Source organism: Scedosporium apiospermum (assembly GCF_000732125.1).
Source record: "Scedosporium apiospermum strain IHEM 14462 chromosome Unknown SEQ_SAPIO_0085, whole genome shotgun sequence".
NCBI lineage: Eukaryota > Fungi > Ascomycota > Sordariomycetes > Microascales > Microascaceae > Scedosporium > Scedosporium apiospermum.
In genome coordinates this window covers 75,544-133,475 of record NW_015971786.1, presented here as the reverse complement: position 1 = coordinate 133,475, position 57,932 = coordinate 75,544, and the positions used below count along the sequence as shown (strand labels likewise).

The following is a 57,932-nucleotide window of genomic DNA, read 5'->3' as shown; positions in this document are numbered from 1 at the left end:
ACCATAAGCACAAGCCGTTGAGCCTTAAGAAAGTTAAGATTTGATATTTACTCTGAGGCTCAGGGTCTATCAAAATGAATCGAACCACTCGGTGGTGATTTATCAATGCCTTAGCATCGCATGTGCAGTCTTCCTGGTTTCTCTCCTTCTCTCTCGTCAATACGAAGGAAGGTGAAACCGCCCCTGTCAGCCTTCTTCTCCATATTCCCTCGTCGTCATATTCAGATCCCAGTAGAGCCTCTTACTTGGTACAGTCTTACCCAGTTAAGCAGGGGCTGCAGAATGTACTTGGACTCCCCTGTCTGTCCAAGCAAAGCCCCAAGAACTGCAGGGTGCACAGGATGCTCAAGTCTGTTTCCCCATCCTTCTTTCTTAATAAACTACCAGGGTCCATGTTCGAGCTTTGGGCACGTGTTATTACAGGTGAGATGTTTCTGATAGATCAACTCAGCGTCGTAATCTGATCCTCAGAACTATCCGCACCGATAGATGTGGTCACTTCTACAGGCATGTCGCCGTTCCTTCCAGCCGGGCATGTAGTCTGGACTATGTACTTCGTAGTAAAAGAAAGCCTGAGGGCAAAAAGAAAAGCGAGTAAACTGAAAGTCTTCGGCATAAGTCTCTTAATTAAACCTCCGTTCAGAGAACGAGATGGAGGATGGTAGGACTGGGCCATTCATGTCGAAGTTGGGTGCCAGCCGCGTCTGCATACCTCTTCCCCAAGGCTTCTCCAATTTACCCCAAGACTATGAAATTGGCTGAAGAGACATTGGATAGCTAAAGGGGGTCGGTTCCCATACAATGGCACCCTCTTGGAAGAGAATACACAGTAGAAAATCAACATCTAAAAGCCAGACTTAGCTCCATTCGATATGAAGACTTGCTCTCTACTTCGTGGTCACCTTTTGCTCGCCTTGACCCGGGGCTTCAAACAACCGAGGGTAGCAGATGAGTGGGACTTTAATACACGGTTCTGTAAACTACAATGACAGTGCCGATCGCTAGGGCGCGGGCGTGGGTGCGGGCGTGGGTAAGAACCCCTTTTAACAAGCAGTTTTGAGCTTGGTAACGTCTCGTTTGGGGTTGGGACGTGCTTCGGAATGAGATGTTAGAGAGCAGAAATCCAACATTGAAGTGGTCAGGTGAAGCTAGCAATCTGGGGTTGGCCTGCCATGTGGGTATCACAGCATAAGTCCTGCAGCCATTTCACCATTAATTGTCAGAACACACTATTTGACAGGGGTACCAGTGCACTAACCAATGCTGATAAAGGCCCTTCAATTGCAACATTGAACATTGAACATTTCTTCCGAGCCAAGCCTCGAACCAGACAGGCTCGAAACTCCACACGAGTCCAGCGTCAAAGTCGTCGTTTCCCTTGTAGTTTAAGAGTAACTTGTAGATTCTCGCCTAACTACACTGCTAGTGTCACGCAGTAGCGATACTGGAAGGAGCGCTCTTCTTAATTGCGTAATCCGGGTCGGTCAACTACAAACACACACCCCGCAGCAGGATCAAGGTAAGCCTCTTCCTGTCTCGTAGCTTCCGTACCTACCGAGGCACATACTTCTTTGGATGTAAGTGACTCCAGTATTCCGGGGCCAAGTCCTCTACGCTCCGACGAGATACGTAGCCCGTCTCGCTCCGGCGATGGAGATCATTGATGTGTTGGGTCCATGTCCTTATGAAGGATATGCATTACCTGTCCTAGACGCAGATTCGCGAGCTTCTTTATGCTCGCGCACATGGTGACCACGTCTCTGAGACTTATGGTACTGCCACGAAAGGCTGGGATGCTGCGTAGATTTTGTACTTGCAAGGTCTGCTGTCTCTGCCATTTTCGACCGCTTCGCAGGTAAGCATTCCCGCATTCCCCGTGCTGTTTCCCACTGGATGCTGCTGCAGCGGGAAGCATGGGAAGGTGCAAGAAAGCGAAACCTATCACACCTCGGTCACCCTTGCCAACACACCTCTGTGAGTTTAGGAGGTACATCTCCGACACCTACCCGGCGAGGTGATGGGTCCCTCTGTTTCCTCCTTGCTCCCACGTCGTATTTCCAACGAATAATGCGCCTCCCCAAGCTTCAATTCGATTCTGTTCTCCGTCCATACGTTTAAGTTACAGGCAACAAGCAATTACACCGTGTGTGACCCAAATCTCGCACCTACACCAGGACAACAGAAGAATGAAGCGATCAATATTTCGTAATAACGATCAGCGATAAAACGGACCTGGGGTCTTGAGATTGGTATACCCCGGAAGGCTCGGTACTGATCACCACCGATCAAGTCCGCAGGGGTATCACTGCTGGCTTCTGTAGGAGGGTGGTGGCTGCTACACGACCGCATCCAGAGAGTGGTCAGAGCTTCCTCAGCGTCCGGAGAAGTACCTGTACACTATAGATGCAGGGCACAGGTGGTCCAGTCTTACAGTGCAGTGCACTGCCCAGCTTCTTGTGGAATAGCGTCATGGATGGTCTTGCTGCAAATGGAGCTGTGCTTCCATCCTTGCACATCCTTTGCTCCCTTGCTCCCTTCATCACAGGGATCGAGATCCCGTGGTCTGCGCATTGTGGATATATTCCCCTGACATCCTTGCACAAGGAATACTTCGTACGACGCGGCTTCGTGCTTTCCATCTTCTTATCGCTTGCGACACCAATTTTAGCTCTGCACAGATCAACGGTTTCTCCTTCCCTGGGTGGATGGATGTTGACACTGTTCAGGCATGGGCATGACAGACTATTACAAAGCACCAAAGCCATTATCACCTCCAACTCCGATGCCCGTTTCCCACAGCCCGTCAGGCCTCGAACTACTCTCCACCAGCGTGTCAAGTTTGTTGATCACAAGTGCTCCAGCCCCAAACCGGCCGGAGATCTCTGTCCGCCTCTCTGCGGCTCTTCCTTTTCAAGGAAACAAGTGCAAGGGTGCCAGCATCAGAATCAAGCAGTCGAGCTCAGCATTCAATCTTCACATCGGACACTAGCACAACAATGCGTCTGATGCAGTGCGCCATGGTCTGTTTCATCGGCACATTGCTGAAGACAACGCGCCCCACACCACCTTCATTTTATCGATAGGACGGACCTTGATTATCCTTTACCCCAGATTATTCCCTTGGAGTCTACTTCCTCGACGGACCAAATGCCAACTGTAACCAGCCTTGCCAAATTGGGAGGCCACCATGGCTCGTCCACTCTTCTTACGAAGTACACTACTTCGTCCACTAAACTGCCTGGTGCTTGTGCGGTGGGTAAAACCCCTTGATAGACCCAGTCACTGATGTTTCTTGCAGCACAGGGGTCGCCCGTCCGTTATAGTGTACATCCCAGCGCCTCTCAATGACAGTGGATTCCACAGGCATGGTAATCTAATCGATAACGTCACCGACTTCGTACAAAGTACTACTTCGTACAATGGCCAGTCGCTCCTAGGGTCGGCTTCATGTCAGACTCGCTACCGTGTTAAGTCTGTCGAGGATGTCAACCCGTCCTGGATCCCATGTTATTCAATCTCACTGTTACATCGGGCTATCGGTCCTGATCATACCACGAATACGATTCCTGGCTAAGGAGAGGCCCGCTTCCCGATCGGGGACAAGGAGATGCCATGCCATCGTGAGGAAGAAGGAGAACCTGCAAATTGCCCCAGCCCAAATGGGCCCAGAGATTTTACGGTGTTGATTGCCAATCTGGAGAAGGGTCGGTGCGATGAATGGTCAGCAAGGAGGCGCGTCTGATTCGATTTGGTAAAACTTAGACATCGCAATCGAAGCGGACGCTTGGAGTGGTTGATAAAGCAGTGGGAAGATGCTTCCATCACCCTTCTCCGAACGGATAATTCCTTCGCCGAGATAAATCCCCATGGCTTTTTCGGTGAGTGGAGAAGAGTGCGCCCGTCCTTATTGAGCCGGCATAAGGGTAAGTTGGGTCATTTATTGATCATCAGGAGATGGCAGCCATCATTCGCGGTCGAAATATTAATCCACAGATATATATTTGTCTACATCATATTCTCTGCCGCACTAACAAGCTTTGTAAATAGCGCAAGGTGCGCTCCTCTATATTATGGAATGTCTCGCCGCTATACAGCAAAGAGCACTCGCTCATTTTCATTATTGCAATGTACAATACTTCGCGCAAGATTCGTTGTGTTCTTTAAGATGCGTTTCCGTGGGCGCAATTTCAACTAACCGTCCGATAGACCAAACCAGGGGATGAGATGACCGAAGTCTTTCGCAACCTCTGCCGTCCCCGAAGTCCACAAGCTGATGTCCGTGACAAGGATATATGGCTGTTTTCGAATTCGGAAGTGAACTCCATAGCGAGTCAGAAGTTGCCCTGACGGAGAATGGCGATCTCATCACTCCGGTGCCGTAGCCGTGCCCGCCGAAAGCACCTCCTCATGGCGCTTGGGAAGACGGCGAAGCCGCTCTAACACGGTCCGTTGCTAACACATCATTGTCGCAGAACTTCCTCAGCAATGCAAACAGCGTTCGGTACTACTATTTAGGTCTGGTTTTCAACTCGCTGTATCGATTATCGTGTCTAATACCACCGCGTCCCGTGGCTTCTGGTTCTCCAATGTCTTCTCTCGGGCCCAGAAGCGCAGCGGCCTGGCTCAAGATACGCACCAAGCATGCTTAGAACTCCAATATGTCGTGCGGGAGAAGAAAGCTTGATAGCCAATGGTGAGAGAGGGACGGCTGTCTGCGAGCGGCATACTCGCACGGGAAACGGCGCCGGGGTAAGAGCAACTTGGCTCGGCGGTCATTACCCTGATTGCAGTGCTGAAGCCCGGAATAATCACAAATGGCGCCTGTTTCGGGGGAACGGTGGGTGTGAAGGCTATATGGGCATATCCAATACTCAGGTTCGGTGACCTCCTACCTGCCATCTCCCATTCTTCCACCTTACTTCCAAGCCAGCCGTTTTACGGCCCCGTGATCATTCTAGTGCATTGCCCTTGCCGCAATGCAGGGCTAGGTAGTGTCGTTAATATCGTCCCGCATGTTGGTTGATGGTGGGGGATATGCAGTTAATCTTGATCGGTAGGCGACGGTCTAGTCATCCCTCGGAGGCCACGGCCGAGAAACTTGCTTCTTCAGAACGGCGCCGTGCCAGTAAGGCCGTGGGGGTTAGTATTCGAAGTTCTAGACTCGTCTTTCCTCATCCAGAGGATGGCCGTCAATGTGATCTAATCAACTGGTGTAGTAGCTGAGATAAGTGGGCAACTATACATCTAGATCCTCAAGACCGCCGAGATGCTCATCAAAAACCCCGTGCCATACTGAGGGCAGCCGGGACTACCTCCATGTGAGCTACCCCGGCCATACCCTGCGTGTAGAAGCTGCAGCGGTTCCTTCGTTGTGTCCATTGTATCTGCTACTTCGTACGGAGACCCTATGACGGGAAAGACAAAACTTCGGAGTAGGCGGGCTGAGAGGACCTTAAGCTTACAGAGCTACTCGATGGTTTATTCACCCGCCAGGGTGCTGCCGCCTCGGAGTCAGGCCACCACTTCAACTAGATGGTGACTCCCCGTTTATTAAGGAGAGAAGCATCTTAGTTCTGCAGGTCGCTTCCACGACGATTCTCCTTGAGATTAAAAAGCTTGCATACCCGAATTACTTGGGGTACAAAAAACCGCGGCCGATCCAAAGGGGGCGTTTCTCCAAGTATTAGAGACGGGCTCTCTTCTTGGACTACAGGCTTCCGGCTAAAAACGAAGATCCTATAATTCTTCACCCGGCTATCTGCCACCCCCGGCCAGAGAGCGCAGAAACAAAAGGCACCGCCGCTATAGGTATAACGGGGCAATCTATTCTCTGACCTGTCAGCTGTCTTCTTGTATATAACGTTGTACAATGGAGCAATGAGGAACGGTCTTTTTTTTTCCGGAGGTGGGTGGGTATATACTCACGGGCAATTTTTTGGAGTTTTCTTCGAATTCGAACTCGAAAAGCTGCTAGCCATGCCTCGAAGGAGGATTTTGTCCGTTCTTACTATTTCGGAGGCTCCGGACTTGGAAGCGCAAATGAGAATGGGCATGAAAAGCATTGCCATTCGCGGCCAAGGAGCAGGCCTTGTGCCACACCGAAGCATGAAGGAGGAATGGCTGGCATTAGGCATGCGGGATAGGGTAATGAAGGTTCCTTTTGGTGTAGTCCACCGCCTGCATTTCCCTTCGGAAAGAGTGGTGCAAAAGCAAGGGAACTATGAGGAAACACTGGTGCCTCTACTCACATAGAGGGAGTGACATTTCTTTTTCTTGTTCCACTCTATGCAAACCACTGCAGTGACATTGTCTTAGTCCCTCGGATCCTCTAATCCATGATCAAAGGCCGGCGGTTGACCGGAGCCGTCTAGAGCTTCAGCCAGCACGGGAATGTGGCAACTGGAAAGCACCAGAAATATGAATCAATTGTCCAGTTTCTTTGGGCGTGGACGGCCAAGTTCGAAGTTCCGAAACCCTCCCCAGATCCTCTAGAGCGGACAAAGTAAGAGAGAAGGAGCTCTCGTGGTATATAGTTGGCGTATATTTGTGGAGAGGTATGAAGTTTGACACATGGCAGAGTAGCACGAGGGACTGAATTGGTAGGGTTTTACGGTCTCAGGAGATAGAACGCTGATATCTACGTTAGTAACATGAGGTGAGCTTTCGTGTATTCGAAGTCTAGCTTTGGAGCTGTGTTCCTGTCTTCAATGAACCATGCTTGTTAAACCCGTCCTCCCACGAGAGCAAGTCACCATCTTGGAAACGAAACAAAGGCATGTGGGTTATTCATGTCCTATCAATCTACGAGTATGGCCTCTAAGGAGGTCCCGGTCTAGGACGGAAGGGCAATGAACGGGTAGCTTGAAGTCGCCCTCGTTGATTGCGGAGCTTAACTTCTAAGCTAGGGGAGCTTCCAGACACACTTGAGATCTGGCCTGCGGTTGTGAGTTCTTACGAGCTCGAGTTTCTAGGCGGGGACTACTCCAAAGAGAATATATCTCCAGCGCTTGCCTCTGTAGAGACTTCTGCTGATGAAGCTCCTTCACCGCCTCTCCCTCTCTCTCGGCCTCATAGCGGTTCTCGGAACTGGAGAACTTCTCGCCGTAGGTGCTCTCGGGAGAGATCTATGTGAGAAAAGGGGCATATATTCCTCGAGATGCCCTCTCTCTCTCCCACTTTATTTAAGCCATTGAACTTGGACTTATCGTTCCACACATGCCAGCCTTGCCGTGATTCTCGGGACAGTAAGGAAGTTGGCTTAGATCAGTACGGAGAGTAGCCATGTGTCACTCAGCGTCGTCTTTCGTTTATCGCCATCTCACGGCCATGCTAGGCAGATTGTAACCTACTTCATCGAGTGGAGCCATCGCCGAGGGAGCGTGATGGCAAATCAGGCGACTTCATTCGAGTCGAGCCTATACGAGTCGTGTGTTCAACAGCTATATTACCGGTTGCTTTTCCATGAACTTATTGCATATTTCCCCAGACAAATTTAAAGCGGCGAGAAAGGGGCGTGTATGCGAGAAGTTTAAGCCATCACTGGCAAGTAGGTGTACTAGCTGTAGGCCATTGGGAAATGCGTATTTGCGCCACTGTGACTTCCTGTCCCTCCAGAACCAAGAACCAAGTGAAATCCTAGCCTCGATTTCCTAGTGCTTTTGGGGGATTCCTCGGCCATCCTCAACATGCAGGCTTTTTGGAGTACTCGAGCGTTATGATGGCACATTACGATTGCTCTCGAGGGCAGCCATAAGAGCCAGCGAAGCTCTCGACTCATCCACCCCCAGGCTTGTTTGAGTTCTCACTCCAGATGGGACTATCAAGGCCAAGGCGCTACTACTGGCGTTGTGCCTTATCTTAAGAACAAGATGGTCATAAACACTGTGAGTCGATTCACTCATATCTAGACTACCGATATCTTCGTTCCAGGCCTCAACGCTATATACAAGAAATATCCATGGCCCTAGAAACAAGTGTAAACATATGCCCCCATACGAAAAAAGATGCTCGCGGTGGGACTTTCAAGGGAAAGAATATGAATGATCCAATTCCAAACATGCACGATTTCTCTTTCAGGAGATGTCTCGTGGAAAATGCCCCAACTGGCATCCATCTAACGGAAATATACACAAAAAAAGAATAGAGAAAGCCGCAAAGGAAAACGCCATAGTCCCGCAGGACTTGAGTATGCGACCTTCTTCTCGAACAACTCCTATATCATCGCCAGAACGAAAGCAGCAACAGTGCCGAGGGCCAGTGCCGCGTTCATGGCTGGCCGGCTTCCGTCGCTGGCCTGCTGTGTAGTGGAGTCAGCCTGCGCCGTGACGGTGGAGTCCTCGGGGACGACTGAATTCTCGGTGAGGCCGCAGAGGCCGTAGAAGGTAGGAATATCGGTGGGGGTGGTGATTGGCTTGACCATGGCGCCGCAGTTGGCGTATTGTGCCATGTATGTCGTTTTTGTGTCAGCGTCGATGACGACTTCCAAAGATGTTAGTTGAACACGTCTCCCTTTTCCAGACGTCCCTCTTCTTGATAGAAGACAAGAGAGAGAGATAGAGAGAGAAAGAGAGAGAGCACAAAACTCACCATATGCGGATCGCAAAAACGTATCGCCCAGGAGAATAAAGTCGTCGCTGGCAACAATCCCCAAGTAACACCTCGGTGGGTTACTCAACTCCCTAATAATCTCGCGATACGGCACCCGAATCGTAACGCCCTCAAACTCGAAATCCAACGTCCCCTCATACCCGACAAACTTACAATCCACACCATAGAACCCATTCTCATCCTCCCCAGCCGACCCAAAGTCCGCAGCAATCAAATCCGTCAACGCCCTCGGCAGCAGCGACAGCGTAGCCCCGCTATCTAGAAACACCGGCGTGCTCGAACCGGGATACTTCCGGGACGGCTTATTCGGCGCCTCGAGCGACATGCCCTTCATCTGGACCCAGTACCTCGGCACGCCGTCGGGGGACTGCGCGGCGGGGATGATGGGTAAAGGGGCCAGCCAGCCCGAGAACTTGGCCGTGTCGACTCCACCGAAGACGATGACGCCCTCTTGGTCGGATTTGCTACCGAGTCCGATGGAGAAGGCTTTGGTTTTGGTGACGCCCTGAGAGGCGAGCTCGTCGATGAAGTTGGGGTATTGGGTCGTTACGCCTTCGCCGTAGCCGATGCCGAGGATGCCGGCGAATTGGTCTTCTGTGCCGGTGGCGACGCCGAATTGGACGTCTTTTAGGACGGCGTTGCCTTTTTGTTTGTTAGAGGGGCTCTGACGAAGGGATGGTGGAGGGTCTTTCCCCAGAAAGGGAGGGGTTGGCTTTTAACCTACTTCCTGGGAGACCGATGGAGTCTCGGATGTAAGTCACGTTGGCGGCTCCGATGCCGTACCTCAACGTCTTGTTTCCGGAGAAATTGGAGGCTGTCGTCGAGGCCTCGGCATCGTAGTAACCAACCGCCTCGCAGAATCTCACGTCTCGATCGGGAAGAATGCTGCAGTCGGGATTGACCCAGAGCTCAAAGGAGCCGGTGTCGAGTTGTACGAAGATGGGTTGAGGAGGAGTGCCAAAATTTACTAAAGAAAATGTGAGAAAAAAAAAGGGTTTGACAGTGACGAAGAAAGGCCCCCCGAGGTAAGACTTACATTGTGCGTAGTAGGCCACGTCAGATCGATTTGCTAGTTCGAGCTCAACCGCACGCTTAAAGAGGCCAGGTTTCGTCGAGTGCACGACGGGTAATGTCAAGACGCCCGAGGATCCAGCGCCGTCATTGGGAGTCTGTCTCGAAGTACCGTTCTTCCTACCCATCGAAACAGGAAGGGTAACGAGGTCCCCAACATCTTCGTCAATCGGAAGACTGATTCCTCTCGGCGCCTTTGCCTTCGTCTTCCGCGTCTTCGGAACCGGTAGAGTAACTAGATCCCCCACATCCTCATCAACAGGAAGACTAAGGGCCCTCGGGGTCTTCGCCTTTGTCTTTCGCAACCGCGCAACGGGCAATGTCACAGCATCCATGCCTAGTTCCTCCTCAACGGGCAACTGCCTCCTCTCAGCCGGTGTTCTCCTCACTTTCGTCTTCTTCGTCTCCGGAATAGGTAACGTCAAGAGGGACATGTCGTTGCCGTTGTCTACCACGGGGAGCTGACCTCTGGCAAGGACATTGCTTCGAGTGGTGTACGGCAGAGCCCGGAGGTGATCTTGAGTATCGCGGGCGACAACATCATCGCTGAAGGATATCTGAGGCCAGGATCTTACACATACTGCCAACACCAGCACCAGGAGGGGGTAGAGTGCCATTGGATGGCAAGGCGGTTTTGTCGAAGGGGGAAAGATTCTACCGCGTTTGTTGCAACATGGGAGTTGGCTTCGATCTTAAGGAACAAGGGCGGCGTTCGATGAGAGAAGGGGGGGTGCTAAGGAAGAGGTGTCTCTCGCTGAGGGCGTCGAAGGAGAAGCTAGTCTTGTCCGGTGAGAATCGAGTCTTGAAGAACAGAAAATCGTCTCGAACGAAAGGAAGAATCGAAGAAGTTGAGCAAAGATCGTCAGTGGTAACCGGCCACCAAATCGGTTGAAAATAAAGAGAACAAGAGCCAGCCCCAGGGGAAAGAAGAGAATACGGAATTAAGGAGAGCCAGCCTTTGGAAAAGAAAAGAAACAAACAAAAAAAGGAAGAGAATAAGAAAAGATGGACAGAAAAGGAAAGAAGTCGCTTGGGGAAGAAGATACACCCAACTCGACGTTGTGGAGATCGAGGAGACAGAATCCAAAGTGTGAACGAGTTGAGAAGGAAGGTAATACCGCCTCCCAAGATAGCATCAATCTTACTCGCAGTCATGTGCTACGAAACAGGCCAAGGATCCAAGCCTCTACATCCCCACGTACAGCCGTTTTAAGGTGTCCCCCTATGCAAGTGTATGTGCATGTCGTTTACGAAGCAATAAGCTCCGATAGGTCCTCGAGCATTGAGAACTGGTGCAGGATCTCCCAAAGCGTGGACAAGGCCGCCGGAGACCCATTAATCGAGGGGATCGCCGTCATGGGAAGGGGTCTGGGAGCATGGCCGGGCAGGGGGGGAACAGTTACGAGCATCCACGCCAAGGATAGCAGGGCCTGGGCAAAGGCTGCACTAGAACACATAGAACAAGGCGGGCCGGAGTATGTAGGTCAGACACCATAGTTCCTACATACGAAGTACGAAGTGCGGATAGTTGCGAGGAGATGACGTCGCAGTAGGGAGGCGAAAGAGAATCGGTAGAGCGGTCCTTGGCGAAGAGGGGGACTACAAGACGGACTAGGGCGGTGCCGAACTGCCCAGGCGTCTCATGGCGACGGCAGAAGTAACAAGTTGGCGTCCATTTGGCCAAGGCATTGTGTTAGTGAGCCGGAGAATACTCCACAGTTAGGGTAAACAAGCCAGGGTTTGGGATGAGAAGGTAGTAGATTGCAGGCATTGTGCTTGTCTGAAGGCTTGTGCGGGGATAGATTCTGCGACAGCCTAAGTCAGGGTCGATGGAGGTTTGAAGCAGATCAAACAAGCAGAGCGCAGAAACAGGAGGTGCAGACATGAAGCAGACGACGAAGATGGAGCAGAATTGGTGCGGCAGGAGCTATTTTTGGGCTTAGGTAAGCCGCGGGGCACCCAATTGGAACAGGGATTGGCAGGGGAATCCCTGTCGCCATGCAAGGTACCTAGGTACTCCAGAACTTTAAAGTTGGTGACTAATCCTGCACCTGATTCGTCATTGTTTTTTTGACACAATCGGAATCTTCAACGCGAAAAGAGGAAAGATCTTGATGGAGCGGAAGGTTGACCGGCTTCACCATGGCGCCTTTTGGGCTATCAAGCAGATCTTGATTTATCCAGAAGATCCCTCCCACTCAAATAGATATAAGATTCCCTCTATGAATCCAAGGCATGAGAGCAGCACCGTACATCGGTGATGATTACGAGCGAGGAAGAAACACTCGGAGAAGCAGAGTACGCTGAAGCAGTGGAAAGAAAAGTGAAGAGATACGCCCTTCCCTGCTGCACGTTGCATTGCTTCGCGTTTGCTCTGCAGAAGCGTGTGAGCTTGAGAAGATAAAGCATCTGCCGAGCCCGAGAGGCATCAACATGCATTCCTCTGCTGCTACCAGTTGCGTCTAACGCATTGCGGTTTTATACAGTTGCTGACATGCAGAAGTCTCAAAACCAGAGCTCTAGCCCTGCATGTCCTCTCGCTGCGAGAAAGCCAAGGCGAATAGACATCCGGCGGATTATGCAAGTTGGTTGACGATTAAGAGCCAAAGAAAAGAATGGAGAAAAAAGGATAAATAAAATAAAAAAGAAAGAAACCAACCTCAACGGACGTCGGAAACAAGAGAACATCGAAAAGGGGGTTGTTCCTGAACCAGTCGATCAGAAAGATCAGAATGCAATTGAATCCTGGTGCGAGAGGCGAGTGGTTCGGCAGTATGTTTGACTGGTGGCTCAAGGAGCATCAGTACCAGACTAGAAGACATCAATTGATGTAGCTTATTGCAGCTGAGGCTGTTATCAAGTTCATGGTAATATTGGAGAGAGTGTGCAAAGGTTTGCATGGATCAATTGATCCCATCGTTCGATTTTCTGGTGGCTTGGGCGCAGTGTTCCAGGATATCAAAATCTAAAGAGGGACCAAGTTGCCCTCAATGTTGCAGTCCGCGGTCCATCGAGTCCACTCCACACACAGGAACATTGAAGTTTAATCGGAGGGATTCCCAAATATAGCTCAACGGGGCGCGAATTCAAGACAACTAGTCGCGGGGGCAAGTGATGAAACGAGACGAAAAATGTTAGCCAAAACGAACCCTAGTTCGGAGGGGAAAACAAGCTTCCATGGAACTACAATTTCATGAACTGATACCCCAAGCAACATACACTGCGCACTCCCGCTGACCGAAGGAAGGCAAAAATAGTTCTTAGCGGAGAACCAGGTCGGCGAGAAGTGCCTCGGGGGTTGTCAACTCGGCGCTTGCTTTTCCGCTGCAGCCCAGGATGTCGCCGAGAAGGCTCAAGAGGCAATGTGGAGTTCCCGCATAGGAGAAGCTTCAATTGTTGCGTGTTTGACTGTACTTTGAAGTAATTCTGGCATATTGAAGTGAGTTGGATCAATTGATTCTGAATCATCGTTTGGATGCCCCGACAGGGGGGCAAGGGGACATCAAATCGATGGCAGGAGGGATGAGTACGTGTGAGTGACGGCCTGGTATGCCAGGCTGCATTTGACTTGAGCAACTGCATTGCGCATTGCAGCAGAAGGATCCTACTTCAGATGCCAGTTGGCCAGGCCAAGCCAGGACCGACAAGGTGCAATGGGGATGGATTTGAGATACCAAATAGATACATGGGATCAATGAATGTATGGATGGAAACGGAGGCCTGTCACGGTTTGCCAGAATTAGATGATGGATGATGGCGGTTCGATTCCACACGCTCGGGGGTGTCCATCCACGGATCAATATGTCGCCAATTGTCGAATAAAGTCAAGCGTCGGGTCTCAGAGAGACGAGTCGTCATTGATGTATGCGTGCTTGGACGAAGTCGTACTTCAAAGAGATATTTGCATTTGGCGTCGTCAGTGTAATGTTCAACGTCACATCAACCACCAATGTTTAATTTCATTTCTGTCCGTTAGACTTACAATCGGTGTGGTCACTGAGCTGGCTGGCAGTTAATAAACCCAAAGCCCGAAGCCTCGGTGTCTCTCTTTTTGGCACTCTACTCTGTACGCCATACCTCGTATCGATAAAGGTGAGCAGTCACTGCAACGAACATTGCCTCCCATTTCCTAATCTACAATTCGTAGATCGCGCCTTCCACTCTCAGAGAATTGTAGAATTGTAGGAATCTCGCCCTGACGTAATGTTGAATTCTTGCTCGCAGCTGCCTCCACCTGCTCATCAAGCCATCCTGTCCACTCCCCAAGCTCCTTCCAAAGCGATTTCTCCATATTTCTCCAGACCTTCATGACTCGATCGATCGTTTCGTTTATCTGTTTGCTCATGGAGAACCTGGCCAAGTCACAGAGCCCTCGGGTCATTTGGACCCCATGCCTAGAAACCCCGGCTGAAAACGTCAATATCTCAATGCCGCAAGGACCAGCCAGGCTGCACCGATTGAGCGTTCGTGGCGTTGACTGTCCACCCGCAACGAAACCTTATTGCTGCCCAATGGATGAACAACCCTGGCAGCCCGAGCCAGCGAGCCAGTGACGATCCCATCAAATCCACCTCACTTACACCATGTTCCCATGTTGTTCCCATGCTCATCTGCATCCACCCACGCTCACCCACATCCCACATCGTCACCACCCACATTGCCGGCTCCCGAGGCCAGCATTGAAGCCACATCCACCCTACATCCACTAAATTATTTACTGACATTGTACTCCGTACACCCTTACACCTTACCCACCCTCCATCTCGGGTGCCTTCCCCCAGGTTCTGTCCCACCATTGATTGACCTGTCAGCATCGCCAGTTCGATATCCGATTCGAAGTAATCCCCTCCATGGCTGGTGTCGCCCACCCATGCCCACTTTCATCTAGGCACCCATTGCGGCGTACGGTGCCCATTCCCACCATCAGATGACCTTATCGATAGCTCGAAATCAACCATTCTTCCCATGCCAACCAGTAACGCCGTCTGCCCCTGACTCGCGACAGGGTCCTGTTCGCGCTTGGCCGCGTCTCGCAACGAACACACCTCCCAAAAGGAAAAGAAAGCAGAACTGGGGCCCAAGAGAGACAGTAAACAGGAGACAACAGACAACAGACACATACACACCACTTCGCCTTTCTCGGCGTCTTTTCTCGTCCGTCATAGCACCACCCCGTCTCCGGAAGCACGCAACGAGACCTTGCCTCGCCCAATCCAAATGATTGGAGCCTGTGGCTTCGCCTAGACTTGACCAATTGGTGAACAGCCCTGCTGCCAGCGGCCTTTTTCATCCGTTTATTAGTTCATGTTCACTTTCAAATGGCTCTTCCCGTCCTGTCATATCTCGAAGCTTGTGAAATCTCACCCCACAAAAGCCGGTTCGCTTGTTCATTGGGAACACACCCTTTTTTCCCTCCCATCCCGAGGACCCTTATCGTCCATTCTTCTTCTCTCCGTGGTTTATGCGCTACCCTTTGATACACGCTCGAAGAGGTTCAAGGAAGGTCGCGGGACCAACCGACAGCTCACACGCCACTAGCTTGCAATGTGACTCGAGTGTCCGAGTCTTACAACGGTCGCTCGTCCCGGCCCGAAAATCGAAGGCTTCGATTTTGGGGAAAAAAAAAAAGGCAATTTCCTTGGCTTAAACTTGCACCCCTAAAACCGGGAAGGGAAGGGCGGGTGAATGGTGGCTGGTGGAATGCAGCTTGCTTGGCGCGGCAAGCACACACAAGTTCCCTTTCTTCTTTTCCTGCTCCATCCGAATGATGATGATCACCTTCATTCTATCTTCTGATAGTAGACAACTGCCTCGCTGGCGTGAGTGATGAGGGTCGATTGGGATGCAAGTGCAGTTAGACGAGCTTCGCCGCCAGCCCGGAGCATCGTAGAGATGTTCATTCCTCCCCAATTGCGATTCCCCTTGCGCTCGCCGCTCTCACTTTTACCATACCAAGACATGGGGAACTTACGGAGTAAATTCCCAGGAACAGCAGCGAGGAGAAGCCGGGGGACAGAACGGCCTCGCATTTTCCCCGTCCCTATCTGCCCATGCGCTTTGCGCCATGCCATCCTCACATTTCATATTCTTCCAGTCTGTCTGCAAGCTTTGCATATTGTACATGTATCCAACTTTTCCTCGTTCTCTTCTTCTCTTGCAGAAGGAATCCGGCTCCATCCCGATGCGATGCCGAATGGAAGAAGTGGTCACCCCCAAATGCTGCATGCGTGCCCCATCTAATGCAGTGTCTACGATTACGCCCTTACCTTATAGACCACTCCCTCGAGGCCCTTTGACTGGTTACTCGATGGCCGCCGGGCTCGCTGTGGTCCTTCGGTAGAGCAGGCTCTGGCCAGGCCAGACGAGACCAGACCAGACCAGGTCTCGAGGGTCTATCTCTGCTATTCTCTCACACCCCTCCCCATTTTTTTTTGATACTTCGTACGTGCCCCCTTTAGCTCGTGCTCCGAGTCTATGTTCCTGCCTATGCTTTCTACCAGTGTTGGTGACTTCGATTTGCCCGCAAATGCACGAGACCCATTGCTGTCCGACCCCCAAAGTTGGTTTTGGGGATTCACACGAGAGAGAGAAGAGCGAGAGAGACCCTTTCTTTCTCTCCCTCCTATTCGAGCTACTCGTGTAGTACATTTCCGCTAGCCATAGTCGTCATCCCTACACTGGGCCAGGCCGCCCTCCCAGACCTAGGCCAGGTATGGATGCCATCGTGAGCGGGAACGGGTAGAGGGATGTGTGCGTTGAATAGATATAGCCTGCAGCCCTGCTCGATTCCACCCATAGCCACTCTTCCCAGACGAAGTCGTCCGAGCCTTTTTTTCTTTTCTGAATGCATCAATACCATTCACGACTCCCCTGCCCTTCACTCCCTGTGGCTATGCGCCTGTCGTACACGCGGTTCCCAGAGCGCTAGAAGAAGAAGAAGAAGCAGGAGAAGTAGGAGAAACGGAAGACAAGTTCCGCAAGGGAACCTGAACTGACATTCCATTCACACTGCCCACGATATTAAACAACACCAAAAAATATCCCGCACATTGCCTCCGCATCGTCTCACTCTCGTACTTCCTGCTGCATCTCGATAAAGCAGGCGGCTTTTTTTTGCCCTCTCTCCCTCCCTTTCCTCTTGTTCCCATCCTTGCTCCATTTTCTCCTTCGTCCTTGCGTCATTTCTAGTCGCATTTTCGGTTGCTTTTTATTCTCTTCTAACTCTTCTCATCTTCATTTTCTTCTTGCCTTTTTTTCCTCAAGTCGTGCTCCGTTTCACTTTTCTTCAACACTTTTTTGCTTTTTGCGGATACCTACCGGCCATCCTTTTTTTCCTGGTCGCTTCTTCCCGCCGCTAAACCCTTGAAAGAAGTGACACCGACTCGGGGTCTCTCGTCTTCTTCTTTTTCTCTTTCACTTCCTTTATAATTTGGACACGTTCGACGGAGGAATCACGACGATTTGGGTCTGTTGAATCGACACCCGACAGGCCGGTCTCATCGATCTCGAATAGAGGGAGACTTACACGCACATCACATACACACATACACACACACATACAACTCATACATACACCGACATCTACACCACCCACAGCTCAAGCAACTTTCGCATTCTCGCTCGCATCTGCCCGCGCATCTCTCTCCTCCAATCCAACCAGGGCCGCCCAAAAAAAAAGAGGGCTGTCATACCGATCTACTCTCGTCATCCTACGCGGTATCTTTTCCCTACCAAAAACCATCCTCGATCTGATCGCTACTCCCGGACCAAAATACAATCCCTGATACCCCTCCTAAACGCCTCGCCGATCAACCCGAAACGCGACAATTCAAAAACCAATTAAGTAAAGTGCACCCACCACTCCGAGCCGATGTACATCCTCATCCCCCTCAGGCCCCGGGCCGACGCCGGTCCTCTTCTCCAAACCCGCCAATTCACCGGCAACGCCGCCCACGACACCAACATCACCATCGGCATCATTGTCGCCATCGTCCTCACCGTCTTCATCATCGGCGTCGGCGCCTTCATGTACACCTATCGCGATTCGATCCGGTTTACGGCGCGGAGGAGGAGGAAGAAGGGCGGTGTGAGAAGGAAGAGTACAGGGAGTAGTAAGAGTGCCAAGAGTTCGGATGGAGGAGGGGATGGGCCGCCGCCGCCGCCGCCTCCTCCTCCTCCTCCTGGGGAGTGAAGTGGGTGATGAGTGATTGATGGGAGGATTTTTGTATGTTTATACCGGGGTTAAGGGGGAATGGAAAATGTATATGTAGATTTGGGGTTTTGGGGTATGCTTGGAGTTCACTTTCTTTTTCTTTTCTTCTCCTTTTTCTGATTTTCTTGTATAATTTTCTTGTCTCTCTCATCTTCATGACTTTTACGGCTCATGGCTCACGTTCTTTTCCTAGGGGATCTTTTCTTCTTTCCATTTTTCTTTTGTTTTCTTTCTTTCTATTGGGAAGGGTTGGATGGGGTTCGAGGGGCGCCTTGGTTTTCAGAAAATATCAGATATGAGGGCATATGAGGGTATGAAAGGTAATGATCGTCTACGATAATGACCCTATGAATGAGAGAATGATGCCTTTTCCAACCATATATCTTCATTCATACCCGAAGTCTGCCTTATTTTCTCTCTCTCTCCCCGGAGAAACGGTAACTCTAACCTCCAATGAAAAGCACTGATAAAGCTCCCAAAGCATCACCTCATGACCTCCTCCTTCTCCTCCTCTCCCCTCCCGGCGGCACCAACCCATCGAAAGCCACACCAGGAAACATCCCTCCACCAAAAGGCATCGCAGGCATCGCCTCCATGCCATTCATCCCATTCACACCCGCCGGCATCGGCACAGGCGGCGGCATCTCCCGCCTCCCCTCCCTCCTCCTCTCCCTCCTCAGACACCGCCTCCTCCCCGACCCAGCTCGCCGCCGTCTATATATACTCCCATGACAATGTTGCCGTCTCCGACCCGTCGACCCACGGCACTTATGATGAGAGTGCCCCTTCTCTTTGTGGTGATGCTTCTTCGTACAAGTATGTGTATGTGAGTGTTCTTGGACGCGTTCGTGGATGTGGTGGTGTCTTCGCTGGTTTAGTCTATGGCGGAGGCAGAAGTAGAGGATGAGGACGATGAGGAGGGAGGCGAAGAGGAGGCCGAAGATCCAGGCTATTGCTGCTTTGGGGGAGGTTGCGCGGCGGAAGAGCGTCTTGCGGGATTCGGATGGGTTGGCTGGGAAGGTTGGAAGTTGGAAGGCTGGAGAGAGATTGATTGAGGGAAAACGGCTGGTTGTATTCCATATTGGTGGCATTTCGTTTCTCAGTATATGTCTTTTGATGAGGATTATTCTCTTGAGTTTTCATGGGACTTGGTATCTGAGTGTTGAAGAGGAGGAAGTAAGACGTTTCTTGAACACATGGCGCGTGGAGACCATCTTCTTCACGCGATCCAGATCCCACTGAGTCAATCATTCTTTTCTAGTTTGCTGTAGACGCGAGACGGACACAAATATTCAGAACAGGGAACTGGACTTTACGCGTTGTTTCCGTGTTTCTTCGCGAAGGGATTCATCTGGCCATGGAGTTTCACGTTTCCTGCTTCCAAACCAATCGTGCTTTTGCCTCTCCGCCAGGACCACCGTTTCGGGATGTACGAACGAAAGATACCCTTAATGATCACCCGGTTCTCTGGGATGGGTCATGATTGAAACTAGATGTAGAATAAAGAGAAAACAATATGGGATGGTGATGAGTTTGTTTTCGGTAGATACACATCTTGCTGGGGGGAGTCATGGGGGGGATGCGCAAACATCCAAACAACTCACTCCAAGCACAAGTTCACAGCAAGCAAGAGGGCACAAAGACAAATATAAAAAAGCTTTTCGGGTTCCTTTTTTTTTTCTATCCTTTTTCTAATTTTCAGTTTGGGGTAAGGGGGGAGGGAGACGGGGACTTTTCTCCAAGGGACATATTCCCGTTTTCTAACCGTACCAAGAATCACCAAAACCTTCTTCCAAAGACCCAAATCTAACCCGCTTCGAATTCCCAAACACTGCGATCATCGACACGGAAACTTCCATTCTCCATTTTTTAATCTCATTCAGAAACAAACACCTTAGAAGAGGGAAGGCAACAGGTGAATCTCACCCGAGTTCAAGTGCCCACTGACCTGGGCAACAATAACCCAACCCGTAGCCTGGGCCTTCAGAACCGTAATGGTACGGTTGCCAGCCTCACCCGCGCCGCCCTCGTAATGGATAACAACGGTGCCGACGGGGCAGGTATCTCTAGCAGCTCCATGGGTGGTGCCTTGCTGAGGGATGTGCTGCGCGTGGCTGGCTTGGCCGATGGGCTCGTCGAAAACGTCAGTGGGGGCGCCGGCGGTGGCGACCTGAGAAACTTCCTGGTCATCCGAAGGGGCGGAAGAGGCCTCATCGGGCTGGCTCTCGTCGGATTGGCCCTCAGAGTCTTCGGCGGTTTGCAGGTCGCTGTCGACCCAGTCGCCCCAAGTGGAATTGGCGCCGTCTTCGTACCATCCACCGAATTGTTCGCTGTCGGTCAACTCGTCGGAATAGGCAGTTTCGTCATCACCAAAAGTATCCCAGCCGTTGTCGGTGCTGACGTCCCAGCCATGGCCAGCGTCGTCCTCGATGGAGGGGTCGGAAGCATCGATCTCCTCCTGCTCCCACGAATATCGATGGACGACCCGGTCAAGTTGGAACCAAAGGGGGTCCTTGGCCAAGTCATACTCCATGACGGTCTTCGGATCAGACCAGATGTCGGAGACCGGCTTGCGAGCGACCTCCTGGTGGCGGTGAAGACGGGGCTTGGGGGAATCAATCTCCTTGTCCCACGGGAATTGATGGACGACCCGATCAAGTTGAAACCAAAGCGGATCCTTGACCAAGTCATACTCCATGACGGTCTTCGGGTCAGACCAGATATCATTGACCTGGGGGCGAGAGGCATTGTCCCTGATACGTTGAGGAGTGGGAGACTTGGCGCCAGAGCCTTCCTCCTCCAAAGTCAGCAGCTCAGACAGAGGGCGTAAGTCGTGTTCCATCGTACGCTTCGGGTCGGCCCAGATGCCGGTGGTCGCGTCATCTCGGTGGCTATCGCGATCGAAAACCTTCCTTTTGCGCACAAGGTTGAGGCTGGGATCAAAGAAGGGATAGCGGAGCATGTAATCGGGATAAGCTGGGCGACCGCAATCAAGATGACCGAAAGTGACGCCCTCAGGTTTGGCACGGTCGACATGGTCTTGGTTGGCATTGCCCTGAGAGAACTGGGGTAACTGCACGAAACCTAGTAACACAGTGGAAAGATGAGGTTAGACAATCAGAGTACCCCCAATAGAGGTGAAGGTCAATAAGCTTACCTTGGTCTGCAGTAAGAGCAGGGAGTTCCTCATCCTTGGTTGAGGAAGAACCATTGACATGACCCAAAGAGTTAAGCATACTCTGGTCTGCAACAAGGGCAGGAAGTTCCTCGCCCTCAGTCAAGGAAGAACCATCGAGGCGACCATAGGGGTCTGTGGAAAAGTCATAGGCCACCTTGTTTGGGCCATAGACTTGAACGTTGGTGGGGAAATGAGTAGGACGGTTGACCTGGTTAGAGTGCATCTTCGAACGATAGAGGTCGACAAGACCAGGGAACCCGAAAGAAGAGTCTCGCTGGGATCTGGAAGATGTATGAGGCACCTTCATGATGAGTGATTAAAGGTAATGGGAATCAAGTAATTGATATCAATGAGGAATTTATGATTTGGGTGAAGAATGTAGATGTTGTTTTGGTCAAAGGAGTTGAAAAAGGAGAGTTCGGGGGAGGGAAGCATCTGTTAAATAGTTTTTCGAAAGGGGTCCCTAATCACCTAGAAACTATGATGTGCCACTTCACATGGAGTAAATAACCAAAGCGAATCATCAGAAGTGATTATCAAAAGGTGCCTGGAGCTATTGTCAATGATCACAATGGAGCAACTGAAGTCGGCGGTGGAGCAGGAGCTATGATACCCACGGCCTTCCCCATTTAGGAGTGGAATAGATTCGGAATCATGATAACTGGAGCAAGGAGCCTCGAGGGGATTGCTCTTTCCCAAAGGAACGAGACTCGGATCGCATTGTTCGAAATTCGAGACTTGCCTCAAGTTTGGAACTGGAGTATGAAGGTGAGGGATGGAGGAGAGAAAGTGAGAAGAGAAGATTGGATGATGGCCAGGCCGTCTATTCATGTCGTTTCCTATGCGTCTATGTCTATCACCGCGATCCCATGCTGCATAATCTCAACTAAGAAGATCCTTGATATCCTCAATCCTCTGGAGTCGCTTCTCCTCGTCGCTCATCATCCCTAGAGACGAAGCACTGTAGACTAGGTTAGCAAACATCTCCCAAGAAGCACCCAGGGGAAGGGAAACTCACATAAACTTCTTCCGCTCCTGCACCTTCAACATCCTCTCCTCCACACTATTCTGCACAATGAACCTAAAAACCTTCACCTCCCCTTCCTGCCCCATCCTATGCACTCGATCGATCGCCTGCGCCTCCACAGCAAAGCTCCACCACGGATCCATCATGTACACCCTCTGCGCCGATGTCAAGTTCAACCCCACGCCGCCCGCCTTCAGACTAATAAGCAAGATGGTAAACTTGCTCGCCTCGCGAAACTCGGAGAGCACGGCGGCGCGCGCCTTCTGCGACATCGACCCGTCGAGCCGCAGGAACTTCATGTTGGCCTTTTGGAGCGCCGGCTCGATGAGCGAGAGGAACGACGTGAATTGGCTGAAGACGACGGATTTCATCCGCGGGTGCTCCTTGCGCAGCTCGCGGAGGTTGCGGATGAGGACCATCACCTTGGACGACGAGTCGCTAGATCCGACGCGCTGGAGGCTTATGCGCGCTTTCCCGTGAATCGGGTCGGGCTCGTCCTCGTGGCGGATCACCTCGAATAGGTCACGCATGTTGATAGGCTCGCGGCAGTGCACGCATCTGGGCACTTTCTCTCGGGAGATCTCGTGCTTCATGTACTGCAGGAGACACTTCTTGCACGCCGAATGCCAGCACCCCGTCACCGTCTGCTCAATCATAGGCTCCTCGGCGCAAATAGGACATTCGAGGCTGGCTTCCTTTCGAATCTGCTCTAACACATGTGCTCCGTACGTGGCGCCCGGCTTCGACTGGTCCGCGATATCGGCTGCGAACTTTTGAACCAGGACGTCCAGATCCATGTCGTCGGCGAGGCCTGCGGCGGCATCGGCTGCAGCCTCTGCACTCGCTGCCTCTTCCTCTTCGGCTACGATGTCCCGGTTCCGGATCAGGATGGGATGACAGCAGGTTTGCCTCAAGCGAATAATTTGTGCAAACAGGCTAGCATACGCTTTCATTACCGTTCCCGAAGCCATATTATTATCCAAAGTGTTCTTGGCCCTCGTGAAGACGTAGTTGTAAATCTCTCTCTCAGCTTCGGAGAGCTCAACTTTGACAATCTCAACGTGCTTCGGTGGAAGGGGTACAAGTCTACACAGCTAGTTAGTGGATCAGTTTTACCTTGACTCTACTTCTTCCCCAGAGTTATAAGGCGTTATACTTACGGCTTCCCGTCAGGCGTCTTCATATCCTTCGTCCTCCTCATCACCAGAGGCTCAAGCACCGTCTGAACAACATCCAGCGCCCGCACGAAGTTCTTAGACTCGAACGGCAGCGTAATGAACGTCCTCCAAAACGAAAAGTTGTTCCACGGCTCGACACCCAGAAACCGGACGAGACTGAATAAATCCTCGAGCCGATTGACAATGGGTGTTCCCGTCAGAACCCACCTGTGATCGGCGGCAAGCGCATAGCAGGCCTTCGACGTCTTGGATCTCCGGTTCTTGATGGTATGCGCCTCGTCGAGGATGATGCGGAGGAAGTTGAGGGAAAATAGGCCGTGGTGTTGCGACTTGTCTCCCTTCTTCGCGAGGATCTGGCTAAACTCGGAGAGTACTGTCCCGTAGCTCGTGATAACTACGTCCGGTGCCGACGCTGCGCTATCCTCGCAGCATATGGCTTGGAGATTGCAATTCTTTTCACTGCCATAGTAGACCAAGACCCTGATGGTTCCCTCCTTGGAGGCTTTCTCAGCTTCACTATGCCACTGCGCAAGAAGCGACATGGGAGCAATAACAAGGGTAGTATGTGGAGCTCGAAGGACTTCACTTTCACCTAGACATGGCGATCGCAGTTGCTGAAGAGAAGAAAGTCCAGTCTTGGGACGGACTCTCTCATAAGGCCTATGGGAGTGAATCAAGCTGAGCATTTGGATGGTCTTCCCAAGACCCATCTCATCGGCCAGGATGCCGCCAAGGCAGTGTTGTTCCTGGGCCGGGAAGATGAGCGTCATCTCTCCAGAATAAGGGTTCATGTAGAACTTTTCTTGCCCTTCAAACACGGGAAGATCCTTGTCGTCTGCATCCTTCAGAGGCCAGGTATACTCTTCCCATAACGGATGCAACGAAGGTTCTCGGTTGCCTTGTTCGCCTCGTTCCTTGTTGAGCATCCAATAAAGGGCCTGTTTTTGGTAAGGGCGCAGTTCGAGGGCAAACGTATCCGAAGGTTCGGCTTCTGGAGTGTTGAAGTCAAAGGATTGGGCTTTTCGGTAGAGGGCATCTAGCTGGTCTTGCTCGAGCTCCTCGCCTTCTTCAGACTCGTCGGGGGGAGTCGAAGGCGTACCGCTACCATCCCTACCATCCCTATGATGCGCGGTTAGTGACTAAAATTCTAGCGGCCATAAGAGCAGTTGAAACAACGCACCTTCCATTGGGCTTGGGCAACTCCTTTGCTTTCTTCTCATCCAACTCAGCAGCATCAAGCAATCCTTGGCGCTGCTGTCTTGCGTCGGCAGCGTTCAGAGTAGAAGGAAGAACATTTATTTCCTGAAAGAGCCTTACAAGAGCCACTTGCCTCAGCCTCAGCTCCTTCTCTTGAGTAGTTTCCTCTTCCTCCCTAAAGCTAACGGTAATATCATCAGACGGATGTAGTACCTTGGCTTGGAAGGCAGAGGGCAGCAGATACACTCTCAGCTGCAAGAATACAGTATCATTTGTCCTTAACCGTTCCGGCGCATAGACGCAGGTCCCTTCGAACTTGCAAATCCCCTGATCCATCAGCGTCGAAACCCAATTGGCGGTCTCCTTGGATAGCCTTCCCAGCTCCGTCCCCGCCGAGTTGGTAAATCGGACAATGACATCAACGCGTCTCGCAGCAGCGGCCGTCATCCGGGCGGTAACTAGAGGGACGCCGATCCTCGTCTGGCCCTTTGGGGTTGTTTGGGGTAATTGTATCTTTTGACGCTCGATTTTCACGAGGTCGCCATGCCTTAACATGTTGTAGCCACTCCGGGTTGCCCACCCTTCGACCCCAAAAGCGCCGATATACCTTGGCTGCTGTTTCGACCGTTGGGGAAGCATTCCAGTCTCGGTTTTCATCGTCGACGGCGCGGCAGGCGCCGAAGCTGTGGGCTTGGTCCTCGCCGCTGCAGGTTTCTTGTATTTCTCCCAGGTTCCGTCAAAGTACATGTTAACAGCTCTTTCGAGGTTTCCATGGCTGTGTTCTCTGATTATGTCCATGACACCCGACTCTACTTTGTGACCGACAAAAGTCTCAAACATTCCCTCATCAAAAGCCACTGACGAAGATTCATGCGGTAGAGTAGGCGCGGGCGGTTCGGATTTCGGGGGAGTGGCACGCCGCGGAGCATGGTGGTCACCGTTGTGAAGGGGAGGGAGGCGAGAGGCAGGAAGAGGTGAAGACTGAGCTATCGGGAGTGCAGGCTCACTCGGTAGTATTGGATCCTGAAAGAAGCGTTCTGGAACTGGGAGGCTACTACTCGGGGGACTCGAGTCGCCGGTTCGGTCGAGACCGTGACCGCCATATTCGCTGGACAGGCGCTGCTTCTTCGCGGGACGTTCTGGGGAATCCACGTCTACCATGGTTCCCACAGACATCAAAGTTTGTGGTTAATCAATTTGTATTCAAGACTCGGGGTTTACAAATCGCGATGTGGAACTTCTTCATCGAGAATGGAGCAGGCTGTACGAAGTACAAAGAACATCGAGGCTTTCTCCGCTTCGCCACGATCAGTTCGGGAGACGCGACAAAATTATGGAAGACGCGATGCCTCACGAACCCACTAATCCGGAATCAGGTGACTTTACCTCAGTAATGTGCCACTGATCGATAATTCTTAGTGGGGCCAATTAGTGCAGCACTACCTTTGTACAACGGTAAAGAGACTAGTTTTCTCCTGTCATAGCGATCTGGGCTGGCCTATCACAAGCCGGACATTTCAGCATTCCCAGCTGGCAGCTCTCAACGAGCTCTGTCACAATTTTTGTCAATCGAGAATATTAGTGAAGAAGCACCTCAATTTCTCCCTCCGTCGTGACGTCAATCGACAGCACCACCCACTTCCACAGCCATTTGCTTGTCACCATGGGACCCTGAACCATCGACGTAGCTCTCCTTCAATGTATCATCAGTCAATTATACGTGGCGGCCTTAGAAGGCTAGCTAGATCTCGGCCGACAGGGCGCCGCCACTTTGTGACAGACGCAGATATCGTCGAAGCCAAGAACTACTGCGTGAAGCAGATTGCGTGTGTATCTACCCTCACTCCACCCCAATTGCCAGCCTGCTATACCTAACGACGCCCTCCTTTTGCTAACGTCCATTTGAAATCCGCAGTTTGGCAGATCGCCAGGCTTTCCTCATTCGACAGTTCGTCCCTCCACCCGTCCAAGACGTCTACGATGCACTCCGAACCCTAAACCTCGAGCTCGTGCGCCTCCCCGAGACCGTCTCGAACCTTACACTCGGCCAGATGCGCATACAATTCTGGCGCGAATCCATCGACCAGACCTTTGCCGGGACCCCACCCCGCGAACCCATATGTCTTCTCCTCCGCAAGGCCCTCGACGACCTCGAAGCAAGATCCGGACCCTCGGCGCAGAAATCGCTCAAGTTCTGGATCTCGAGGTTAATAAAGACCCGGGAGCGCCACATGAGTAACCGACCCTACCCATCCCTCGCATCCCTCGAAGACTACGCCGAAAACACCTACTCCACGCTCATGTACGCCACTCTCGCCGCCATCCCCATGCGCTCCATGCACGTGGACCACCTGGCCAGTCATATCGGTAAAGCCTGCGGTATCACCGCCGTTATCCGCGGCATTCCCATCCTCGCCGCTCCTCCACCACCGACCGGAGCCAATTCCGGCTTCGACAACACCGTCCGCCGCGATCCCGCACTCCTCCTCCCTCTCGACGTCCTCGCCGAATGCAACGTCACCGAAGAATCGGTCTTCCGCCAGGGCCCAGAAGCACCCGGCTTCCGCGACGCCGTGTTCAGGGTCGCCACGCGCGCAAACGACCATCTAATCACGGCACGCGAGATGCTTAAGAATCTCCAGGCCGGCCGCCTCGCCGATCACGCCTACGAGCATGAGGGAGAGCTCGAAGAGCACGTCTATGATGAGCAAGGAGACGGGGACGTTGCGAGGGATGTCAGGAGAGCGTTTGGCGTGCTGCTTGAGGCGGTACCGGCAGAGGATTACTTGCTTGCACTGCAGAAGAAGGATTTTGATCCGTTTGCGGTGAAGCCGGGGTGGAAACTTCCTTGGAGGATATGGCGGGCGTTGAGGAAGCTGGAGTTTTAGAGCTGCGACTGGGGAGGATGGCAACCTCTCATTGTACAATAGTTATGAATATCCCCAATGTCGCATTAAATCAATGTAATCTAGCGGTATAACAGAGCAGGACACTAAGTAGAACAGCAGGAAGTATAGATCGACGAAGTGGTTCACTTCCAATGTCCTTCTCCATGTACACCATCTAAGTAGCTACCAAAATAGTATATCGCGGAGGCCTTTAGGTATGGACCGCGGGGGAAGGGGGGAGACATCGACAAGGGCGCTTAAGGAACGCCTCGGACGAACCCCATGTCCGAGCCATCCATCACTCCGCATCTAACTCACTCGAGCGCTTCACTCACGATCTAAATTTGAAAAGAGCAGTCAAAGAAGGATATCCCATTGAACCCCCATGTCACTTCTGGGAACCGCTTGATTCCAACCCCACGCACACATTTGTAATACAATGGGTCTCTCTAAGCGCGAAGCAGCAGTCGAAACCCCCACCTGCTGTGGGGGACAGTCGTAGGGCCGTTGGCCGTTTCTCGCGCGACCGCGACTTATCCCGTTCGAGACCGCGGCATCGGCCTGATTTGGGTCTTGTCGTAATGGCCTTTTTCTAAGGCAATCCTCGATGTTATGCCGGAAGGTCCTAAGGGGATGACGCCTGCTGTGAAGAGACAGAAGGCGTCTGTTTTTTTCTCATTGATCGGGGGTTATTCAGGAATCGATCTTGCCTCACGTGTGTGGTCAAATTCTTATTAGACTCTTGTGTAACAAACGGGCAGATGGCACCCAGGATGCTTGTGGTTCGATAGGTATTGAGGGGGCCCGCTGGGTCTACGAAGTATTTTGCAGGCAGCTGGCCCGGCGGGTCGAGAGGCTATCCAATTGGCCATTTCCATCCTTGCCCGCCTCGATGGTTCTCACATCGGGCCATGAGGTGTAGTGGAGATGAGGCCGACTGCCGGCCTCTGTCGAACTGAAATATCTTGATGGCTTGGTACGTAGCAGGCTTGCCTTTGGAACTTTTCCTGGGACATGCGCCGAACGGCGAGAGGTTTACGAAATCACTAGAAGGCTGTGGAGTCTGGACAATGGGGCCAATGCATCCTCGTCCTTCGTAGGATTGCGGATCAGGAGGAGTCCTAATAATAATCGCACAAGCAGCCCAGGCGTCAAATGCTCTGCGCAATTGGTTCACCCACTCCTGCTTGCCGCTGGCTTGTTTCGCCAGCCGATTTCCAGGCTCGACTCGCTTTCGCCGACGAATCGAAGGGGCCCTATATGGAGGCTATGAGAGCGACTTCGCCAACCTGGCCGGGCCATCTCAGGCCAGCCTGACAGTCTCACTGTTTTCCACTGGTATGCCGTTTGACATAGCCATCGAACTTGTTGGTCGCATATGAACAGCAGGCGGAGGTTAATGGGCAAATTTCCCTTGGGATCTCAACTACATAAGGAGAGATTCGCCCCCAGAAACGCTGTCGTCGAATGTCCCTTCCCAAACCGACCACAACTTTACCTCAGTCATCCAAAACAAAGTACCATCATCAGGTACCATCTTCGACTCCTCTCGTCAACTACTCTCCTCAACCTACCATCGCCAACCACACTTCTTACTCCTTGATACGGACCTGTTCTGATAAAGGTAATCAGCGTCACTTTACCCCATCAGTTCAACTATTGATGTGTGTCCAGCAAACTAATGCCGCTTCATCAGTAGACCTAGCACCAGTTACGTCAACACAATGTCTCAGCAGCAGAAATATAAGGTGTACATTGCAGTATACAAGGGAGAACCCGTCGACTTCCAGAAGTACAGACATACTGGCCTCTGGTTTGTACCTGAGGAGAGTGGCTCGACTCTCTTCTGTCATGTTACAGGGTCAACCGGGGACTTCACTTTCGAGTCAAGGACCAATTACAATCCCACATCATCCGAGACACTCGCCAAAACCATCGAAGTAGGCGCAACGCAGCAAAAGTTGACCGCTGCGGCTCTCCTTGGAGAGATGCAAGCTTGCCCAGTCAGAAACGATGACATGGAGTTTAATTGCCACGGATGGGTGGAAGCAGCTCTGAAGAGGCTGTCGCTGGCCGGTTATTTGACCAACGAAGAATATGAGAATGGGTTCGACAAGATGATGGACGCTACCTTGGAAGCGGAGCAGGATCAGTATGCATTCTGATTGAGCGGCAAGGTGCGCTGTTAATTTGAAGAATGCCCAACTCGTTGGTTCTCAGTCGTATCAGTCTACACCTGTTAATGTTTTTAGCCCTTCAAGTTTCAGGCCTCCAGAAAAAATTACCATGGTGACAGCTTACGATGTACAAGGGCAGGCAGTGGTCGAAAGAATAGGAGAGAATGGTTAGTAAATCAGAAACACAAAGCGAAACAAAATAGAGATCATGTCCCGAGCTGAAATCATGGCCATTGCCATTTGGACAGTGCAGCATACTCGACCAATTCGTCGTCGTATCTCTCGGGGAAGATGTCTTCTGCATACCGCCACATATCCCGCACGTCGCTCGTTCCCACGCGGAAAAACTTGACGTACTCCCAGTACTCAGGATACCACCCTGAGACTTCCCAGTCCAGAAGAGCCACGATCTTGCCATCTCTGACGATGATGTTTCGAGGAGCTAGATCTCCATGTGTGAACACAACGCGATGGTCGGTTCGAAGCCTTCTCGCGAAGGCAGAACGCAGTACCGGTGGGGTAGTCGGTACGAGACCTGATATAAGGTAGTCGTTGAATTCCTTTTCGTCCCGGCAGGACGGTGCGGTGTGAGTGGTATAGCCTCGGGTATCTCGTATTAGGCCTCCGTCACACGCCCCGATCCGCGTCCCCTCTGGCGGTTCAACGGATCGCATTGCATTGAGAATGTCCCGTAGCTGTCTAGCGATGTCCAATTTCTGATTCTCTGAGAAGCTCAGCCAAACTTTGGATAAAGTATCGCCTTCGACATAGTCCATAGAAATGTGTTTTTTTCCATCTAGGGTAGTCTCGGTACTATGGACATGAGGGACGGGAAGACCTCGATTTTCAACAAAGCGTTGCGCTTCTGCTTCCCCAAAGCTAAGATTTCTACTAGATTTCTTAACTATACCGCCAGGGTGGAGTGTGACGGTTCGACCAGGTGTCTGGTGTAAGAAAGAAACCCCTAGTGTGTGGAATAAGTAATAAGATCGAATAAAAAGTGCAATGGCTAATGTGCCCTACCTTCGTCAAGGGAGTCTAGAGGTTCAAGCTCGGGAGACACAGGGAGTCCTCTTTCTATTTTTTTCTGTCGCAGTTTTTGTTTATAGGTGGAGACGAATTCCTGATCCGGCTTCTTCGGTGCGTCATTTGTAGTCGCCATATTAACCTCGGGAACCCGTTGGAGTTCGATGGAGATGTCAGTTGTTCAAGAAGAGCTTGGAGATGGAGAGGGGAGGTCTAAGTGAGACGCATGTACCAATGTACTCAGCACCACAAGATCCGGCAAAATCTCGGAAGAAAGACTCGAATTTCCTCACCAGCATCTTTTTCAACACCATCGACAGAACTTCCATCGCGAAAAAGCCAGCCCATCGCGACGGACCCATCTCCATGCCCAATCCACAATGCTCTACGAACTCGTAGGAATAGTGCGTCTTACCCTGTTCCCCGTCCCTCAACCAACCCCCCAAAGCCATTCCACCGCCAAACTAACGAACAACCAAACTAGGTACGACCCGGCAACCTCGCCGAGGTCAAAGAGTATATCACGCCCTCCGCCATCCGAACTCCTATCCGAAAAGGAAACATCTAACTTATTTTCCAATAACAGAATCGCCCTAACCTGCGGCCAAATCGTCCTCCGCCAAGGCGGCGTAATCCGCGGCCTCGCCAACCTCGGCGTCTTCTCCCTCCCCTCCCCCGTCACGCGACACCAGATGAAGCACAAAGAAGGCCACTACTTCGTCATGCGGTACGATGCCTCCGCCGCCGCCCACGACGGCGTCAGGGCTACCATGAGGCTGGATCCTAGGGTCGTCAGGGCCGCGCACGTCAAGTTGGGCGATGGCACCTTGGCGAGTTTGGCCAAGTTTGGGCCCGTGAAGTGGAATACTGCGGCGTGAGGAGATGGTGTGATGGGTGGAAGTTTTAATTGATACGAAGTTTTTTTCTATATGGCGAATATCTACCTGTTTTACTCTCGATCGAGTTGGATATATACGCTTTGTGGTGGGCTGGCGGACCTCACCGCAAGTTGGCTTCCGAGAGAGAGTTACGAGGACGGACCCTTGGTGGTGGTGGGATGTACCATATTCTGAACCGTTGGGCAGATACTGCGGCCTGCTCGAGAACGGTTTCGTGTATTTGTATCCTGGAAATCTAAAAATGGCATAGACAGCAAAGAATTACAGAGCAACGTCATCTCTTACCTCCACGCATTTAAGTTGCTTAGCCCTTCCGCTGATCAATTAACATGCTGAGACTGCACACATTTAGGATCTCTTGAGGTTTTTTCAAGTCATGAATTTCGCATTGCTCTCTATTGATATCACGACTGCTTCGACAAGATAAGCAGTTAACCCTCCCCACCATCTCAAGGGTCTAAAAACAGGGCAAGAGAGTCTCGTGTCGTAGGTTTCTTTTCCTTTCTTTCTCTGCAAAAGGCAAGCGCCAAAAACCGGCCTTCCTCCATGCGAACCCATGCCCATGAACATGAAGAAAAATCTTTCCGTCCCGTCATCAAAGGCATTTCTAGTACGGAGGGGAAAAAAGGGTGTCGACATCTCGTTTCGTTTCATAAACAAATAAAAGAAAAAGGTTTGCTCGTCGGGTCATCAAGGCGCGGAGGAGCAACATTATCCGAGTCCTTCATTAACGTTCCGTCGCGGGCGGATAGGAGGCAACCATTTGATAGGTTGTTAATCGGCGGTATCCATGTGATCCTGTTCCCTACCTTTTCCAATCCCCTGGGTATCCCGGCACCACGTCACAAACTCATCAATAACGCTCGGCCAAGCACCGTCCTCGCTCCAAAACGACAATGTCTCATCCGACATGGTACGAAGCGCAAACTCTAGAGTCATGTTCCACATGTCGCGGTTAACGGAACGGGTCCACTTCTCCTTGAGGAAGCTCGTCCAGAGCTCCAACCAGTCGTACGAGGGCGATTTCCACTCCATTCCGGGAGGGCTGAAGAGCATGGGCCAGAAGACGAGGGCGTTCTCGAGGCTGAGGGCGCGCTGGTCGGTCTCTTTGCCGACGACGAAGGCGTATCGGTATACTTGCTTGAAGTAGGATGGGTTGTGCGAGAGGGTAGATACGAGTGATTTAATATGCGAGGAGCATCCTTGGCGTGTCACTGAAACACTGCCCAGTTTGTTAGTCCCCGAGGAGTAGGAGAACAGGCTCGGGGTGTGACGGCGGCGCACACCACATTAAGTGTTTGGGGGAGAACGGAGACCTACCCAGAGTTCTTCCATCCTTCGACGAAACCCTTTCTCGTAATCTCGCCGATGCTCGGAGCCTGGAACAGCTCCAACGCAACGAATAGAGAAGCATTCTCAAGATTCACGTTTAGGTCCTGGAGGTAGGACATGGATGATTCCACTCCTATGGCATCCTTCGGATCATCGCTACCTGAAAGAGCAGACAGTGTTAGTGGGCCGATGTGGCTCGCTCTTACCGGTCCGATGCGCCATCTCAGCACAGAGGAGGAGGGAAGGGGGGCCGCATACTTCGCAGAGCATCAAAGGCTTTGTCAAGCTGGCTATCCACTACCGACAGAGTCGAAGACTGGGCGCTTCCATTACTGAAATACCTGGAGGTTTCCAATTCTAGTTAGCTAGGGAACCCTCATCTCGGTCATTCTTGCAGCAGGAGGGTCACAGCGCATTGAACATTGAACTTGCAAAAAGAGAGAGAAAAAAAAAAAAGAACGAGTTATTAAAACATTGAAAAGAAAAGAAAGACAAAACAATAAAAAAAGCCGATGTCGACAATTTTGTGGCTTGCTACTCTTCTGGAAAAACCTGTTTCGCCCAAGTGTGGTGGACCAGGTCCACGATGTAAGTAGCGGCCCTGTCAGCCGAGCAACTCCGCTCAGCCTTAGAGAATGTCTCGGTCTTTTAAATTGTCTGGTGCAAGGCTGTCGCTATTTTTTGCAATAGGATATATGATATAGCGGAGTAGATAAAAGAAAGGCAAAAAAAAAAAAGAAAAAAAATGCAACGCGAAAAAAAAGGTAGGTTGAATATATATATACCGTGACGCATCCTTTGAATTGCTGTTCGACTTGGCAGTTTTCCTCTTGGAGGACGGCCATATCCCCATAGCTTTCGAGGCACTCTTGACACCTTTCCAGCTCATCCTCGGAAAGTTTCTGTATGATCGGCCTAATAGCCCCGATCCTATTATCTGCCCCCTCTCTCACACACTCGGATAAAAAAAAGAAAAATTGAGAAAGGGAAACAAAAATCGTCTGCTTCTCTGGGTTCACGACGCTTGGTGGCTCAATCCCAAATAGGTAAGACGAGGGAATGTCTGGATGGACCGAGATGCAGGACTCGCCAAGAGGGGATAAAAATAGCAGAAGGGGGGGAAAGTGAAGGGAGGAAAAAGGTTTAAAAAAATCTCCGGTGATCGACCTCGAAAAAAGACCAAGGAGAGAGGGTAAGCAACAAAGCCTCGCCTTCTGTCTACGTGGTGGGATTTGTTGCTGGTGTGATTTTGAGTGTGTGAGTGACGATGGTGTTCTTGTGGTGGTGTGGTGATGGAAGGTAGTGTGGTTAGCCGAAGTGTAGTCTCTCCAACGGCTCCAAGCCGGCCAGGACCAGTCAAGAGATTCGAGGAGAGAGGAGACTACTAAAGGGCGAAGGGGTAAAAAAGTATAATAGTAGCAAGACGGATCGGGGGACTATAGGCTAGGCTTTGGCTATCTCTCGGTCCAACACGCGGTATTAACGGCCATGAAGCTTTCAACAGACGGATGCCGGAGGATGACGGGGTATGCATATGCTTCTCCTTAGTTGCAGAAGGGGGTGCAGTCGGTCACGGACAGGCAAACTCACAGCATCTACTTCATGAGAAGGAATGTGAGAGACGCCAGCAAGAGCGAGCAAGGGGATGATGTGTGTGAATGAGTGTATGAGAGGGTGACTTGGAGGTGAAAGGGGTATAAGCAAGTAATTACTGGCTAATTGGCAAAAGCACATTATAGCTCCTGCCACTATGGAATGGCATCACTGGGGAAGAGAAATGCCAGGGACCCATATTTTAAGAAGCAGGAGCCAAGCCTATGTGCGGATGTGGTGGATGGTTTCAGAGATATTCTCTTGGGGATCGGCGTGGATTCGGCGATATTTTTTTTTCTGGAGTGGTCAACATGTCGTAAATGACACATGCCTTTCTCCGGAACACCCGCCGCCGCCTGTGACAGGTACACTTATAGTGGGGCAACAAGAAGTAGTGGTAGCATAGTAGACGTACTAGACGACTAGTGGTCGTAGCCGCACACTAGATGAGAGGGCGGAAGAGGGGAGGAGGAGGAGGAGGAGGAGCAGGAAGCAGGGCGGGGGGTGGGAAACGGACGTTGAAGAAGATTGGAGGATCGGGAATGCGTACAAGGAACAAGAAGAAACCTGCAACTGGTAACCGGCAATGTCTGGCTCCTTCAAAGACCGAGACCGAACTGGTCTGGGTCTGGATGGGCGGAACAGAACAGGGACCGGGACAGGAACAGGAACAGGAACAGGGACAGCAACAGTACCAGGCGGTGCTCAAGTTCATCCGATTCCAGCTCGACCAGGCACAAAGTCCTAGACGATGCGAGCCTCCGAAAGCATCAATGATCCCGAAGCATCGCATCCGGATTTGATGTTGCAACGACTGGAGAAGAATAGTTCGTCACGAACCACACCCCACTCGCGCTTGCCCTGCAAAGACACGAGGAGGAAAAGCAATGTGACGGCGGAGCGGAGACAACCAGAAGAACCTCTGGCAAAAACTAGAATATGGAAAAGACTCAAAAAGAGACAGCAAAGAGACAAAAAGAAAGAAAGAAAAAAGTGACGTTGTAAATGGGGTAAATAGAGCGAATGCGTGCTTATCGACACCATCACACCCTGCCCGCGGAGACTAGACCCACGTTGACGGTAATAGGTGGTATTGCATGTCTGAGCCAGTACACTTTGATCCCATCCACCATCTCAATTGACACTTTGCGCGGATCCCTGCGCCGCGATGCATATTGTCCAGCTAAATTGTCCGAGAAGGGCCGGAAATGCTCCTGGGTCTCTGGGTCTCTGGGTCTCTGGGTCTCTGACCCCTCCAGAAACTCATCTGGATCGTCTCTTGACTCGAGCCCGCCCATTTAAAGACACGGCTAGAGCCGCGAAAGGGAAAACGGAGTTTTTCGAAAGTGCTTTAAGATGAGTGCCAGAAATGGCCAGAAAAGGAAACCAGAAAAAGAAAATGAAGAAAAAAAGATGAAGAAAAGAGACGATGACCCCCTCCAAAGCCTACCAACTTGGACACTCAAGAGGGCCAAAGACCAGAGAAACAATAAGAACAAAAAAATCTAAGAAAAAAAAATCGAAGAGAAACATTCGAGTGACTTACGCATCGATCGCATCGTTAAGCTTGTATGACGAGTTTTTGACAAACTATTGTTCAAAATGCACCTGTCAGCTTGCGTCTAATCACATCGTCCTTTTTTATCCTGTGTTTCCGTTTCCTCTTGTCGTTCCATTTTCCCTCATTGTCCCAGCTGTGGTCGTGGACTTTTGACGTTATCCCATACGAGAAAAGCCAACAGTCCCAAGCCTGCTGGCCGTCCCTCATTTTCACCGAGCAGTGCCCGAGGTGCAGCAACCAGCGCCAGGCGGTCAAGCCCACAGCCACATTAGTTCGCCCTCCATTGTGCTCGAAGCAGACAAAGCTGCACATATATCGGCTGTAGAGCACGGCACCCCGTCCCCTTGGACACTCCCGAAAGAGGTATCACCGGCGCAGGGGAACGATGCCAAGGGAAGTGGAAACTCAAGTTCATGAGGGTAGAAACCTGGTTCTGAACACAGTGTTCCCCCGAAGGAAGAACGAGGAAAAGGAAAGGAACACGGGACCGATCGGAAGCGACAAGGTGGATATATCTAACCGCACGATTGCGCATATCCGACAAACCATGTTCCAAGTGGGAAACCATATTCCAAGTGGGAAACCATATTCCAAGTGGGAAATAAAAACATAATGACCTACCCGCTGAGCCGTTCGCTCGGGGGCCCCAGTCAGTTGTATAAACTGCTGCACCACCGCAGCCTTCTGGGAGTTGGATAACGGCGGTGGCATTTTCGACGCGAACGAGGCAAGCACGAGGTTAGGCGCAAGTGACAATGAAGTGGGGAACGTCGTTTGTTGGACGTCGAACTTGGAACGAACGAGGGGGTCGAAAATCGGAAAACGCCCGAGGGAGAAGACCCGATGGCCAGGCCGAAGGAGCCGCTAACAAGTATTTGAGGAGCCCAAGTCGTACGCTTTTCGAACGACGGTTGCGTGTCGATGCTGCGGTCGAGGGGAAAGGCGTGGTGGTGGGTTGTGCGTTGGTGAGGGGGCGGGGGTGTTGAAAAAGGTCGGTCTGGCGGATTCTCGACGATGCCTTGGAAGGGGAAATTGTTCGTTGGTATCGGAGAGAGGTCTCGGTCGCTGGCAAGGAATAAAACCGCCGCCTTCGAAAAAAACACGCGGGCAGGATCAAATAAAGGCTTCGCGACGGGGGAAAAGGTCGGCGTTGCTTCCGTTCTCTCGTTTTGGGCGCTGGGCAATTTGAATTTTGGGAACCAGGGAGAAGCATCAAATCATGAGCACGAGGGAAGAGCCCCTCTTCGGAAGGAACTTGGGGGAGGGGACCATCAGGCACAGCGCGAGGCTGAAAGACTCAATGGGAGCCTAAGCTGAGAGAGCCTGAAAGCCACTGGTCAGCGCTATGGCCGGTAGGCGGACCGCCCACATTGGCACTTTAACCGCCCTGATGGTGCAGCCAACAGCACTAATGCGGGGTTACACTCAGTGGTGCCGATCACTATTGAGGTCACCACGCTTACCAGTGCGGTGCGGCTCCTCGATCCAGCTCCCTACGATTGCCAGATCACCGAATTTACTCCAACACTCAAGTCCTTTACACGAATAAATGATATTCAGAATATTTAGACTCCTCGCAATCACACGAAACGCAGATACAATCGGAGCCCTCGTCTCTATTATAACCCGGAAAACGACGCTATGAAATCTATAGGGCAATTCGATCTTATCTAATCTATCAATCCTTCTAAATACTCGTCTCAACATATCCGCAACACGTTCATCCACCTCACAGCTTGCTCGGCAACTTCGCTTCCTCAGGCGGAAATGCCCTCGCTATACCATCTTGAACCGCCGTAGCGACGTGCACACCCTCAGGACTCCAAATCTTACCCTCAACATAACCCCTCCCCGCAGTGCCTCTCGGGAAGGAGTCCTCAAGAATCCACCAGCCTCCTTCCCCAGACTCGTCGCACTGCATGATGGCGTTCTCGACGTTGGTGTGCATAAAGAACGTCCAAGTCAGTGTCGCCGCCGACTGCAGGATCAAATCCATGTCGTAATCGTTGGCAAGCATCAACAAGCCGTTTCGATCCGCCGCAAAGGCGTGGACTAGGGCGTGCTGGTTCGGATCGTCAGAGGGTAGTGGGTGCAGAAGGCGGTACAGGAGTATTTCCCTGCGCTCCGCCGGCGGCCTGCTCGCGTTATATTCGGTCATGTCCACCTTTCGCATCTCGATAATGGGAAACTTTCCCGGTCCAGGATTTGGAAACAGGCTGGTCATCCACTTAAAGTCTACCGACGGAGCGTGCGGCCACGCCTCCGGCGGTCGTGAGGAAAGGATGGCCGAGAGCCGCTCCTGCGCGGGTTGTTGTTGGTTGTCGACATATGTATCCTCGGGGTTCTTGAGAGAGCAGAGAGCTGTGAAGCAGACGGGGCCGAGTGGCTTCTCGGCATCACTGAGTGGGAATCTTCCGTCCGCCATCACCTCGCTCCCCGTGGTCGGCTGCCGTACTTTGACATACCACGTGGCAAAAGTCCGGCCTCCAGCCACATGCGTGACGTCGAACACGAAGGGCCGGTTGCTGAGACCCTTGGATGTAAAACACCCTTGTATCGTCTGACCTTAGTGTTAGCCGCCCGTTCGCCTGTCCAGTTTTAAATGTTGGCAATGCTGCAACGAGGGATATGGCAAGTTATTCCAACTCACGTGTAAGTCGAGCCCGCGCTGGCTGTTGTCCGCCGTAGAGGCTGCGTTATCCCTTCTATCTCTTCCACTGTCTGCAACAGCGCGGAACACTGCCACACCAGACATGGTGTACACATGAGCACCGTACGTCGCCTTGTGCACGCCGGCCGCCCCGTTCATATCAACTCTGTCCCAAGGGAGATCGGCGCCGGGCACCCATGATGGAAATGTGCTCATATACCGGTAAACTTTGTCAGAGGTTGGCTGCGACTGGTTGACGGCTATCCGAACGAGCTCGGTAGACTCCTGGAAGGATAACCGGGCGTCTTTCTCTTTCACGACTAAGGCCATCTTGCGCTGTGGTGACCTGGGGTGTGATAGTGATTGATGGTTTGTGAAAGCGATCCCGGCAAGGCGTGGCCGCTGGACTCCCCTAGCTGAGAATGGGGCCTCACGGCAGACTGCAGAGATGGCTGCCTTAAGCGTCGAATATGTTCAAGAAGCGAAGGCCGATATTGAAATCCCAGCACACCGGTTACCCTTCTAATAAGTTCGCCAAAAGAAGTACGGCCTGACCCTCTCGGTAAAATGGAAGCAGCGACCAGCCCAGGTATCAACGGGACGATTAATAAACAACGGTGAATTTAAAGAACATGAGATTGAAAAGAGAATCCCTTCAGCCTGGAATTTTTATGTATTATTGGGACATTCTGTCGCGAGGGGGGCACTAAGTAATTTGTCGCATTGAAGCAAAGGCGCGTACCTCGAAGATGCCGAGGTTCCAAGCCTCCACGCACTCCAAGCTTTCAAACGAGATACGACACCACCCTCGGTGATTGGACCCTGTGGTTTGGGGCCCTGGCCTGTGCTAACAATTTGCGGGTTTAGTTTGTCGAGGTAAATTGAACTGAATTCCGATGCCTTATAATGCCTACGGAGTAGATAAAGTTGTTCGGGGATTGGAATTCCTGGGGCAGACCAGGTAGAACTGGTAAGCACAGGTGCAAGCTTCGTGAATCGCAGGCGAGGGAGATCAGCGAGAATGCCCGTGTCACTCGAGGAAAACTGCAGGATTCGTAAATCCAAAGCATCAAAATATACAAGGCCCCCCACTCTTATCCGCGAAGACCCAGATCTTGTTATCTGTGCTGTCCAGGCATAGTGTAAAGCTAGGAGCTGGTGGAAGCGCATACGCGGGTAGCTTTAACGTCAGTGTCAGTCACCAATGCCGAAGATGACCATGCTGCTCCATGGCCGACGACGAGATGGTGAAGAGGTTATCTTAGATTGGTGGTCTTGATCTGAATGTGAGGCTAGTGTAAAGATGCGTTGGTTGTGATGGTTACTAAGTCATGGAAAAAGGGGATCATGCCAGAGAGATATGCGTCCTTGATGCTCACAACTACCAGCATTGATGCCATATGTGCATGCCGGGGTGTCGATGGGATTCATTCTGATGCCAGTAAGGGTTATTGAGAAGTGCTATCTGGCGAAGAAGCGGACATTTCGATTGGATGTGTTAGAAGCTCGAGCTCCTCCATCTTTTCGTCGACTTATGTCGGTCGAAGGATCAAGATTGATGGCTATACTTCGTAAGGCAAAGCAAATTCTGGATTTTTAAGCTGCAAAGTCAATCCCAATTGCATCCACGCCCAATCCGGATCGGCAAAACAACTGCAGGATGCAGCAGGCAACGACTGAAGAGCTCAATCATGTCAGTGCTTCGTATCAGTACTCAGTATTGGAATATTGTCACAATCGCAGCAACATCAATGACGCTCAAATGGATCGAGTACGAAACCCAAATACAAGTACTGAGTGTACACTACTCCGTACTCCGTACAGTGAGTCGGTCCTCGCTGTTCAGAAAAATGTCACCACTTTGCAGATCCCGCGGAAATCGTACGGGTCGTCACGTGACTTGAGAAATTGACCAACCGAGGAGGTGGTAATCCAATCAGGCCACTGACGAAAATACCTCCAAGCTCAATCCGTTCCTCACGGCTCCCAGTCACGAAAACTCCCAACTCACTTAACAAACACCCATCTCCGGGCCTCAAGACTCTCCGCTCCCAACAGAATCCGAATCAATTAACCCTCAGCGCCCGCCATGTTTGTTGCTCGAACCGCCGTCACGGCCGCCCGCCGCGCCGCCTTCGTCGCGCCCGTTGTCCGCAGGGGCTTCACCACCACGATGCTTCGTCGTATGACCAGCCTTGCCCACATCCACCATCCGACCCCAATCCAAGCGAGGCTTTTTTCCTATTTGGACAATGGGATTCGAATGTCGTTTCTTGGATCAATTGGCTAACGAGGAATTGGTTCTTGTGCAGGTGATGCCGGGAAGAAGGTTACCGCCTACAAGTCGCTGAACGGTAAGCTTTTTTTTTTCCTGGGGTCGGAATAGCTCGGAGATGGGGTGATGCGACTCGCGATGTGCTAATCGGTTGTTTTTTAACCCAAACATAGAGGTCAAGGAGGCTAGCGACCTTATCGGACCCGGTGCCGCCGCTGGCACCGTCCCCACGGATCTCGAGCAGGCGACCGGTCTTGAGCGCTTGGAGCTGCTCGGCAAGATCGAGGGTGTCGACGTCTTCGACATGAAGCCCCTCGACTCTTCCCGACGAGGTATGAACACCGCCTAAACCTATCGGGTTCCGCAGCAAGGGACTTTTGGAGCTGACGCCAAACTTTTCAGGCACCATGGAGAACCCTATTATCGTCAAGTCCGCTGGTGAGGAGCAGTACGTCGGTTGCACCGGTTCTCCCGCTGACTCTCACGTCGTCGTCTGGCTCGGCGTATGTTTCCTCCCCAACTCTATCCGATGCTCTACTGCTTTCTTTTCGACGCACCAGAATCGTTGCTAACTTGGATTTAATACCAGATGTCCCGTGATCGCCCCATCGAGAGGTGCCCCGAGTGCGGAAGCGTGTACAAGATGCTGTACATCGGTCCCGAGGACGACCACCACCATCAGCACCACGGTCCCGAGGAGCCCAAGACGCTGGCTGACTACGTCAAGCCCGAGTACTACTACACGTAAATATAGCCTGCGGCTGAAAGGGTCGAGGGGGGTTGTAGGCGAATCAATCTTTATAGAGGGTTTTTTTCATATGTTGTATTGGGGTAGTGAGCCATTGTAGATTAACTCATAACTAGAGTGTTTTCAGTAGAATGACTTGGATGGTGTTGTTGACCATGTAGGTCTGTCTTCTGCATTGCATGCTTCGTAGCTGTGTTGCTTAATGTCCCATGACTTTAGGACTATAGGGACTTTTGATGCTCGTGTTTGGAGATGGCTTCGGCGAGCTCAACCGGCATCCTCATCAAAGCTTAATTTTATCTTTTTCGCCTTCTTCTTAGGTTTTGAAGTTTTCGTTTTCGTCTCGTCTGCCTTGTCTACTTTCGTCTTGGCACCCTTCAGCGCATTCGCCTTATCAGCGCCGTCCTCATCGGCATCCGCACCAATTACTTTTGCAGTCTTCCGCTTCCGTCCAATGGACGAGATCACGCCAGATCCCGCTTTCGTCGCATCCTTCGCAGCCTTATCATCCGGCCCCTCCCCAACTACCGCCTCAGCACACTCGCGACTCACCGTCACCGTCCCGTCCACGCCGACCTGCGCATCAACCACGTTCCCTTCCTCGTCGACGACTAACGGCGCATCCTCAGCCTCGGCGCTAGCGGACCTCTTCGTGCCGTGCCGGCGTTGACCGGTGAGGAGGGGATTGGGTGATGAGGAGGAGCCGGAGACCTGGGACTTGAGGGCGGCCAGGAAGGGCGGGAGGGAGGCGTTGTATGAGAGGTTTTTGGAGTTGAGTTTTTGGGACATCGGGGTTTTCAGTATTTTGTGAGGGGAGAAGGATGAAAAGAGAGAGATCCCGGTTTTTGTGGCTGTGATTTATGGACTTCGAGGTGTTGTTGAGATGGATTGGGACGTCCGCGATGTATTATTCTGTTGTCGTCTTTGGCGATGACGGATTGTGGTGTCCTGAGTTGTTGTCTTAGTCACGATTTTTGCTTATTAAGCAGAAGGTGTTGACGAGATTCTGGTGCCGCATTGCATGTTCCAATTTCGACAGGCCAGATTTTCCTTGCGGGCGCGTCCAGCCGTCTGTCAGTGTTAGAGCCCACCAAACGAACTGGGAAAAGGAGTACAGAGTTACAATTGTAGTTTACGAAGTCGACAGATGGGTGACTTCTCCACCAAACCGTCCGGTCCTCCGATCTTGTGTGTCTCATGTTTGGGGCAGAAAGAGACAGGTGGACGCACGATCATGTATCCAGATCCCGTCAATTTTGTCGCCGTCCATCCCATCCTCGATAATTCCGTCAGCCAAAGCCAAGATGAAGATGAACACTGCACTGGGGAAAGGACATGGATGCTCGAGGAGATTGACCAGTGGGAGATGGAGATATCAAAAGCCTGAAAATTTACTATGTTATTTTCCTATTGGCTGCCAACGCGCCATCTCATCTGCGAAGTATCCTCTGCTTCGAGGCGTGTCAAGTCAGACCCGCACCGGGACGTACAGGTACCGGTACATACGCAGGGGATTCGAGGGACGATTTGGATACGGGCTAGCTTGAAAGGTGGGCCCTCTAGTGCTTCCTTCCAGGTTTAGCAGCACTCAATGGGGGGGGCAATGGTGGCTGGTGGTTGCCCCCTTATCGGATCTCCAGGCCCTGTGTCCCGCTCTCCGTAGCAAGCAGATTAGGAGTGAGGCAGGGAGCAACTTGCCAGAAGATTGGTTTGACAATCTCCAAGTACCAGTACATCTGCATGAGCACATCTCGTATTGCCCCTATATACCACCATTTTATACACGACCTGCTTTCTTGAGAAGACTTGATCGCTAAAGTCAGGGGTACATGGCTGCACGCGTTTCCCCCTTGCCTTTCCCATGTCACACGGTACTTGTCTTGCTTTTTTTTCAACTGCTCCCTTTTTCGATGTTCCTTTCCTCCCCTGACCTTAACCTGCACCTTCGCCCGTGGCGTTATCATCTGTCCAACTTTATCGCCTTTGGACTTGAATTGCTCCCTTTTTTTTCTTTCCCTCCAAAACCCCATCCTTCAATCGTCTGCCCCCGACGAAGAAGCAACCTCCATCGCTCGCTCGATTGTTGCTTGGCTTGTGAGCAAAGTTTGGACGGCAATCCGACTTCACTTCCACAGCCCCCCTTGGAGCCGTTCAATGGCTTGCGCGGACAACGTCTCGACCCGTGCTACGTGATTTTTTTTTTTCCTGCTTCTTCTTTTGATTACTGTCTTTCTGGCTTTCATCTGATACTTCAGACCGGACCAGACCAACCACAGCCAAACAAACAGGAACGTTAGAGTTCTATCCGAGGGGACAAATTCATCGTTGTCCCTGCCACTCGTTATCCATCTTCGCTTCTCACCTAGGCTCGATGCTGTTGAATTGACGGGTCCTTTCCTTTTCGGAACCGACCTCCTTTTAGTCTTCATCGCCAAGTTTCGTCCTTCGCCACTCGCGCCTCTAGTCGGCCCCCTTTTCCCCAAGACGCGAACGAGAGAAAAAAATCATTCTTCTCTTTAATTTTCTGAGAGATAGAGAGAGGAGAACGACGTCGATCAACCCCTCCCTTACCCGCGAATCTCACCCTCCTGACGGGAAATAATAATTTTTAAACACAATCCATCAAATCTCCCCAATAGTCTCGGTCTCAATTCCAAGCTTCGTCGGCACCGGCGCCAGTCCATCATGGATCTCCTACGTCGGGTGTCGAATATAGCGCCGACCCCAGCGGCCCAGCTCCCATCAGATGAAAAGGGCCGCAGGTCGAGGGCAGGCATGATCGCATCCAAGTTAGCCTTTTTCAAGCGTCCGCTCAGGTTAAAAGGCAACTCGAGCATATCCGTGCCCCTCGGCGTCGTCATCCTTTTCCCATGCATCGTCGTCATCCTCATATTAACCCTCTTCGTCCGCCATCCCAGCTCCCCTGGGCGGATGCTTATGCCTGCTGGACCTCCCCCAGCTATCCGGTACGTTTCTGAAACTTCATGGGTGTCGGAGCTACCATTCGCAGCCTGGAACTGCCGTGGTCCAACCCTGGATGAATCTTGGTGGGAGGATTCTCGGCTAACACCTATCTCCGTTTAGAAAAATCGCCGAAGACTACGACAAGGTTTTCGCCACTGGCTGCCTTGAGCCCGACACGAGCAAGCCGCGAGCCAACGCCGCATTCGTCGTCCTTGCCCGGAACAGTGATCTGGACGGTGTTATCCAGTCCCTAAAGTCCATCGAGAGGCATTTCAACCGATGGTACAACTACCCCTTCGTTTTCTTAAACGATGGAGACTTTGACGACAACTTCAAGGCCACCGTCAAGAACTACACTTCCAGCACTGTCGAGTTCGGCAAGGTTGGCCCCGACATGTGGGGTTTCCCCGATTGGATTGACGAGAAGGTCGCCAAGGAGGGTATCGCCAAACAAGGTGACAGTGCCATCATGTATGGTGGTTTGGAGAGCTACCACTTCATGTGCCGATTCTACTCGGGGTAGGCAATTTCCATTCTTCTCCAGGTTCGTGACTGAAGCAAGTTGGCTAACATTTGAGATCCAGCTTCTTCTACAACCACCCGCTCCTCGCCAAATACGAATGGTACTGGCGTCTTGAGCCCGAGATCTCGTACTTCTGCGACATCACTTAGTAAGAATATCTCCGCTCTCAATCTTTTCCTTTATCGCGCATTTACTGACTTGGATGTTCCGCTACCAGCGACCCCTTCCTGAAGATGATTGAGGCCAACAAGACTTACGGCTTCACCATTGCTGTCAAGGAACTTCGCGAGACCGTGCCTAACCTCTTCCGATACGCCTCCGCCTACAAGCGTCTTTATAACTACACCTCTCAGGGTCTCTGGGAGATGTTTGTCGAGCCCACCGAGGAGAATCCTCGACAGGGCGATCAGAGTCTTCCCGAGGAAGTGCTCCGCGCCGACCCCCACAATAACGAGCTCCCGCCCATCGACCCCGAGTCTATGGAGGGCGAGAAGTACAACATGTGCCACTTCTGGTCCAACTTTGAGATTGCCAGACTAGACTGGTTCCGAAGCAAGCCCTACAACGACTTTTTCCACATGCTGGATCGCAGCGGTGGTTTCTGGATGGAGCGAGTAAGTTGATTTTTCAGGGCTAATAAATTGCCGTCTCCAGCCTTTTTGTCTGCCCTTGCTAACAAACGGTGTCCTTCACAGTGGGGTGATGCTCCTTTCCATTCTCTAGCGGCCGGTATCCTTCTCGGTCCCCAGGACATCCACTACTTCCGCGACTTCGGTTACCGACACACCACCATCCAGCACTGCCCTGCCAATGCCCCGTCGAGGCAACTTCCTCGCGAGCCCTACCTGGAGAAGACAACGCTCGACCCCAAGAAGCGATTCGAGGAGGACGACTACTGGGAGCACTGGGATGCCGAGCGAGAGAACGGCGTGGGCTGCCGTTGCCGCTGCGATACTGACATCGTCGACGTCGAGGGCAAGGAAGGATCCTGCCTCGCCGAATGGGTTGATGTCGTCGGCGGTTGGGCTAGTCCTTGAACAGGGGTTTACGGGTCTCGGTAATGGGTATCTGTGTTCAACGGAAGACCTCCCTGGCCTTTGCCCGCTGCCTGATATACATATGTAATGTTTGTCTACGCTCTATCAATGACTCTTTGTTTTTCTTCGGCCAACAACCGTCACTGGATTTTTTAAGTTGTGTGTGTGTTCTTGGGCGGAGTGTTGGTTGCTCGGGTTGTGCTTTTTCTTCCGTGTCACCATTCTTGTTTGCCTTGCTTCAGGATAAACGAACCGTTTTCGATTGTTTTGTTTTCTGACCCCTTTTTGCTTTTTTTTCCCTTTTCTTTTTAACACTTTACACTCGGCATGAAGAAAAACCACGAAGCATCAAACCACCCATTTTGGTGGAGAAGGACGTTTGGGGTCCTTTCCCGTTTGCTTTTTTTTTTTTTTTTCAACTTTTCTTCTTTCAACCCGCTTTGCAAACTTGATGGGAGAATTGGAGTTGAATTGATGTATTACAACACATAGACAAATGGGTATGGCGCCAGATAAGAGAAGAAGAAGAAGAAAGAGAAAGAGAAGAATCCATGCCCAAGAGGAGGAAAGGACAAGCAGATTCGGGGGGTGTTAGCCTCGGAGTAAGAAGAGTTAGTTTTATTTTGGAACATGAAAGATACTTAATAGTGAAAACCAACTCCTTCTCCCTTTACCTGTTGATTGTGACTTCGAAGATGTTGATGAGCATGGCTTTATGCCTATGAGCTGTGGGAGTTATGTCGACTTGGAGGGCGGGATAGTTTGAAATCTGAAAACTGCATTTTTAATACCCTTTTCTTTGCTTTCCCCTCTCCTTTGCCGACTAATTTCGTCTAGAGTTTGTCTCGAAAAACAGTCATTCCAATCCCCCAACACCTTTTCTTCTTCCTTTTCTCTAAAATAGAAATATATTGGTTAATGTCATGTCATCGCCCAAACCCTGCCTAGCACTCGGCCTTTACCAGCCAAGATCCAGATCCGTCACGGCGCCATGGCTAGCATCCCCGACCAAGCGCGCATACTTGGCCAAGACACCTCTCGTAATGGTAGGCTTCCACGGGTTCGCGAGCCACTCTTGCCTTCTCTTCTCCATCTCCTCGTCGCTGACATCTGCATGCAGCTTATTTCCCACAGCATCAATGGTAATGACGTCCCCGTCCCTGACAAGGGCCAGGGGTCCACCGACGGCGGCCTCGGGCACGACGTGTCCGACGATGAAACCGTGGCTGGCACCACTGTACCTTCCGTCGGTGACAAGGGCGAGGTTATCCAGACCGGCGCCCATGATGGCGGCGCTAGCCTTGAGCTGCTCGGGCATGCCGGGACCGCCCTTGGGACCTTCGTAACGGACGATGAGAACGAGGTTTCCATCGTCGCGAGTGATGCGGCCATTGATCAGGGCGTCGTTCAACTCATGCTCCTTGTTGAAAACGCGGGCAAAGCCAGTGAAGCTAAGGCCTTCCTTTCCTGTGATCTTGGCGACGGCGCCGCCGGGGGCGAGGTTCCCTTTTAGCACGCGGATGTGGCCCGTCTTCTTGATGGGGTTGGAGAGAGGTCGGATGATGGGCTGGTTGGGGTCGAGGGAAGGCCAGCTCTCGACGTTCTCGGCGAGGGTCTTGCCCGTGACGGTCAGGATGGATCCGTCGAGGAGGCGTGCTGCGATAAGCATCTTGATGACGGCCGGGGTTCCGCCGATCTTATAGAGATCCTCCATGTAGTACTTTCCGGAGGGCGCGAGGTCGGCGAGGAAAGGCACGCGATTGCTCGTACGGTCCACGTCTTCGAGAGTTAGAGGGACCTCGGCGGCGTTTGCCATAGCCAGGAAGTGCAGGATGCCGTTCGTGGACCCGCCAAGAACCATGGTCAGGACGAGGGCATTCTCAAAGGCGGCACGGGTGAGGATTTTCCTGGGACGAATATCCTTCTCCATGACCACCTTGATAGCGTCGGCAACATTCTCGCACTCTCTCGCCTTCTCGGGCGACGGAGCGGGGAACGAGGAACTGCCGGGTAGGGTCAAACCCATGGCCTCAATGGCCGTGGCCATGGTGTTAGCGGTATACATGCCTCCGCAGGCACCAGCACTGGGACACGCGTGCTTCTCGATGTCAGACATTACGTCGGAAGGGGTTCGGCCCGGCTCTCCAGCTCGGCACTTGGCGTGGAGCTTGCCGTAGTTGTATGCGCCAGAGGCTTCGTAACAGGTGCTGATGTTAATGTGGTCTTCGAGGAGTTCGGAGTAGCCCTTCTTGATGGTGCCGCCGTAAACCATGATGAAGGGGCGGTTGTGGCGGGCAGCTGCAATGACTGTGCCGGGCATGTTTTTATCGCAGCCTGGGATGGAGATGTTGGCGTCATGGTGTTGGCCACAGGTTACGGTTTCGATGCTGTCAGCGATAATTTCGCGAGTTTGAAGAGAGAAACGCATTCCTAGAGGAAGGGAGGGAGAGAGTTGTTAGTTGTAAGACATAGAGGAGGGTGGGAGAGGGAGAGAGGGAGGTGCATGTTCGAACCTTCGCCGCCCATGGTGATGGCGTCCGAGACGCCGACAGTGTTGAATTGCCAGCCGATCATTCCGCGGCTTTCAACGGCGCGCTTGACGAGCTTTCCAAGGTCCATCACTATCCAAGGTTAGGAGCCGAGCCCTGGAGGGACTGGGTTGTTGGGGAACAGACGGGACGAACTGCGACTTACAATGCATGCTGCGAAAAGTGCAAGAGATTGTATTAGCCCCACGTTTCGATTCGGCACTTGCTTCATAGTGTAGAGAGGACAAGGGACTCTCCAATTCAAGGTGAACTCACTTGCAAGGGTTTCCCTCCCACCAGACCGTGGAAATGCCGACCTGAGGAGCATTCTTCATCATCTCCTCGTTGGGAACACCAGCACCGTAGAGCATAGCCTTGTCGCCCACCGCCCGTTAACACCACGCCGGAAGAGCGAGCCTCAGGTAACGAACATGGAGGCAGAGGGAAGTAATCGGCGTACCTGGGCACCAGGAAAGTCATGACCGTTCGTGATGAAGTGAGACCACCTGTTCAAAGGACCACCAGGAGGGAGGACCTTGAAGGGGGCGTAGCCCTTGATGGTGTCGTCGACGGCGCCGGCCGCCTGCTTTTTTTCGTTCGCCATTATGCTGGATGTCTATGTGTATAAGAGGTATGTGGACACGGACCGGAGCAGAAGAACTCGAATTGAAAGGGTGGGCCTGGAGTCCGGGATGTGGAGGCCTTGATTATGGGTGAATTCGAGGGAGCTTCAAGGATAAAAGGTTTCAATTGACGTGATGTTAGCTCGGAGCTTCGGACGGTTGCGACTAGCGAATAACCCCATTCGCAAAGAGGGGGGCAAAATAAGAAACGACCCACCTTGCGTAATCGCTAAATTCCTGTTTCTCTTTTTTCTTGGAATAAGAGCCAAAAAAATTCAATTCAATTCTAGACGGGCAATGTTTTATGATCAATTGCTTGAACGTTTCAATGGGTTTGGCAGATTTGGAATGATGAGGTCTTGAATGAGGCCTTGAAGGAGGGGCAGTGGAGGGGTAGTTTATCGAGGGGCAACAGGGAGATCAAAAAGGGAAGGAAGGAAGAGACAGGATAAAAAAAAAAGGAAACAAAAAGAGAAAGCAGTAGGGTAGCAGGGTAGAAATTCGAGGAAGGAGAGTACAGAACCTACACCAAGACCAAGACAGACTTAGACTACGGCTCGGGGATCTAGACCTTGGATCGTCGACAATCATTCAGTGGTCCTGCTTGTTAGGGCAGCAGGATCGTGATTGGACCCAATCACGATCTTCGTATGACAAATGCGGAGGAAGAACCGGAGGAAGGTTGGAACACGCAACGATGAAGCTAGCAAGGAAGGCAGGAAGGTCGGCACTAGGAAGGTAGACCTAGGGAGGTAGTGTAGACCTAGCGAGGCAGGAAGGCGCGAAGGTAGTGTACAACGGGAACTACGAACTACTTCGTAGATGGAGACGCTGGGCTGAACCAATTTGACAATGGAAGCCACGACCGGAGCAATGTGGGCCGAACTACCGAGACCGAGATAGGACGGGCGGGCTTAGGGAAGAGAACGGAGACTCGAGCAGCAGCTGGCGTTTAAGAGAGATTGATGATTGTGGTTCTTTTTGGGTTTGCGGGTGCAGAGGAAGAGTGGTATGGTATGACGTCTTCGAGGAAGTCTACTTGCAAGCTGCTCGTTTTGCTGGGGAGGCTGGAAACTGGAGACGTCGACTGGAAGCTAGCTTGGCGATGGGATCTACCTCTGATATAGTGACGGCATCTCTCGTACATTCCCCGGCGCACACATATCAATTGAGACGGGCACGTATATGCAGCGATATAGCTTCATTTGCAGCCAAGGAGATATCCGGGAAGAGCCATGATAAGCGTTGCCGTGACGTGATACTGTAAGTGGATGAGGAACGTAGTATCAGCAGCTTTGATAGAATTGACAGCCGTGCGCCGCAAGGTGAAGAGAGTCCAGAACGAATCCTCGGCCTCTCTCCTCTCTCCTCTCTTCTCTCTCTGCCCAATGGCCCGAGACTCGAGGATTCGAACTCGGGAAACATTGAGGCAACATGTGACGGCGCACTGAGCATGAATGTGGCAGAGCCCACTTCACCGAAATGATGATGCCCGCAAGGTCCCCCCCTTCTCATCAGCATCGATTCACCGCTTGAAAGTGCCAAGCAAGAAAAGGATCGAGATTCTCCTAGGCCGAGAACGGTATAGGACGGCCCCGGCCTGGTCTGGTCTAGTGTGCAGTGAGAAACAAGCTACGACAAAACGAGACGACACGAGGAAAACACGATAATAGCCGACGGGTACGAGGCACGGGCACCAAGGCCAAGATTAGTGGACACGACGAAGCACACGAACCACGAACTAAGTTGTTGTTAGGTTAGACTTGAGTGGGCATGGGTGATATGGAGGGGAAAGGTCCAGTCATGGCTTGGAGGATTATAAGACGACAGTTCAGATATCACGCTGCCATACACAGACGTCCACATAAGTTCAACCTCGAGTACTTGTCGGGTTTTTCCCCATGTTTCATTTCGCGGCCCAACTTTGCCTCGGAAAGACGTCAATGTATGCACGACGTCGACGAAAGGCCGGCTTGGCCTTGGCCCGGCGCATTCCGCGAGCCCGGGAGATGGGAAAATAGGAGATGCGAAGTGGAGTTGAACCAGTCGGTGAGTTCGGTTTTATAGGTCCACGTTTATCAGGATCAATTGGTTCATTGATATCAATCACGGAGAGTTCCCCGCTCGGTGTGGCGGTCGCTTCTAGACTCTGCTCGGCTTGCGTCCGAAGACGGCCAACACACACCATTGAAGCATTGGAACTATTGATCAATCTGACTCCAGGTGCTGTTCACGAACATATCTTATTGCTACTACCATGAAACGATAGGCATCAAGAATGCCTCCCAATCATACAGAGCAGCTTCGCCATACTCCCACGTCCTAATTAAAGGAGGAGAAAAAAAAAGGACCGGGTCTAGGCTTCTAGAATCCAGTCTGCCGGCACTCCCTTCCTCTGACTCGGCTGCTGCTGCACCTCGCTCGCTTGCAAAAATATGCGCGAGTAGGTCGTATTGGTAGTTATTCGGCCTCACAGCTCAACTCGCATCTATCAAGGTCGTTGCATTGGATCAAAAATGTCACCTCGATGCGTTCAGTCTAATCCAATCCCAGCCAAGCTAAGCTTTCCAGAACGCCCAAGCTGCCCGAACCTACGTCCAATGGATTTGGCAGTTGGCCCAACGAGGCGAGGAAGAAGACTGAAGAGGTAAAGAGGTAAAGAGGGGGGTTGGTTTGTTCTCCGCGATGTTCCGTCAAGAGGTTGAAGATTAGCCAGAGGAGGAAAAAAAAAAAAAAAAAAAAAAATTGAGGACGCCACCTGCAAGCAAGCAAGCCTTTCACAATGCCTGCCCCACGTCTGTCCCATCTGTCCCATGTTTCCCATTTTCCCGTGCTCATCCCGGAACACACGAGCCTGTCACGAGCGCACCAAACGTCCCTATTTCTCGCATGAAATTCCTGCAGCTAGTTTCTGCCCAATTTGATCCCTGTGGCTTCTCTCTCCCTTGCCAAAGTTGGTCCTAATCTACACCCAGCCATTGAGCTTCGTTGGGATGCACTTCGTAGTTCGTTCGAGTCCTCCTACTCGTGGGTAGTGGCGTCATGCTCCGGACACTAGCAAGGGGGGGTTCCCGAGATAGATTCCAGGTTTCTTTTTGTCCCTTGAGCTTCTCTATCCACCCCGCACTACTCGCGAAAAAAAGGAAAAAAGAAAAATACTAGGAATGACGATAGCTAAGCTAGCGCGGTTGATGGAACCCTTGTCTCAACCAGGCTAGTACTGCGAACAAGCCCGTCATCGTCATCCGTGTGTAATACTTGTACTTTACATGACGCCAGTCGCACACGTGCTGCGACCATATGGGCCGGAGCCGCACTGAAGTAGACCTCTCGGATCTATACTAATATCCCATGGCTACTTCGTAGGGGGTGGTGGGGGAGGAGAGAGAGGGGCCGTGTGAGTGTGGATGGTGAACGTTGATGTTGCGTCAGAGCGGGATCTTCCTTGCGGGCTTTTCGAGTCTGGTATCCAATCAACCTTGATGGAATAGTAAAGCCCGAATCGGCGAAGAATCGCAATTCGTCTGTTGGCTCTCAGTACTTGGATATTTCCCTAAATAATGGATTGATAGATTGGTTGTCTGGAAGTGGCAGGAGAGAGACTATCGTCAAGCTACTCTTCGGTCTCTTCAAGGTGCCCCCGTCCTCACCAGCCAGTTTCATCGTTGATAGAGTCTGGCATCACACAAAACCGTATCCAAAACTCCACGGACAAGGACTCGCATTTTACCGTGCAGTGTGTGTTCCCAATTCCGTTTCGGAAAATTGCTCGTCTCCGTCTACGTGGGGGAACTGCCGGCAATGCCATCTTGATCCTCTCCCCCTTTCCCTCCAGCGCTTCATCGGCTTCAATAGTCACACGACAGACTCCACAAAGAGGAGCTCTTAAAAGCACTAGAAAAAAAGAAGAAGAAGAATATTTCATCTCGTGTAATTCCTCAAAACGACATCACCGAGCTCACCATACTCTGGCCCATCCTCCAACTCGCTCACCAGATGTACCCTTTTGCAACTTCACTTAGATTCCAAGTTTCACTTGAGGCTCGCCCTAATCCATTTCCCTATCTTTCTGCCTTCCTGGCTATTCCCTTCGCCTCCCGCGGCAAGGTCCCGTAGAAAGTGTCGTGACAAAGAGTGACACATGATCCTACCTATGAAAATAAACCAAGCACCCTCCATTGACATAGAAAAGAAAGGAAGACATCGTCTCATGCCCACATCATTTTCTTGCTACACCAGCCGTTCTTCCGGGAAGCTTGAAAACTGCCTCGGAGGCAATAAAACGTTCCATATGAACAAGAAGAAACATCGAACCGGCCTCATGAGAGAAATCTCATGAGAGAGACTCGACCAAATGACGATACAAGAAGAGAATCGTTGAGATAGACAAGACACGATGTGGTAAATGACGTTATCGTCACCTAAAGGAAGAAAATAAAAAAGAGTCCATACACATCATTTAGAAACAAACCCTTTCCCCCCCCCCCTCTCCGGGGTTTCATATCCCTCTAGCTCCTTTCCCAACAGGACGAACATACCCCAGTACAGTCCCTTCATCCGTCATGAATTTTGCCATCTCGTGCCGGACCCTTTGCATCGTAAGTCGCTGCACACCCGAACCTTGGAAGAATCGGCCCCAAGCCATCCGAAAACTACCAGTAAAAATTGGTTGAAAAGAGAGGGAAAAAAAAAAAAGGAGTGAAAAAAAGGTGAGAGAACGTATGAGGTGCTCTCGGTAGAAAAGAAGCAACCATGCAAGGAACCCCGACCTTCCGCTTGCCGACACCAGACATTCCGAGCAAGACTCGAAATCTGTCTTGTTGATGTCATGCATGCCTGGATGCTATCTCTTGTGCCACCATTGCATGCGAACAATAGGATATGGAAACGGAGCCCCCTGGGGTTGGGAAGCATGTAGGTAATACAATGTGATACTGAAAAGAAAGGAGAAAAGACGAAAAGAGTGAAACGAAGGTGCGTGTTAATGACAGTTCAAAAAATTTCATCATCACCGTCTTTGAGCCAGTTCACCTGACGGCAACTCAGGCATGGGCGGTAACAACACTAACAGTCCTCTCCTCCTCTATCCTGCGGACCATATGTTGATCCTGCGTTGATCGAGGCTGCGTTTCGATACCGAGGATGGCTGAAATCCGCGTCTTATCTTGGCCCTTCGAGTTGCTCTCCCGATCAGAATGATCTGGGCTCGCCGCGGGGGAAATAGGCGTCATTGCCTGATGCTGGCTACAGCACACACCCGTCTTCCATGCGTGTTCGAGAGCTATGGGGCTCATGCCCACGCCATAGTCTGCCGCCACGGCTGCCCAAAAGGTGGCGCGGTGCGCGTTGTAGATGGCTTGTAACCGGCCCATGTCGACATGTGGATGACGAGCCGACGGCGGGGGCAGTACCGAGCACTCGAGACGGAGAGGCGGGGTCGTAGGATGGGTAAGAGGCGGGAATGTCGCCGAGGGGAGCGCTGCGCTGTGCGGCTCCGGGAGGGGAGTCGGGTACCCTCGAGTCGGTGAGGTGCTAAGCGGAGGGAGTGTCATCGCAGCCGGCTTGGGCAGGATCGATGGGAGCCTAGGTGATACATGGTTGCCCATGATGCTCGGGAGCTGCACGCCGCTGCCGAGGCCGCCGGCTCCATTTGGGGACACCGGACCATAGCTTCCTGCACTGCCAGGGGGTGAGGCCGATCGAGAAGTAGGTCCGTCTCCCATGGGCGACCGGGTCGTTGCGGGCATAATCGGGGAGTGGCCAGTCGATGAGCCGGACGAGACCGATGTCGTTCGCTTCCTTCGGTTGCTACCGTGACTGAGTTGGTGATAGTGAAGACGACAGGCGAGCTCCGTCTTTTTCAAGTGAGCCGCAATGTGCTTGTAAGGCATCTTTTGCAGACGAGTCTGGAGAAGGTACAATTCCTACACAGAAGATGAGATGCCACATTAGTTTGGTTTCCACTCGCCAAGTAAGCACCATGCCTAGATCAAACCAACCTCTTCCTCACTCCAAGCCCTGCCGCCGCCGGTGGAAGCCGCCTTCCGGTTCTTGGTAACACCATACTCGCGGCGTGCCATAACATCGCCCGTGGGCGTGTAAGGGGCGGATAGGGGAGCGAGAGGAATCGTGGGTGCCATTTTGCCAAATAGAAATGGGTTCGTCGTTTCTGAGGTTCTCAATCGTGTTGCCCAATCGGATGTATTCCAAGCTTCTCTCACGCGCACCGAAACCGTGTATAAGTCGTGAGAAGAAGGTATCAAGTTGATGATTGCTGTAAGGTAAACCGCTGGGGCTGGTCCAAAATGTGTAATAGATAAAACAAGGTCACAGGCCAAGCTGCGATACGAATCGAAATGGGAAGATCGTGTCTTAAATGGGGCGGTCGTAAAAAAAAAAAAAAAGCTAGACGGGTGCGTAAGAGTAGACTCCAACGATATGTCGTCTTTTCCGGGAGGCGGGCTCCTTGTGATGTTGCTCTGGTTCTTAGCAGCGGTTTATGGAAACCTGGCGGGCATTTGCTGCTGGACTGGTTTGGCAAGGGATGTTGCAAAAGAGCGATTGGAAAAGAAACAAACGAAAGGGAAAACCGAACGCGCAAATTGACCAAAAGGAGAAGAGAAAGTTAAACCATGAAAAGAAAGGGACGAAAGGAATATTTTGGGGGGCTTCAAGCTCTCGGATTATGTTCAAGAATGGTAATTTTGAAAGGGAAGAAGAAAATGAGTGGAAGCAGCCAAGCCAGTTGGTCAATAAAAGAAAGTAAATGTCTAGCTGCGAAGAAGAAAAGAAGGGAAAGAAACGCAACAGCGTCTTAAGAAACCTTGACCACTAAAGGTGATGAAGATTGGAAGCCCAAAGGGGTGGAAGAGAGAAGAGAAAGAAGAAAAGAAAAAGAGTAAACAACAGACGGTAAGGGCCCGGGGAGGGAATAAGGGAAGGATATAATGAAACTTGATCATCTAGAAGATAGCACAACACAGCCAGCACATCCCGTCTAGTCTTTCCTCAACGACGTCCCCGCTAAGATTCGGGATGAGGTCTATCCTTGAACCAGGGGGAGGGGTGTGTGGGTGTGGTGGGTGTGGATTCTTCAGGGTGGGTGTTTACCAGCCATACGTACCAAGCTCAGACCCATTCCTGAGGGAGTGGGATGGGGGTCCAGGGTTAGAGTGAGGCTTGTTACAGACTTCTGTTCTGGGACAGGAGGCGGTGGGATGCTAGTTAGAGCAGAGAAGTGGTTTTACTCGCAGAGATGCTAGGACCATCTATAACAGCCGGCCAGCTAAAGTTTGAGGCGAGCCGGGATGAGGGAGAGCGTGGCGCTCATACTGCAGCAAGCAGGGTGTGGGGATGCGTATTACAACATGTACGAAGTATGTGGATATGAGGGTATGACAGGGGTTCGCGGGTCGCATTAACCTTTCGGTCTAATCCATCCAGTCGATACCCGCCGATGCTTGTGGCGTTGAAGCCGTGGGTAGGTCCACTGCTTGGAGAACATGCGACTAGGCGAAATACGCGGCGGTCCTGCATCGTAGGACGATTGATAAATATCTCCGAGAAGCCTTTGGATTGTTATACGCCTGAACGCACAACGGCAATGGCAACAAAATAACGATACAACAACACACAGGAGAAGAATGTGAAAGGCCGACTTAGAGAAATACGTTTTACCTGCAAGATGGACCCTGGCTGAATGGGGTGGACGTGCGCAAGTATGCGGCGTGGAGCTTATCCAACTTTGAACGAAACCAGCAACGCTGGAGGATGCTTAACTTTTGGTAAGGCGGCTGCCGTAACAGCAGGCCTCGTTTCTTCTACCCCTCTTTTTTTTCTCTTCATTCCTGCACCAGGGTCAGGAAACATCGACTGAGGTTGAGTTAGGTCGCAGGGCCCAAGGCCCAAGGCCACAAGGCCAATCTGCGACCCGATCTGGAACGAGTGTATTATAAGTCCTGTTTCGAGAGGACTGTACGAAACCTCTCAAGGCTTCGAATTCAGAAAGTTAGGAAAATAAGATAACCTCATAAAGACTGAACTAGACAATTAGGGGAAACTAAACAAGAGCCATTCTCAGGCTTATTGGCGAGACTTCTCGCGATGGACTGGCAATTTGGTGAGGAGGGTGGATCACAAAAGAAGAGGCCTGTCCGACCAGCGGCTTGGCATCCGAGAGCAGGAGAATGGATCGACCAGTGACAGAGCTCGACTTAGTGGCTTGCGGTGTGCTCCGCAGGTAGCGCTAGTGCATGAGAAGTCTATTTTTGAGATGGAAGGGGTCCATCGGCCTCGGGTCCGGTTTGAAAGTTGAAGCGTCTGATGAGTTGACGTTGAGAAGTCAAAGTGCGGGGCGTGCGGCTGCTGCTTCCTGTGTTCCAGAAACGCGCTTGTCAGCAAGGGCCGAGATTCCATTGGTCAATGGCGGCCTTTTCCCCTGATTTGCACATACATGGCTGGTACAAATGGGATACAAGTGGGAAAGGTCCAATCCATAATGAAACTTTGTGCAAAAGATACTTTATGCAAATGTACCCGTCCAATCTCTGCAACATTCTGATACAGTCGTGGATCCCTTGTTTGGTTCGAGGTTGTAGTTTAGAGTCGTACCTGTGTAGACATCGAAACGAGAGACTGT

The 57,932-nt window shown here is 51.7% G+C and overlaps 12 protein-coding genes and 3 pseudogenes across 12 annotated transcripts; 7 read left to right on the top strand and 8 right to left on the bottom strand.

Annotated features, from left to right (window-relative positions):
- Positions 1-8,212: 8,212 nt before the first annotated feature.
- Positions 8,213-10,295, bottom strand: SAPIO_CDS2066 (uncharacterized protein; the record flags this gene model as incomplete). The annotated part of the gene is made up of 4 exons (XM_016785195.1): positions 8,213-8,478; positions 8,587-9,249; positions 9,332-9,574; positions 9,644-10,295. 4 exons carry the CDS (start codon positions 10,293-10,295, stop codon positions 8,213-8,215), a joined length of 1,824 nt encoding a protein of 607 aa, XP_016645073.1.
- Positions 10,296-17,548: 7,253 nt separating this feature from the next.
- Positions 17,549-17,869, top strand: SAPIO_CDS2065 (annotated as a pseudogene; the record flags this gene model as incomplete).
- A 511-nt stretch (positions 17,870-18,380) lies between these two features.
- On the top strand, positions 18,381-18,945 carry SAPIO_CDS2064 (uncharacterized protein; the record flags this gene model as incomplete). The annotated part of the gene is made up of 2 exons (XM_016785194.1): positions 18,381-18,716; positions 18,769-18,945. 2 exons carry the CDS (start codon positions 18,381-18,383, stop codon positions 18,943-18,945), a joined length of 513 nt encoding a protein of 170 aa, XP_016645072.1.
- Positions 18,946-19,784: 839 nt separating this feature from the next.
- Positions 19,785-21,375, bottom strand: SAPIO_CDS2063 (uncharacterized protein; the record flags this gene model as incomplete). Its single annotated transcript, XM_016785193.1, has 2 exons — positions 19,785-20,974; positions 21,048-21,375. The coding sequence occupies 2 exons, from the start codon at positions 21,373-21,375 to the stop codon at positions 19,785-19,787; spliced, it is 1,518 nt and encodes a 505-aa protein (XP_016645071.1).
- A 575-nt stretch (positions 21,376-21,950) lies between these two features.
- On the bottom strand, positions 21,951-25,631 carry SAPIO_CDS2062 (DNA repair protein rad-5; the record flags this gene model as incomplete). The annotated part of the gene is made up of 4 exons (XM_016785192.1): positions 21,951-22,029; positions 22,087-23,181; positions 23,256-24,392; positions 24,454-25,631. 4 exons carry the CDS (start codon positions 25,629-25,631, stop codon positions 21,951-21,953), a joined length of 3,489 nt encoding a protein of 1,162 aa, XP_016645070.1.
- Positions 25,632-25,803: 172 nt separating this feature from the next.
- On the top strand, positions 25,804-27,358 carry SAPIO_CDS2061 (uncharacterized protein; the record flags this gene model as incomplete). The annotated part of the gene is made up of 3 exons (XM_016785191.1): positions 25,804-25,846; positions 26,230-26,296; positions 26,386-27,358. The coding sequence occupies 3 exons, from the start codon at positions 25,804-25,806 to the stop codon at positions 27,356-27,358; spliced, it is 1,083 nt and encodes a 360-aa protein (XP_016645069.1).
- Positions 27,359-29,082: 1,724 nt separating this feature from the next.
- Positions 29,083-29,523, top strand: SAPIO_CDS2060 (annotated as a pseudogene; the record flags this gene model as incomplete).
- Positions 29,524-30,941: 1,418 nt separating this feature from the next.
- On the top strand, positions 30,942-31,439 carry SAPIO_CDS2059 (uncharacterized protein; the record flags this gene model as incomplete). Its single annotated transcript, XM_016785190.1, has 3 exons — positions 30,942-30,965; positions 31,046-31,077; positions 31,148-31,439. The coding sequence occupies 3 exons, from the start codon at positions 30,942-30,944 to the stop codon at positions 31,437-31,439; spliced, it is 348 nt and encodes a 115-aa protein (XP_016645068.1).
- A 795-nt stretch (positions 31,440-32,234) lies between these two features.
- SAPIO_CDS2058 (uncharacterized protein) lies at positions 32,235-33,645 on the bottom strand (the record flags this gene model as incomplete). The annotated part of the gene is made up of 4 exons (XM_016785189.1): positions 32,235-32,682; positions 32,781-32,952; positions 33,051-33,133; positions 33,578-33,645. The coding sequence occupies 4 exons, from the start codon at positions 33,643-33,645 to the stop codon at positions 32,235-32,237; spliced, it is 771 nt and encodes a 256-aa protein (XP_016645067.1).
- A 4,030-nt stretch (positions 33,646-37,675) lies between these two features.
- SAPIO_CDS2057 (Acylthioesterase) lies at positions 37,676-38,926 on the bottom strand (the record flags this gene model as incomplete). The annotated part of the gene is made up of 2 exons (XM_016785188.1): positions 37,676-38,506; positions 38,597-38,926. The coding sequence occupies 2 exons, from the start codon at positions 38,924-38,926 to the stop codon at positions 37,676-37,678; spliced, it is 1,161 nt and encodes a 386-aa protein (XP_016645066.1).
- A 1,759-nt stretch (positions 38,927-40,685) lies between these two features.
- Positions 40,686-41,619, top strand: SAPIO_CDS2056 (uncharacterized protein; the record flags this gene model as incomplete). Its single annotated transcript, XM_016785187.1, has 5 exons — positions 40,686-40,779; positions 40,909-40,950; positions 41,045-41,203; positions 41,274-41,374; positions 41,461-41,619. 5 exons carry the CDS (start codon positions 40,686-40,688, stop codon positions 41,617-41,619), a joined length of 555 nt encoding a protein of 184 aa, XP_016645065.1.
- A 267-nt stretch (positions 41,620-41,886) lies between these two features.
- On the bottom strand, positions 41,887-42,408 carry SAPIO_CDS2055 (annotated as a pseudogene; the record flags this gene model as incomplete).
- A 1,896-nt stretch (positions 42,409-44,304) lies between these two features.
- Positions 44,305-46,143, top strand: SAPIO_CDS2054 (uncharacterized protein; the record flags this gene model as incomplete). The annotated part of the gene is made up of 5 exons (XM_016785186.1): positions 44,305-44,585; positions 44,704-45,102; positions 45,168-45,254; positions 45,324-45,720; positions 45,802-46,143. The coding sequence occupies 5 exons, from the start codon at positions 44,305-44,307 to the stop codon at positions 46,141-46,143; spliced, it is 1,506 nt and encodes a 501-aa protein (XP_016645064.1).
- Positions 46,144-47,101: 958 nt separating this feature from the next.
- On the bottom strand, positions 47,102-49,275 carry SAPIO_CDS2053 (putative dihydroxy-acid dehydratase, mitochondrial; the record flags this gene model as incomplete). Its single annotated transcript, XM_016785185.1, has 5 exons — positions 47,102-48,573; positions 48,657-48,764; positions 48,838-48,845; positions 48,948-49,045; positions 49,132-49,275. 5 exons carry the CDS (start codon positions 49,273-49,275, stop codon positions 47,102-47,104), a joined length of 1,830 nt encoding a protein of 609 aa, XP_016645063.1.
- A 5,061-nt stretch (positions 49,276-54,336) lies between these two features.
- On the bottom strand, positions 54,337-55,434 carry SAPIO_CDS2052 (uncharacterized protein; the record flags this gene model as incomplete). The annotated part of the gene is made up of 2 exons (XM_016785184.1): positions 54,337-55,218; positions 55,294-55,434. The coding sequence occupies 2 exons, from the start codon at positions 55,432-55,434 to the stop codon at positions 54,337-54,339; spliced, it is 1,023 nt and encodes a 340-aa protein (XP_016645062.1).
- Positions 55,435-57,932: the final 2,498 nt, after the last annotated feature.